Consider the following 72,089-nt stretch of genomic DNA (forward strand, 5'->3'; position numbering starts at 1 on the left):
CATCCTTGTCCTACTGTCCCCATTTACATGTACTCTTTTTATGTACACTCTTCAGGGTTGACTCAGCCTTCCATCCTTCCGAGGTGGGTAAAATGAGGACCCGGATTGTTGTTGGGGGCAATATGCTGACTCTGTAAACCGCTTAGAGAGGGCTGAAAGCCCTATGAAGCGGTATATAAGTCTAACTGCTATTGCTAACTGCTATTGCTATGTGTTTATGGCTACGTTTTGTTTATTTTTATCAATTTATTTGTGCCATTTTTGCATGAGTATTTCCTACTTGTTTCCTTGTGCTTGTTGACAAAGTAAAATGAATAAAATAAAATAAATAAAAACTTGTTTTGGTTCACTAAAAGTGACCTCTGGCAGAAATGGAAACACCATTTCAGGTGTAATGATTCCATGCGATACAAGTGCCTGCAAGTAGAAACTATCTGTCTCTTGCCTCAGGTGGCCCAATGCCTGGGGATGGTCTGGAGCCACCTGGTGCTTCCAAGTCACTTCAGGGGTGACCGATTGGCCTCCACCAATCACATTGCTTTTCCAGTTGAGTGAATATGAAGACATTGTTTACTAAATTATTAACGAATGTGTGGATTGACTTGTTTGCCCAGCAGAAGCGCCTAAGTATTGGGCCTTAGACCTTGTTCTCAGAGAAAAGGGGGGAGGAGAGGAGAAAGAAGAGAAGAGGAAGGCAAGAGATAAGGGAAGGGAAGGGAGGGAGAGGAAGAGAAGAGGAGAGAAGGGATGGGAAGGGGAGGGAAGGGAAAGGAGAAGAGGAAAGAAGGGAAGGGGAGAAGGGAAGGAAAGGAAAGGGAGGGAAGGGAAAAGAGAAGAGAAGATAAAAGAGAAGAGAAGAAAAAAACCTAGTTTCAGTATAGGGTGGAGTAGAATTTAAAACAATGGAAGTATTTATTAAGCACTAAAAATAGCTTGTGAGCCACAGGCATGACATTTTAGGAGCAGAACAAAGCTGTGTCAGCTGTAATTACTAGTAAGAAAAAGAACAGGGTGTCTAAATCTGCCTGGCTTGACACATTTCCTTGGTAGTAAATGTGGAAGGAGACGCTACCAGGTCGCCATTATCAAAAGGGAACAAAAGTTCCACACAGAACTCTCAGGGCTCATTTCCTGGTTTATTCAGAGAAGGATTCTCCAACGAAGTTGGTCACAGCAAGCAGATGCTGTAGACCCAAAGGAAATGTTTGCAAAAGAAATGAAGACTCCTCCCCTCTCCCCTTCTCCTCTCCACCCTCCCCTCCTCCCCTTGTCTCCTCTCTGCTCCCCTCCCCTCCTTCCTCCTCCCGTCCCCTCCTTCTCTCCCCTCCCCTCCTGTACTCTCTCTTCCTCCCTCCCTCCCCTCCTACTCTCCTACCCTTCTCTCCTATCCCATTCCCTCCCTCTCCCCTCTTCCCCTCCCTCCTTCTCTTCCCCTTCCCCTCCTGTCCTTCTCCCCTCCCCTCTCATAGGAGGGGATTTGAATTTGCATGATGTAGCATTGAAAAGGAGGTGTGGTCAGTAAAAGGAAATGTTTGACCAAACCCAAATTCTACGCCATGCCTAGACGTGCCAAGATCATCTTCCATTTCAGGAGAGAAGGACTGATCTCCAATCCAGAGCAAAGGGACAGTGAGAATGGATTGGTACACCTGTCAATAGCCCCATTCATTTTCTCAGGGTGTGGATGGTGGGGGGAAGGATGCTTTGTCTTTTGGCTCCTCGTAGCATCCATGAAATCTCCTTCCCAATGTCCCAGTGCTTTTAGTCAGATTTCATCTCCTGGCTACCTTTAGCAGAAGTTAAATTAAGGCTGCAAAAAATGTAATTTAAAGTCTTTTTTTCTGTAATTGGGACCTCGTGCATAACCCAGTCTCTGAACTTTATCTCTGAAGTTTGGGCGAGTAGGTGTCCGTTCTCTGCAGCCTTTGTGTTGCTATTCTCCACTGAAATGCCTTTTTAATGGGCTCCTTTGTATTAATCTGTCAGCATTACAGATATTTCTCCTGCAAAATGTAGAAGATCCCAAAAGTAATTAAGCAACATTGCTAGGTCTTCCTGATTGTATTTATTGCCATTAGTTGGATCTATTATACCGGGATGAACAGTTTGTTAACAGCCAACTACACAAGGTATTTTAACACATGGTGGCAATGTCTTGATAGCATGTCAAAGATGTTAATGAAAGAAAGGAGGAAGGGACATGTAAACAGAGTCTTGCATGTGCATGGGGCAAAAATTATATGTTAATATAAATATTGGTGGTTGGCAAGACTGGAAAATTAGAATTTTTTATTGGCCAAGTGTGATTGGACACACAAGAAATTTGTCTTTGGTGCAGATGCTCTCAGTGTACATAAAAAGACAAGATACATTCATCAAGAAGCATAAGGTACAACAAGGATAGTCAAAAGGCACAAATAAGCAATCAGGAAACAATCAATACAAATCGTAAGGATACAAGAAACCAAGTTACAGTCCTGCAGTCATAAGTGGGAGAAGATGAGAAGACTAATAGTAAGAGTAATGCAGCCTTGGTGAATGGTTTGACAGCGTTGAAGGAATTATTTGTTTAGCAGAGTGATGGCGTTCAGGGAAAAACTGTCCTTGTGTCTAGTTGTCTTGGTGTGCAACGCTCTATAGTCTTTCGCCCCACTTCAATGGTGGGTTAAGGCCGGTACGCCCAGATATGGGCGTACTGGTGCCTGCTGGAAACACAGGTAGCATTACGGTATGGTGCTCCGGAGGGCCCACTCGCCCGCCCACCTTCCTTACCTGTATTTGACCCAACCAGTCATTTGCGTGCACACATGGATCATATGGCTCCTGTGCGATGCTCCGCCGAGCAGCTGGAGTGTCGCAGGTGGTGGGTGCACATGAGTGCGCAAGCGTGAGTGCATGTGGTGGATGCCTGGCCCCATCACAGCATACTGGTTGCAATGGGATCTGGAACCCACCACTGCCCACTTGGAACTGAACCAGATGGATATTTCTTCCAACAGCACAATGCCATTTAATTGTTGCAGTATTTAATCTCATCCAGAAATCAGCATGGGAAACAGAAAACAGAGCAGAGGAGATGAAAAAGTATTGCCCATGCAAATAATGGAGATATATTTCCCTGCAATAGTATTTAAATGAGGAAGATTTGCATGACAATTTCCCTTCCTCTCCATAAGTCTTAAGCTTGATGCATCTGCTTCATGTGACCTTCTAGCTCCAAGTTGTTGAGCATCCACATTAATTGGATTTACTTTCTCTGCAAGTTAAATAAATATGTCTACCCATGAAATAAACACAGCATACAATAAAGACAAATGGCATGTCCTCAATTATATTTTGTAGTCACACAGCAATCCTCAGATCTGGAACAAGGCCGTGCTTCTACATTCAGCTGACAAGTGGGCAGCCAATGTTTATGTTCATCCTGCATGTTCATTGAAATCTGGAATGGGTGGTGAGAGTAGTTACTCATTTGCTAATGAGGCTTGTAAATGAGATGGTGGGAAAGTGAACATTTTTCAGAGCTTGGACTCTCTACCATTCCAAGCCTTGATTAAGGTGAATTGTTAGCATCTCCTATTCAGTTTTTTCTTTCAGGTAGCAATGCTATTAAAGAGCTCCAAATATTGAACATCATGTCTCGCAGTATCCCTCATGTTTTATTTTTTATTTATGTATTTGATTTGTCAAACATGTGCAAGATAGCAGGTATAAGTATGAGCATGGACATGAACAAAGGAAATGAGTACAAATAATATGGGGACAGTAGGACAAGGATGGTAGACACACTGGTGCACTTATGCACACCCCCTTTACGGACCCCTTGGGAATGGGGTGAGGTCCACAGTAGACAGTTTAAGGTTAAAGCTCTGAGGGTTTGAGGATGTAATAACGAAGTCAGGTAGAGCATTCCAGGTGTCGACCACTCTGTTGCTGAAGTCGTATTTTCTGCAACTGAGTTTGGAGCGGTTTACCTTGAGTTTGTATCTACTGTTTGCCTATGTATTATTGAGGTTGAAGCTGAAGTAGTCGTTGACAGGTAGGACATTGTAGCAAACAATTCTGTGTACTATACTTAGGTCAGAGCATAGGTGGTGCAGTTCCAGGTTTCCAAATTTCAAGCCTGGTGGCATAAGGGATTCCGTTGTAAGCAGAGGAGTGGAGTCCTCTTCTTGTAAAATATCTCTGAACCCGCTCAATTGTATTAATGTCCGATATACAGTGTGGATTCCAGGTAGATGAGCTGTATTCAGGAATTGGTCTGGCAAAGGTTTTGTGCACCCTAGTTTGCAGTACAATATTACCAGAGAAGAAGCTTCACAAGATTAGGTTAACAACTCTTAATATCTTTTTGGCAATGCTGTTACAGTGAGCTCTGGGGCTTAGATCGTTTGAGATGAGTACTTCCCCCCCCCCAAATATCATGTCCTAACCACGTCTTTGGTAATCACATGATTTGTTGCATGGACTTAGAAGTGAACCTGGGAATGTTTCAAATCAAGGATGGAGAAAACCAAAACAAGAGGGGACATTTTTGTATCTAGGATCCCATCTCCAAGGCAATGGACATCAGTGGTGATTGGAGCAGAGTGAGTGCAGCTGGATGCGTTGGCGAGAACCTCACCAGTGGGGTTATGGGACAGAGAATGCCAACCTGTCTCAAATTAGATTTACAAGATAACCATCCATCCTGTTGCATGTATGGCATGAATGCTGGGCAGCAAACAGCATGGCAGCAACAACAGGGACCTAAAATCTCTCCATGCCATGGAAATATGAAGGCTCCATTGGATATTGGGCAATCCCTTTGACCACATCACAAATGACACCATTACAACACATTTTGGGTGGCACCCAATTATAGAGAAGATGAGAGAAGGACGACTCTCTGGTATAGGACCCTGACCAGAAGTGGCACATTCCACCATGGTCAAGGCTGCTTACCAACTAGAAGTCAATGGCCAGAGACCTTCGGGCATCCAAAACAGAGTGGCAAGACACCATCAACAAAGACATGCAAGCCACAGACTTGTGTCTTGGAGACACAACTGATTGTGCAAAGTGGTGTTCAATGAACTGAAGAGTGGACCCTGCACCTGGGGATATGCTAGGAGGAGGAAGAAGAAGAAGAAGAAGAGAAGAAGAAGAAGAAGAGAAGAAGAAGAAAGGAAGGAGAGAGGAGGAGGAGAGGAGGAGGAGAGGAGGCGGAGAGGAGGAGGAGGAGGAGGAGAGGAGGAGGAGGAGGAGGTGGGGAGGGGGAGAGGGAGGAGGAGGAGGAGGAGAGGAGGGAGGAGGAGGAGGAGAAGAAGAAGAAGAAAGAAGAAGAGGAGGAGGGGAGAGGGAAGAAGAGGAGGAGGAAGGGGAAGTAGAAGAAGAAGAAGAGGAGGAAGAGAAGGAGAAGAAGAGGAAGTGGAAGGGGAAGAAGAGGAGGAGGAGAAGAAGAGGAGGAGAGGAAGGGGAAGGAAGAAGAATAGGAGGAGGAAGGGGAAGAATAGAAGGAGGAGGAGAAGAGGAAGGAGAAGGAGAAGGAGAAGGGGAAGAAGAAGAAGAAGAAGAAGAAAAGAAGAGAAGAAGAAGAAGAAGAAGAAGAAGAAGAAGAGAAGAAAGAAGAAGAAGAAGAAGAAGATTCTCATTCTACTCTTCCACAGCCAATGAAAAATACTTTATTTTCCTAGGGCTTTTAGCACCCATTCTTAGCTGTGGCTCAAAGCTCTTGACTGTTTTATGATGTTTGTTTTATACTTGGTTTTATTTGGGATAGCATATGTTTTGCAAGCATTAGTTCTCCCACAGTTGGGGAGAAACAACATGACAGCAAATCTGATGGTTATAAAAACAAAGGACAGATGGAGATAAGCCAGCCCACCAAAAAGAGGGGGCAGTGTAGTCCATTAAGAAGGGCAGGGGAAAAATTATGAATTATGGGGTGTGTTGAACATGCTTTCTATATTTATGTTTCTGATATATTTCTGGGTCACTTTGTTGGCTCATTGTTGTTTGATTTTTTTTCTAGGATTGACCTACGTGTTCATTCCTGGCTGGGAGATGAAAGATGACATTTTAAATCAGAGAATTATTGGGTAAATGAGAAGGAAAAAATGTATCTTCTAGGCCCAGTTCTTAAAGTTAGCTTAGAACATTCTAGATTTCTGGAGAAATGCCTCATGTAGCGAATGCGAAGCTGGTAGATTCTTTGGGATATATCTTCAAAGTGGAGCTATCAGATCTGGGCTGCAGACATCTGGATGACCGCTAGATGGCAAGAGAGAGGATCTGCTGCTATGGAGTTGTCTACATTGTGGGTCAGATCTAATAGCTCAAGGTTTAATGGGGTGACCAGACCAGACCTCAAATCCTTTTTCCAACCCAGGAGCAGAAAAACAAAATCTAAGGCTAACCTGTTTGTCATGGGCAGTGCCCCATGTACAAAAGTGATTATGCTGCCAGATTTCATCTACATTTTTTTACTGCTCCCTCCTCTGCCCCATAACTACTATTACTGTATGCACTGCAGCCCTGAAAAAAATCCATTGTTGAACTCTCCTTCTTCTCCTTCTCCTTCTCCTTCTCCTCCTTCTTCTTCTTCCATATCTGTCATCAGATGTCGGCAATCACATTGCCGATCCTATTTTTATCAACAGTTGCACAAAAAAAGTGCTGCTGAGTTTTGTCCCAACCGGTCCCTTAGATTTTGAAGCCATGATGTCCTGGACCTCATTTAATTTCAGCCTTTCCCTGGAGGATTAAGTGAAGGATGCCGTATTTTTCCAGGTGTCTCATCACACACCCCCAAAATATTCTAGTTTCACTATTTGATGTGTTTTGGTGATTTTCCTTGGCTTTCACAGGTGGCTTATCATCTCCTTGTTTCTGATTTTGTCGACCCACCTTATATGCAACAGCCCCCTGTCAACCCACATTTCAAATATTTCAAGTCTCTTCCAATGGTTTGATTAGGGGACTGGAGGATGAAACATACAATGAACGGTTGCAGAAACTGGGCATGGCTAGTTTAGTGAAGAGAAGGACATGGGAAGACATGATAGCAGTCTTTCAATATTTCAGGGGTTGCCACAGAGGGGGTGGTGGTGTTCAAGCTATTCTCCAAAGCAGCTGAAGGCCAGACAAGGAATAATGGAAACGGAACAAGGAGAGATTCAACTTAGAAATAAAAAGGAACTTTCTGACAGTGAGAACAATCACCAATGGAACAAAAGTTGCCTTCAGAAGTTGTGGAGCTTCATCACTTGAGACTTTCAAGAAGAGATTGGACTGCCATTTGTCAGAGATGATTATAGGATCTCCTGCTTGAGTAGGGGGTTGGACTAGATGATCTATAAGGTCCCTTCCAACTCTGTTAATCTGGTATTGTGACCAAGTCCTTTGCACCTCCAAGATCTGCAAAAGATCCCAATAAATCATGTTTCAGTCTTACCAATGGACTTTTTAGCTATATGTGGCAGCATGGGTGATCTGATTTAATTTCTTGCCTTCTTAAAAGCTTTTCGTAGGAGAAAGTGGAAGTTTTGTCTTGAATGTCTGCAGAGCTATATATAACCACAGGCTACGATGTTTGCAAAATATTTGTGCTGTTCTGTGTAGTCCTGGGTTGCTTTGGTTGTCATCAAGTTGCTAGCAATCTAATTTTGTCTCCCTAAGGAAGGAAAGATTGCTACATAAATGAACATCTTTCCCCCACATCCTTCAAGTCCTACTGATTTAATCTGGAGGCAGATCACAAGACATCTTCAAGTTTATGCCACTTGACCCTACTGGCCTTGTCTTGTGATTACCTGCATTTTTTAATTCACCACCTAGAATACTGCATCCAGTTAGGGTCACTACACTATTAAAAGATGTTGAACTCTAGAAAGAGTGCAGAGGAGAGCAACAAGAGGATTAGGGACTGGAGGCTAAAACATACGATGAACATTTGCAGGAACTGGCATGGTGGTCTAGTGAAGAGAAGGACTAGGGGAGACATGATAGCAGCCTTCCAATATTGAGGGGCTGTCACAGAGAGGAGGGGGTCAAGCTATTTTCCAAAGCATCTGAAGGCCAGACAAGGAACAATGGATGGAAACTGATAAGGAGATTCAACTGGAAATAAGGAGGAATTTCCTGACAGTGAGAACAATCAACCATGGAACAGAAGTTGCCTTTGGAAGTTGTGGGAGCTTCCTCCCAGAAGCTTTCAAGAACAGGTTGGACGTCCATCTGTCAGAATGGTGTAGGGAGGGGGTAGTGCTTAAAGTCGCAATGACACAACATGCAATCTGGGGATCCAGGATTGCTGTCGATATCTCTGTTCCTGGATGGTCCTTTTGGACCTAAACTATTCTGAAGCAACAGTGATAGAGAAGAGCATGTCCTGCTGATCTCAGGGGCATCGCAAAGCTCCTGATTGATCCAGGAGAAAGCTCTTTTGCCAGCTACAAGAGAAGCAACAAAATGGCTGCAGAAGGTTGGTGACAAGCCTCTGAAACAGAAATAGTACAGGAGTGGTGTTGAATTGGTGAGAAAAAAATATTATTAGAGAAGGGAAGACCCAAAGTATTGGAATTTAAAATAAAATTGAAGACAGAAGAAAATAAGCGGCGAATTAACTCTGGTTTAAGATGATCATGTTATCTTTTCTACCTTAACTTTGTTTGTTTTTTATGAATGGACTCTTTACAAATGCCTCTTGCTTTTAAACTGGACTGGTCTCTTTTTTTCCTTCTTCCTCTATACTTCCTCCATTTTTTGTATTCATGGATTAAAAGCTTCTTCGCTTGTAAGGCTGGACGGAGCGTAATTTGTTACGCTTTTTTTCTTTTCCTCTCTCAGAACTTGGTGTTTACAGAGAGAGACAAAACAGATGGAAAAGAGGTAACACTGCCATCTAGTGGCTAGAGGCTTGGCAATATCTGATAAAGCTATAAGCTTTGTTTACTGAAAGGCTCAGTGGAAAACGTTTTGTTGATACAGGTGTTCCTTTGAAGGAAAGAGAAAGCTTTGATTTGAAAAATTCCACTGAATTTGTTTGACCTAAAAAGTCTCAGATGTTTTGGCAGTGTTTATAACCTGGAAAATTGCACAATGTGAAGAAGAGAAGGCACTAACTTTGCAAAGAATTTTCTTAGAAATTCAAAAAGTTTAATAATTACAGAGAGAATTGAAAAGAGACTTGAAATTATAGGTCAAAATACCGAAAGTATGGGAACAGCAATGATGTTTGAGGACAGAGATGAATAAATAATAGAGACATATGAAAGTGATAAGAAAATTGTTGACACTGACAGCAAACTGAGAGTGGAGGGAAATGACAAGCATGAAATACGGAAAGGAGAAATTGATGAACCGGAACTTTATTTCAGATGTCAGAAAATAGAGGAAGAAAGGAGAGAAAATTTGAGAGAAATAATGAGAGTAATCTCAGCAGAAGCACTAATGATAACAAAAGTTAAGTTGATAAAAAGAGCAGATAGAGGGTTTCAAATTCTATAAGATATGCAATGAACAGCAAGTTCTTAAGAGAAGTCCACATAAGACTTTTCAAGAAAACACTTAGAATACAGACTTACAAATGGCAAGAGATATTGGACTATATTATCTTTGGAAGGATACAGGATGATGAAATGAAATTCACAATAAATTTAGCTAAATGTAGTTAAATTTTGAGTGCTATGTACAACGTAATAATAGCTATAGTCAAATAAATGATTAATAATGATAACAAAGCATTTATATATACTAAATTGATAATATGAAATTTTATACAATATTGTAAGTGAGGATTATGGAGATGATGTTGAAAAGCCTTTTTATAAAAGATAAACAATTTTATATAGAATAGATTATAAAGATGTAATATCATTGGATGATTTCAGGATGATGCAATAAAATGTCATAATATAAATTTACTTCAAATTTAATATGCCTTATGTTGAAAGGATGTAATAATAGCTAGGCTTAATGGATGTTTAATAATTATATTAATTTGTATACATGTATATTACATTGATGATACTAATCAGGGGAAATACATGGAATTGGAAATTCTCTAATAGAGAATATTATCAATGCTAAAATGATTGAATGACTTAGAATAGGAGGAAGCATAATAAAATGTATACAAAGATATTTTGATTGTCAATATGTGAATTTTGAAAAAATTCAAGTGAGGACTACGGAAAGGACCCAGAAAGACTTTGTAACCAATCAACACTCTCTGTGTAGTGGAAGAGGCTTTTATGTTATATGTGTTGTGTATTTGTGTTTGTCTGAAAATAAAAATAAAATAAAAGAAGAAATGGTGTAAGGTCTCCTGCTTGGGTGGGTGGGGGGTGTTGGACTAGATGACCCACAAGGTCCCTTCCATCTCTGTTAATCTGTTAAAAGCAGCAGCACCTGGAATAGAAGCTGTTTAGATAAGCTAGCTCTTCCTATTTACTTTTCTAATTTGTGAGATAACTAACATCCAGCTCTGACCCCTAAGTTATTTCTCTCTTTTTCTCCTAGGTGCCAATGCCTGCAAGATACTAAATCCTCATTAATATATCATTTTCTTTCCCTGATGCTTCAACTAAGAAAGTCTGTGGGCAGAAGAAAGAAAAAGAGGCTGCAAGGCTATAAATCTGCCCACGAAAGCAACCGCTTGAGGGGTTGAATTTCAGAGACTTTTCTCTGCTATTGGGCTCGCTGTGGCAATTAGGGAAAGACCCCCTGTGCTGTAAATAATTAAAGGAGATAATTTAAATAAATATGATGCTATTTATTTCAGTCTTAGTTCCTCATTTAATATCCGCCTGCTTTGGTTTCTGTCCTGCAAATTATAAAGTAGCCGGCAACACAAGAATTTCAGAAAAAATAAGTCCTTTGTCTGTTAACAGAATAACAGAGTTGGATGAAGAGGAGAGGAGAGGAGAGAAGAAGAACAGAGCTGGAAGAGACCTTGGAGATATTCTAGTTGAACCTACTGCTTAGGCAGGAAACCCTACACCATTTCAGACAAATGGTTGTCCAATCTCTTCTCAAAAACTTCCAGTGTGGGAGCACCCGCAATTTCTGTTCCACTGATTGATTGTTCTCATTGTCAGGAAATTATTTCCCTCTCTGTGGGACACTTCGCCATAGAAAATTCCATGTGGGATAACTCAACATGATAAATGTCATCCACCACTAAAAGTCCGTAGAGATTCTCATAAGTAATGAGAAAGTCCAGTTGCCTCCTGAAAAAGCACCTTTGGGACAACCATGACCTGGATGACAGAGAATCTCTACAGACCTTTAGCTATACAATTTGGGATAAACACCCTTTGAATGGTGTGGGAGGAGGAATAGATTTCCAGAGGAAAAATTTCAGGCTACAGGAACCAGGAGCACCACTCAGGTGACTCTGAGGACACAGATAAACCTCCATGTGCTTCAGCGACCCTTTAAAAGGATGCAAATGCCCAGATGTCTGGAAGTAATATAAATCCTTCCATTCCCCACCATCCTTCTTGGATGAGAAGTGAAACATCTTGTCATCTTCAAAGAAAAAACAAGAAAGTCCAGTTGCCTCCTGAAAAAAGCATCTTTGGGACATCCATTTACTTACTTACTTACTTACTTACTTACTTACTTACTTACTTATTTAGTCAAACATGTAAGAGATAACAGGTATAAGTATAAACATGGACATGTGCACGTGAAATGAATAGAAATAAATGGGGACAATAGGACAGGGACAGTAGATACTCTGGTGCACTTATGCATGCCTCCTTTACGGACCTCTTAGGAATGGGGTGAGGTGCACAGTAGACAGTTTAAGGCTGAAGCTATGGGGGTTTGAAGATGTAACAATGGAGTCAGGTAGAGCATTCCAGACGTTGACCATTCTGCTGCTGAAGTCGTATTTTCTGCAATTGAGTTTGGAGTGGATTACCTTGAGTTTGTATCTATTGTTTGCCTGTGTATTATTGAGGTTGAAGCTGAAGTAGTTGTTAACAGGTAGGACATTGTAGCAGACAATTTTGTATGTATATTATGCTTAGGTCATAGTCATCCAGGTCATGGTAGTGTACTGAGAATTTCTACATACTTTTAGCTATGCAATTTGGGATGAACACCCTTTGAATAGATATCCAGAGGCAAAATTGCAGACTACAGGAACCATTTGCACCACTCAGGTGACCCTGAGGACACAGATAAACTTCCAAGTGCTTCAACGTCCCTCTTAAAGGATGCAAATGACCATTTGTCTGCAAGGAATATCAACCTTTCCATTCCCTACCATCCTGTCCGAACTGAAGAAGCTTCTTGGAGGAGAAGCGAAACGTCTTCAAAAGAAAAGAAAAAAAACAAGAAAGTCCAGTCCTGAAAAGCACCTTTGGAGTTATCCACCATTATTTTTTTGACATTATCCCATGGCAAATTGGGACTTGGGTCTCTCTATTTTCCTTCTCCTTTGAAAGAAACATTTCTAGTAAACATCTTCATCAAACTAAAGATGAAGCATAGAAGAAAACTGCATGATGTTTATTCAACACTGCCCTGCTTGCCCTATTTAAGAGCTTCACACAGTAGGTAAGAGTGAAGCATTTAGTTTGCATTCTCCATCAACTTTCCAGGATTATGTTATGAAAGCAAAATTACCTGCAGGATAATATGAGTTCACACGCCAACTCCCTTAAAAATAACTGACCTTAAATATTGAAGCACAACACGATGGCAACTCTAGGAGTAGAAATGGAAGAAATGTGCTGAAATGATCTTTTCAATGTGAATTTATCTATGCATGAACCCACATTTAACTATCAATCAACAATCACTGTGCTTCAAATATTGCAATGCAGTTTGCAAGAACATTATATTCTGAACAGAAACACACCTATTTGCATGCATAATATACAAACATACATTGCCTGAGTGGGAAAAAATCAGTGTGCTCAATAAAGCATACGATATACATTTGGCCGTGCATATAAGGCAAAGCATACATAGCATGTACGCTGTCAGTGTTCCGATGGATGCCCTAATTAAATCATGAACCTTGATGTCTATGTACCCAAGTGAAGCCAGCTCTGCCCCTACATAATTTACAGCCCAATTATGACCCTGTTTCTCCCCTCCATTCTCCAACAGAGCACTTTTGCGGGCTGTAGAGATCATGCCCCTCTGGCTGTTGCAGGTATCCTGGGATACAGCCTTGAGAAAGATATGTGTGGAATGTGTTTCTGGTTGTGGTTGCCATGCTGCTGCGTCAGTTTCTCCCCCTCCTGCCTATGGCAACTTGAGAGCAGGCCAGGGATGCTTTGTGAGTTGACATACATTTGGCAATGAAGTGTGATCAAAATAAATGCAAACTTTAGGAGCCTTTTAAAATGCACAGGTTTGATGAACCCCAAACTGTCATAGTACAATAAAACCGGCTCAATTTGATAAACATAAAAAAGACAACAAAAAATTAACACATTCAGCTAGTTTTACTTAGGAACACATCACAACTCAGGGGATTTGTTCCCAAGCAACCTATTTTATTCCCAACCCATACCAGAACTCACGAGTAGCCTCACTTTGCAATAAACAAGAACATACATTCAATTTTTGCAGCTACTAGAACCGAGATGGCACTGGGTGCAGTAGTGTAGGCTACTTCTGCTGACTGCCGGCTGACTACAATTTGGCAGTTCGAATCTCATCAGGCACAAGGTTGACACAGCCTTCCATCCTTCTGAGGTCGGTAAAATGAAGACCCAGATTGTTGGGGGCAAGAGGCTGACTCTGTAAACTGCTTAGAGAGGGCTGGAAAGCACTGCATATATAAGTCTAAATGCTATTGCTAAGTGCTATTGCTACTAAGATTGTTGGATGAGCAGGGACAAAAACAGCCAGTGAAGTGATTGAAGCCTGGGAAATTAGCCCCTCATCAGTGAACATGACAACTGATTTATCCAGAGCCTATCAGGTACTTAGGAGATCAGGGCTTGGCAGCACAAGGAAGCAACAACAGCCAATGACTTAATAGCCAGCCATCAACATCCCAATCAACAGCTAAAAGCCACACCCCACAGGCACCATATGCAGGTAGCCCTCAACATCTATGTTGCTGAGTGATAAATTTGTTCTTGAGTTTTGCTCTATTTTGCGACTTTTCTTGCCATGCTAGTTAAGTGAATCACTGCAGTCGTTAAATTAGCAACCCGGTTGTTAAGTGAATCTGTTTCCCACATTGTCAGAAGATTGCAGAAGGGGAACACATGACCCCGAGACACAGCAACTGTCATAAATGTGAGTCAGTTGCCACCACGGTCACTAAGTGAACTATCATAAGTTGAGGACTACCTCTAAATACCATACACAGAGTAGTCCAGAGCAGAAGCTCTGCTAGAATGAAGCTCCCTAAGGATGGGCTCCAACACAAAGTTGGAAAGTTCATAGGATTAAATCTTTGGTTCTGGTTCTGACTGATTCAGATGGGATTCTGCAACCAGTGGTAGTATTCAGCCAGTTTGGACCGATTCGGGCAAACCGCTAGTGGTGACCTGCAGGTGGGGTTGGCCCGCCCCCCCACTCTGGCTCTATGCCAGGGGTCCTCAAACTACGGCTGGTGGGCTGGATACGGCCCGCCGAAGCCATTAATCTGGCCAGCACAGGGCCATGAGGCTGCCACGCCCACATCATCCCACCTACCCACCAGCCCGAACCTGCCTTCTGGAACCTGAAGAGGCCAAAAATGCGATGCACAGAGACCTCATGAGACTTTTTGGCCTCCCCAGTCTCCAAAGAGAGAGAGAGAGAGAAAAAAAGGGGGGGGACACACACATACACACACAAACACACACACAAACATACACACATAGAGAAGTCCCTCACTATCCCCAAAGTCAACCACATCCCTTCACTAATCTGCTTTCCACCTCAGGAGTATAACAAATTAAGTTTAATTTGTTTATATTTTTAATGGACTGCTAAGTTGGCCACACTCACCCAGTCACATGGCTGCCTAGCCATGCCCACCCAGCCTGTCCACCCCCCCACAACAGTCTGAGAGACTGTGAATTGGCCCTCTGTTTAAAAATTTTGAGGACCTCTCCTACTTAGCCACATTTTTCTAAGCTGTGGGCATGTGTACAAGCCGTGCATGCACGAGCAAAGTGCCTGCGTAGAAGGCGGCGTACATGCACAGAAGGCACGCACACTCATGAAGCGATGGTAAAATTTATACCAGTGGTAAAATTATGTGAAATCCACCTCTGCCTGCAACCCACTTAGAGCCATCCTGTAAAATATTCCCTTCTCCTTCGGTGTTTTTTTTTTTTTAAATATTCTGATGTTTTTGCAAAGAATATTTCAACTAGTTCAAACAGTTCCCCTCACCCCCACCCTTCCACTCCTGGATTGTGTAATTGTCTGAAAATGTCATGGTTAGGAAAGGTAGAGAATACCACGTTGAAAGATCAAGAGAGAAGTAGGAGCGTTGTTACAATGAAGAAGATCTTGTTTTCAACTTTAAGTGAGATCAAGGACTCGTTTATCAATCTGTATTCCAACCGGGAACCAGGGAATAAATGCAGAAAATATATGAAGGTGCTTGGCTTATGTAAGATATTTTTTTAAAAGCATGACTCATGTTCCTCACCTCTTTCCTTCTCCCTTTTTGAAATTGCATTTCCTTTTCACGTTTGCTGAAAGAATGACAAATAGAATATTGTGAATTTCCTTTTCACGTTTGCGGGAAGAATGACAGCTAGAATATTGTAGTCTTGTTTTGTGTTGCTTCTTTCCATAGGAACATTAAAAAAAAAGAAATAAATCAAATACTTGTTTTCCAAAGGTAATGAAATCTCCAGACAAACATGGCAATGTTGTTACAAGGTATGAAAATTCACAAAAGTTCTTTTCACATAGGCTTGCCAGTAGTAAGAAAATTGAAAGTGCAGGGTTCCCCCCAAAATAAAATCCAGATGGAGCCCACAAAAAAGTTTAAATTGTGTCAGCATTGTTGCCATCTTGAAGACCTTTCCCTCCTTCTCTGTACAAACTTCTAGAAAAGTGGGGTATAGGCAGTGGTGGGATTTAAATAATTTAACAACTGGTTCTGCCCTAATGATTGGCTGGGTGGGTGTGGCCATGGTGGGCGTGGCCAGGAGATGTGACAGGCAGCACTTGGCCTCCTGCACCCACCTGGGAGCAAAAACAGGCTGTGGGGGGACCATGCTGCACCCTCTGTGCCTGCCCCATTTTGGGTCTAGTAGGCCAAAATGGGGCATGTGGGGACTACTGGAAGGGGCGGGGCAGGAAGGGGCGGGGCCAGCCATCAATTTATAAACCAGTTTGCCCGAATCAGCTCAAACTGGCTGAATCCCACCTTTGGGTGTAGGTACTGCAATAACTGAGATTGGAGTTACAGTCTGGTTAGAATTACTGCCTTGAATGAAAGTCTTCCATCAAACCATCTGCTAATTCAAATACTAAAGCAAACATAGGAAAGGACAACAGCCCAGTGGGGGATTGATTCCAGGTCATGATTATCCTTAATTTTATAGCTGCTTTCTACAATCTTCAATAGAAAATTGATTCAATTTGGAGGGACCTCTGGAACAGCAAAACCATTTATCCTCACTAAAGTTGCATTAGAATACTAGGAAAAGAACGGAAAAGTCTCCCTCTCTCATCTCTCATCTTTCTTTCTCATCTTTTATCATCCATCTTCTCTCTCTCATCTCTCTCTCTCATCTCTCTCTCATCTCTCTCTCTCTTTTTGTATCTCTCTCTCATCTCTCTCTCTCATACATCTTCCTCTCTCTCTCACCTCTCTCTCTCTCATCTCTTTCTCATCTCTCTCTCTCTCTTTGTGTCTCTCTCTCTGTCTCTCTCTCATCTCTCCTCTCATCTCTCTCTCTCTGTCTCTGTATCTCTCTCTCATCTCCCTTTCTCTTTGTGTGTCTCTCATCTCTCTCATCTCTCTTCCCCCTTCTCTCTCACCTCTTTCTCATCTCTCTCTCTTTGTGTCTCTCATCTCTCTCTCTGTGCGTTTCATCTCTCTCATATCTCTCTATGTATCTTTCATCTCTTCATCTGGCTCATCTCTCTCTCTCTCTCTCTCTCTCTCTCTCATCTCTCTCTCTTTCATATCTCTCTGTCTGTCTCTCTCTTTATATATGTATGTATGCCTACCTATCATCTATCTATCTATCTATCTATCTATCTATCTATCTATCTATCTATCTATCTATCTATCTATCTATCTATCATCTATCTATCTATCATCTATCTATCTATCTATCTATCTATCTATCTATCTATCTATCTATCTATCTATCTATCTATCGTCTGCCTATCATCTATCTATCTCAATTTTTTATGCATAAATCCAGGTCCATTTTAGCTAATCAGATTGGATCTTTAAGAAGGTGTGTATGGGATAAGGGAGGGGCCACGCAACCACAACCTATGGGCCTTGTACATTTCTCATATCTATTTTTGCAGTTTCAAGTTCTCCCCTGCTCAATTTCTTTGGCAAATCATGACTTTGGTGGTGCAATTTTTTAAAAATGAATTTTGCAAACAGGGCACACCCGGGTGTGCCAGCCTTCCTTCTATGCTCCTATTTGGTCTTTTGTTCACCTGAGAAAATGGCTGGAATTTTTGGCTTCATTCCTTTTGCTGGATGTATCTCTCAAAGGCTGACATACAAAATGAGGGAGTCAACATGTTCACTACTGTAAACTTTAAGAATTAGAACTCTGCTTATTTATGACTTTACCTAAATGATTCATCCAGGATACTCAGTTGTAGAACACTTTATTTGTTCCACCTTATTTTTCTAGGGAGGGTTTATCATTATCCTTTATATTATACACAATACCTCAGCTATACAAACAGGGGATTATACAACGACGTCCAACAAATCTGGAGTTAAGCCAATTGTTAATTAAGGAATGCAACACAATGGTCCACCTTCCTGTTGTGACATGTAGAATCAAATGTTAAGGGTGCTTCGTAGTTGCTACTATTTATATCATTTAAAACAAGCAGTAAAATATAATAATAATTATGTATGTATGTATGTATGTATGTATGTGGCTCTGTGTGTGTGTGTGTGTGTGTGTGTGTGTGTGTGTGTGTGTGTTCCAGCATAACTCTGGAATGCCTCAAGCAATTTCAACCAAACTTGGTACACAGATGACTTACTCTCTGGAAACAAATACTGTGGAGGTAAGACACCCCTAACACCTCTTGGGATGTGTGTTCCATTAAGATAGAGCCTGTTTTGCCTTAAAATGGCTTCTAACATACTGCCGTAAAATTGCTTCTACTGTACAGTGCAGTGGAGTTGCCAAGGTAACAGCTTCACAGTACTCCACAAGTGGGCTCCCTCTGGTAAGGGGGAAAATCCAACATCAGAAATTATGTTTGGTCCGAATATTTTCAACAAGGCTTTGATTACTTTTGAGGACAAATGTATTACAATGACCAATAAAATATAACTGCAACCTGGCCTGCCTGAACCACAATGAGATTGACACAACATACTTCATGCACATTACATATGAAAAAATAACTACAACACTGAACAGTTTAGTGTAAATATCGCGGACAAGAAGCCACTTCTAAATCAAGATCAGAAAAAAGCATATCAAATGATTATGGATCACAGGGGTCAGCAAACTGCGGCTCTGAAGCCACATGTGGCTTTTTCCTCCCTCTGCTGCGGCTCCGTCACTGGTTGGTGCCACAATTTTGAGAGGAGCTTCCGATGGGGGTGGGGGAGAAGCACAGTGCGCCAGAAGAAGACTCTATGGCAAGGGGAGGGTTTTCCAGTTGTCTCCACAATTGATAGGGCTTTCAGTTATGACAGGTAGAGGAAAAAGTATGCCGTGCTAGGAGGAGACTCTATGGTGGGAGAACTGAACTTCTGGTCAGCTCCAGAATTGAACAGGGGGCTTCCGGTTAGGACCTTTGTGGCCCCCGGTGTTTTCTTTTCTGTGGGAAATGGGTCCAAATGGCTCTTTGAGTGTTTAAGTTTGCCAACCCCTGACCTAGAAAAACAACAAGGTGATATCACTTTTCTTGATGCTCCTGGAGGCACAGCAAAAATATTTGTAACTAATTTAATTGTCACTGAAATCAGGCCTTTTCCTGTCTAATACAGGATTAGGATAAATAAATACCCAGGCAACGCTGGGTTATCAGCTTGTAATAATAATAAAACTCACTGTCAAACTCTGGAACCAGAAAGATAATAAATAACACAACCATTTTAAAAAGCTTCATAAAAAAGCCCTTTGGTGTGTTCCTGAAACCTTCAAAAACACAGCCAAACTATGTTTGTGATGTGATAGAAAAGAAAACCTATTAAATATAAGCTGGAGAGTAATCAGATCAACCATATTTAATTTTATGTGTAAATAAAATCAAATTTAGTTTTTTGCCTCCGCTCCATCTCCTGGTTCTTGGCACTCAGCCCACAGCATGTCCTTCAGAAAGCAGCCTTCAGCCAAAATAATACACTCTTGTATTAAAGCAAGCTTGGCAGAGGAGAAAGGAAAAGTTATAAATAGATACTAGTCATTAAATCTGTGGTTCCTTCGATACAACAAAATAGGATCAAACAAAATTGAGTCCACAATCTTTTGTTTAAATAACTTTTGGTGCCATGAGAAGAAGAAGAAGAAGAAGAAGAAGAAGAAGAAGAAGAAGAAGAAGAAGAAGAAGAAGAGGAGGAGGAGGAGGAGGAGGAGGAGGAGGAGGAGGAGGAGGAGGAGGAGGAGGAGGAGGAGGAGGAAGAGGAAGAGGAAGAGGAGGAGCAGGAGGAGGAGGAGGAGAAGGAGGAGGAGGAGGAGGAGGAGATGAAGAAGAAAGGAAGTTTGGGTCACTTCTTTCTCAATTTATGGGTCTCTGAAGGACAGAATTGAGGAACATCTGGCTAAAATTAATTGGAAGCGATTCATCACTAGAGAATTGACAATGATGTGATTATTATGGGGCCAATTGTACAGTTGAAATTAAAGCTGTATCAGAACATTTTGAAGCAGTTGAAAAGACCATAAGGAGGTCACTGGGACAGTGGACAAAAGAAATTGCTTGTTCAGAGTGATATGAGAGAAATTTCACCTGACAATTTTTAACAGAGCAGTCCTAAGTCGCATTCACCTGAAATTCAATGTAGATCGGTAGCTGTCTTCTAGATAAATGGAAATATGATTTCCATAATCTCTTGACATTGGCCAAGTTGACTTGGGAGATGCAAAACTGCAATTTTCGATCTCCCAATTGCATTTTTGGAGGCCAGCACTATACCTTTTCAGCAGGGGTGGTATTTACTTACTTTCCCTACCAGTTCACAAATGTGAGCATGCGCCCCGTCCACGCATGCACTCAGCCTTCCTTGCATGCACTTTAGCTTGAAAACGTGTCTAAATAGGATGGCATAGAGCCGAGGTGGGTGGGTGGGTTGGAGATTTGCATTACTGGTTCTGGTGAACTGATCCAAACCAGCTGAATACCACCTCTGTGTTGTTCCAACGTTGAAGGGTTACCTGAAGAACAGAAATGGGTGGAAAATCTTGCCAGAAGGTGAGTCCAACCCACTATCAGACTCCATAAACCAAACAAGACATGGGGAATTACTTCTAAGAAGTTCCTTTATTTTGCCTCACCTATAGCAGAAATCCTGCCAAACTAAAGCAAGTGCTTGCATCATAGCAATAGCACTTAGACTTACCGTATATACCCCTTCCCAGTGATTTACAGCTCTCTCTAAGTGGTTTACAGAGTCAGCACATTGCCACCAACAATCTGGGTCCTCATTTTACTGAACTTGGGAGGGTGGAAAGTTGAGTCAACTTTGAGCCAGTCAGGATCAAACTTCCTGACTGTGGGCAGTGTTAGCCTGGAATATAGCACTCTAACCACTGCACCATACAGCTTCCTTCCTTCTCCTTGTTTTCCTCCCTCCCTCCCTCCCTCCCTCCCTTTTTTCCTTCCTTCCTAAGCAATAGCACTTAGACTTATATACCACTTCACAGCGCTTTACAGCCCATTCTAAGTGGTTTATAGAGCCGGCATATTGCCCCCAACAATATGGATTCTCATAACAGATACACTCTAAAAAATCTAATGCAGGGGTATCAAACTCAATTTCATTGAGGGCCGCAACCCTGATGTGGCCCTCAATGAAATTGAGTTTGATACCCCTGCATTAGATTTTTGGCGATAGGGTGGGCATGGTCCATTCAATGTCACTCGTGTCAGGGGTGCTTGTGGTGTCCCAAGCAGTCTGCCATGCGAAAACAGGCTCCCAAGCCCCATTTTTTAGCTGCAACGGGCTCCTGCAAACCTCTGCCAGCAAAAGTGGAGCTTGAGAGGGCTGCCTGCTCTCACTGGCAGAGGCAATGCAGACCAGTCCTTTGGTGTTTCCAGGGCAGCCCCTTGAGCCAGATCTAAGTACCCCACAGGCCAGATTCGACCCCCAAGCCTTGAGTATGACACCCCTGGTCTAGGAGTCTTGAGCCTTTTCCACCCAATCAAGCTATCTAAACTTTGCTGTCTCTTGGTCATCTGGAATGCAGCCCTTCCCTATTGGGAATTTAGACTACATTTCACCACATCATCTCAACAAAGGAAAATAAGCTGTATATGCCCCTTTAATATTCCCCTGTTGAACTTCAACCTTTGTCTTAACAGAGTTTCCTATTTATCTTCATGGGTTCTTTCTTGGGATCTGTTTCCTTTTTCCAAGTTGTTGGCATGGTATCTTGTTTCGGGCCTCTTACTGAGGTCATTTTTCAAAACTCCAGGTCAATCTACTTGATTTACTCATAGAAATTAATTCAAAAGGTGGAGTGAATGAAGAGATTGATATTTTTTAAAAAATGAAACGTATGCTTTGATAGAATCCTTAAAAGTCATTTCCAATGTTTCTTCCAAGTGATATTGCTTTGGTGTGATTTAAGATGACCACCATAGTCAAGGCTATGGTTTTCCCAGTTGCAATGTATGGCTGTGAAACTTGGACCATAAGAAAGGCTGAGCGCCAAAGAATGGAGGCCTTTGAACTCTGGTGCTGGAGAAGACTCCTGTGAGTCCCTTGGACTGCAAGGCCATCCAACTGGTCAGTCCTAGAGGAGATCAACCCTGACTGCTCTTTAGAAGGCCAAATCCTGAAGATGAAACTCAAATCCTTTGGCCATCTAATGAGAAGGAAGGACTTCCTGGAGAAGAGCCTCTTGCTGGGAAAGATGGAGGGCAAAAGAAGAAGGTGACAACAGAGAAGGAGCTGGCTGGATGGAGTCACCGAAGCCGCGACTCCAGGTGTCATACAGGAAGGCCTGGAGGAACATTGTCCATGGGGTTGTGATGGATCAGATACAACTTCATAATTAACAACAAGATGACCACAAACGGATTACTACTGGAAGTTGTGCAACTGATATGGCATCTCAAGAACCTTCTTTGTTGATAAAAAGGGCTTATTCAGAATATTGAAGCTTAGACATTATAGCCATAGACATGTAATGATTAATAAACAAAATGCAATTTCCATGCCATCTGGATCCCAGGCTCAGCACAGCATATTATCAGACAGTTGGCATACAAAGGATTAAGCCACTTAGTATATTTTCACCCTTAAAGCACAATTTGTATTTGGGATAGATTTAGTTAGCCTTATATTATCTTTTATGTTCTTCTGTATTTAGTTAATGATTTTACCTCTTTATATGGTTTTAGTGCATACAGACACACACACACCTCCTTTTAAAATATTGTTTGTGTATTTCATATGTTTTAGCTTTTAAATTATTAATTTCAGAATTCAGAATAACAGAGATGGAAGAGTCCTTAGAGGTCTTCTAGTCCAACCTCCTGCTCAAGCAGGAGACCCTATACAATTTCAGACAAATGGCTGTCCAGTCTCTTTTTTAAAATGTCCAGTGATGGAGCACCAAAACTTCTGGAGGGAAGCCATCCCACTGATTAATTGTTCTCACTATGAAAAAATTCTTCTTAGTTCTAGGTTGGATCTCTAATTAATGATCTTCCACCCATTACTTCTTCTCTTGGCCTCAGGTCCTGAGGAGAATAAGTTGACCCTCATCTTCTCTGTGACAGCCCCTCAAATATTGGAAGACTGCTATCATATAGCCCCATAGTCTGCTCTTTGTTAGAGCAGATATACCCAGTTCTTGTTCCTGTGTAAAAAATTTATTCTGTGTCAGGGTTCCAAATAGCATCCAAAAGTAAATCAGAATCCAAGGCAAAGTATTGCTCAATTTATTAAGAGAGCCATGTTGGCCCATCTGGGAAAACCCGAATCTGAAAGCTTCCTGGTTTTCCCCACCCTGTTGAAAGTTCAAGATCTTGCCTTCACATCCACAAGTCCATCACATGGTCCAATCTTCCACTGCTATGCTGGCAGCTTCCACCCATCCAGTTTTGGTCAGGTGCAGAGGTGTAAAGACAAAGGATGACCTTGGCTTTCTAGAAAGAATTTTGTTATGGCTACATATCATTTAACTCCTTACAATCCCCCCTCCCATTTTCCCATAATAGAAAATGCATAGTAGAATAATAGAAAGTGTGAAAGGCCAAAGATCCAAAAGCAACAAGGGCTGCAGGCCTGACATTGTCATTAGTTGTCAGACTCCCATGGGGCCATGCAGGGGTAACTTTCTCTTGAGTCCCAAGCTTGGTTGAATCTTGCTGGGTGATGTCATCTTCTCAGGTGTCATGTAGTGAGATGGGTTGAGGGTTTTAGGCAATTCCTGCTATGGCTTAATAGCTTTTTCCTGGTGAGGGCCAATCCTATCACTCTTGATCTGAAGGTCTTTTTTGTTGTAGATAAGGTGGGCCAACTTTTCTGGGGCTATTAACAAAGGTGGGGATGCTTTCCAAGAACATGTTTCTCCTTTTCTCACCCAGGGAGGTATAATATTCTGCCTGTTTAATATTTCCCAGAAAATTTCCGTCTTAGTTAGTGCTACTTTTATACTTTCATAAAACTTGTTCCTTGGAAAAGTTCTATCAAATGCCTGGTTTTTTAAAAATCCTCATAGACTAGTAAATCTCTCCTCCTAGTCTCCCTGAAGACCTGACATTGAGACCATCTGTGTCCTCTCATAACCAACTAAGTACAATAATATATTCCACTCATTAAAAAACCACTTCTTCTCTGAATGTCTTTCTGAAATAAATTAGTTTGCAGGATAATGTCACTGGAACTTGTTGTGATCCTCCAGTGGCCTGCAGAGCTGGCAGCAGAGTCGGAAAGTGAGGAGATTGCAGAGGAACCTGGGCCAGTCCTGGAGTCTGGGGAAGGGTTGGACGAGGGCTCTGTGTCAGAGGCAAAGAGGGAGCCAGGGTCATTTGGGAGTTATGTGCTGCCTCCAGGGCCTCTACAGCTGGACATGAATGAGGCAGAGGAACAGGCTCCCCATGTTCCCAGTGCACGTATGCGCAGAGCTGCCAGAAGGCAGGAACAGTTAAGAGAGAAGGGACAACTTGGGAGTAAGGCTTGGTGGTGATTGGCCCCTCCCATAGGGGCCAATCCCATAGGACATAAAGGAGGAGCAAAAGCACATGAGCCTTTGCAGGAAACAACTTGGTTCATGCTGGTCAGTTTATCTTCTGAAGCTCCGTTCGGACTCTGCTCCATGTGGCCTTGCCAAGCTAATTGCCAATTAAGTCTTTGGCAGTGTTTCAAGGAAGATAAAGCTGGGTGCTTATCAGCCTTATCCTGACAGACTTTGGCAGCCTACTGTAGGACTCTTTCCGACTATTTGGGACTCCTTACAGGCTGTGAATGAATGAATTCAGTCTGAAATAAAAAGAGGGTTTTGGGGTCTAAGCATGTGCTTTTTACTGTATCAGGAAGCCTAGATCAGAATATCACTTCCCTGTCCATCTCTCTTCCTATTTACGCACTTATACATTCATCCGTGCATTTGTTTATCCAGCTATTTATTTAAAACAATTTGTTAGGGTTCCAAGTAACACCCCAACAAAAGAAGACTCTGAGGCTTGAGTTTCTTCAACGTTCCATTTCATTAGAGTTGTCATATTGGCACATCTGGGAAAACCCGAATCTGAAAGCTTCCAGGTTTTCCCCACCCAAAAGAAAGTTCACATCCCTGCCCACCACCCATGTGTCCATCACATGGTCCAATCAAGCACTGTCCCAACTGGAGATGCCTCCCAGTCATGCCACTCCAGGTGAAGATGCAGGGCAAGATGGCCTTGACTCTCTGAGAAAGGAATATATCACGTGTTAATACCACTTTATAATGCCTTGGTAAGGCCACTCTTGGAATACTGCATTCAGTTTTGGTCGCCATGATGTAAAAAAAGATGTGGAGACTCTAGAAAGAGTGCAGAGAAGAGCAACCAAGAGGATTAGGGGACCAGAGACTAAAACATATGAAGAATGGTTGCAGGAACTGGGTATGTCTAGTTTAATGAAAAGAAGGACTAGGGGAGACATGATAGCAGTCTTCCAATATCTCAGGGCTGCCCCAAAGAAGAGGGAGTCAGACTGTTCTCCAAAGCACCTGAGGGTAGAACAAGAAGCAATGGGTGGAAACTAATCAGAGAGAAGCAACTTAGAACTGAGGAGAAATTTCCTGACAATTAGAACAATTAATCAGTGGAACAGTTTTTCACCAGAAGTTGTGAAACCTCCAACACTGGAAGCTTTTAAGAAGAGATTGGATAACCATTTGTCTGAAGTGGTGTAGGGTTTCCTGCCTAAGTAGGGGGTTGGACTAGAAGACCTCCAAGGTCTCTTCCAACTCTGCTATTGTTTTGTATTGTATTATTTTAATCATATCTACCCCACTCCATATAATTCCCCCCTCCCAGTTTTCCACATAATTAAATGTGGCAGGCCTGAAGGCCCAATGCAAAAGATGGCTTCCAGGCCTGGCACAAGTATTTTGGAAAAAAACACATCTTCCAACTGATGGGCTCGAAGGACATTGACCACACCATGTCAGAACTATAGACATTGCAGTCTATTTCCCCCCAAAGGCTCTAAAATTGGGATGCTAATTTAAAATAACTTAAAGCTATTTATTTTAATCTGCACCCCACCACACACACACTATAAAGGTTTTCCTTCAGGCCAGCAGGCCACAATTTGCTGGAAAACGAACCTGTTGGATTAATTTGTAATACAAAAACCAATTGGATAGGCTGCTAAAATTTGAGGAAGGGAACGAATATTTGTAAGAATCTCTCTAGAGATTCTCAGTCATAGCAATAGTACATAGACTTACATACCACTTCATAGTGCTTTTACAGCCCTCTCTAAGAGGTTTACAGAGCCAGCCTCTTACCCCCAACAATCTGGGTCCTCATTTTACCCACTTGGGAAGGATGGAAGGATGAGTCAACCTTGAGCTGATCAGGATCAAACTGCCAGCAGTAGGCAGAGTCAGCCTGCAATACTGCATTGTAACTTCTGTGCCACCATGGATGGATGGATGGATGGATGGATGAAAGGATGGATGGATGGATGGAAGGAAGGAAGGAAGGAAGGAAGGAAGGGGAGGGAGGGAGGGAGGGAGGAATAGCAACAGCACTTAGATTTATAGTGGCGATTAAAGTACTTTACAGTGCTTTACAGCCCTCTCTAAGAGGTTTACAGAGTCAGCCTCTTGCCCCCAACAATCTGGGTCCTCATTTTACCCACTTGGGAAGGATGGAAGGATGAGTCAACCTTGAGCTGATCAGGATCAAACTGCCAGCAGTAGGCAGAGTCAGCCTGCAATACTGCATTGTAACTTCTGTGCCACCATGGATGGATGGATGGATGAAAGGATGGATGGATGGATGGATGGAAGGAAGGAAGGAAGGAAGGAAGGGGAGGGAGGGAGGGAGGGAGGAATAGCAACAGCACTTAGATTTATAGTGGCTATTAAAGCACTTTACAGTGCTTTACAGCCCTCTGTAAGTGGTTTACGGAGTCAGCCTCTTGCCCCCAACAATCTGGGTCATCATTTTACCCACTTCAGAAGGATGGAAGGCTGAATCAACCTTGAGCCTGGTGAGATTCGACCTGCCAAATTGCAGGCAGCCAGCAGTCAGCAGAAATAGCCTGCAGTACTGCACCCTAACCACTGTGCTACCATGGCTCATTCAGGTCATAGTAGTCCCAAAGGTGTTTTTTTTTCCCTTCAAAAGGCAGCTTGATGGTTTTTTCCTTGAGGAAGTCCAGAGTTTAGATAGAAGTACCATTGGTTTGAAAGAGGAGTAAAAGGAGTTTACTCTATTTTAGAATTGAACGTCCCTTCCTCAACAGAGGTGGAGGAATAAGACACCATATATCTCCAGTCTACCATGCAACAATTCCAAGAAGATTCCCACAACCAATTGCATTCTGACTCAGGCGACTCCGAGGACACAGATAAACCCACAAGAGGCTTCAAGAACTCTCAAGTGCTCATGACAGATGACTGCAAAGAAATACACTCCTTCCATTCTCCCATCCCAATCAGGAACCATCCTTCCATCCCCCTATCACCTAGTATCAACTGTCAGAACCCTCCATTCTCTCCACCATCACCGTCAGAGCTGATGAAGCTTCTGGGACCATAAGCAAAACATTTTCTTCTTCTTCTTCCTCAAGGAAGCAACAGTCCAGTTGCCGTTTGAAGGAAGAAAAAACACCTTTAAGCAGAGGCGGGATTCAATTTTTTTTTACTACCGATTCTGTGGGCGTGGCTTGGTGGGTGTGGCAGGGGAAGGATACTGCAAAATCCCTATTCCCTCCCCACCCCACTAACTTGTTTTCCAGCGCTGTTCTCCTGTTGCAGGGCAACAAAATAAGGTCGGAGTCTCCAGCTGATCAGATGGGACTCGGGAGGCAGCGAATAGATGGGGGGGGGGGTTTCCAGTCAGAGATGGTATTTGCTGGTTCTCTGAACTACTCAAAATTTCCACTACCGGTTCTCCAGAACTGGTCAGAACGGCTGAATACCACCTCTGCCTTTGAGATATCTGTAAGTATATTTGCAATTAAAATAACTCTAGCTGCACAGTAGCGGAGAGAGCGGGGGGGAAACAAAGGTGAAGCTAACTCTGCATATAGATGTGGCAGGATTCATTTTAAAATCTTGTCCCTGTTAAACTGAGATTCAGAACAATTCAAATCTGAGGCTGAGGAAATCAGAAAAAGGACAGCAAATCCTTCTATCAAAAGGAATGAAAATATAACAAGTCTACTCCCTCTTTATTATACCTTCTGAAAGAATATAAAAAGTGCTAGTACAGATAAGAAAATCAGGGTCAAATAGTAAAATATGGGTAAATGAAGAACAAGTCAAATATAGAATAAACCTTAAATATTCCCACATATCACAAGAATCTTATGCCATTATATTTCCTATGAATTTTCTTATCAAACTCCATCTATCCCTATTAAACTTTACGATAAAAATATTCTTGATTAACACTGCCCACTGTTAAAAGAAAATGAAAATCAAGGAATAGAACAGCCCCCCAATATTGTATTATAAATTATGTGGCGAATTAACATAGGCACTCTACAAATAAAATTTTGGGTGTAGTGCAATCCCATGCATAAGATTGTAGAAAGATTTCCAATTAGAATTAAATCCTTCATTGGATTTACTTTTTACTATTAAAACAATTAAATTTTAACAGGAGGTGGCTAAAACAAACAAAGAACGGTTACAGGAATTGGATATGTCTAGTATAATGAAAAGAAGGACTAGGGGTGGCAAGATAGCAGTGTTCCAATATTTGAGGGACTCCTGCAAAGACGAGAAGTTCAAACTATTTTTTAAGCACCAAAGGCAAGACAAGAAGCAATGGGTGGAAACTAACCAAGGAGAGAAGCAACCTAGAGCTAAGGAGAAATCTCTTAATGGTTAGAGCAATCAACCAATGGAAATCTTGCCTTCAGAAGTTGTGGGTTCTCCATCACTGGAGGCTTTCAAAAAGAGACTGGACAAACATTTATCTGAATGGTATAGGGCAGGGGTCAGCAAACTTAAACACTCAAAGAGCCATTTGGACCCATTTTCACAGAAAAGAAAACACTGGGAGCCACAAAGGTCCTAACTGGAAGCCTCCTGTTCAGTTCTGGAGCTGACCAGAAGTTCTGTTCCCCCACCATAGAGTCACCTCCTAGCGTGGCGTATCTTTTCCTCTACCTGTCATAACTGAAAGGCCTATCAATTGTGGAGACAACTGGAAAACCCTCCCCTTGCCATAGAGTCTTTTCCGGGCGCACTGTGCTTCTCCCCCCCTTCCCCCCACTGGAAGCTGCTCTCAAAATTGTGGTGCCAACTGATGATGGAGCCGCAGCAGAGGGAGGAAAGAACCACATGCGGCTCCAGAGCCACAGTTTGCTGACCCCTGGTATAGGGTCTCCTACTCAAGCAGGGGTTAGACTAGAAGACCTCCAAAGTCCCTTTCAACTCTATGTTCTATGTTCTATATTCTCAGTAAATTTAAAAGTTATTTCAGAGTATGGAGCCTTACTCTCAATTTAGTTAGTCAGTCTTCCAAACTGGGAATCAAGGGACTCATCCAATAAAAGTGATATAAAAATATTGGAATGTGCCGAGATGGATAAGCTCATAAAAGAATTAAAAATTAAAGAAGAATCTGAATATTACTCAGTATGGGACTTATGGTATAACTGGCTAGAGGAAAGGGGGGGGGAAGTAGGAAAGCAATAAAGAGAAGAAAGATTAAGAAACTATAAAACAAATACAAAACTGGAGAATGAATAAGAGGTGGAAATACAAAATAGACTGTAGACAAAAATAGTAGGAAATCAGACATATAAGATAACTTAAATGTATATAAAGGTTGTTATATATGGAACTGGTAGAAAAGATATATGAAACAAAATAGATAGATAGATAGATAGATAGATAGAGATTGAGATTGAGATAGAATAGAATAGAGATAGATAGATTGTGATAGATGGATAGATAGATAGATAGATAGATAGATAGATAGATAGATAGATAGATAGGATAGGATAGATAGAGGTAGAGGTAGAGGTAGAGGTAGAGGTATAGATATAGATAGATAGATAGATAGATAGATAGATAGATAGATAGATAGATAGATAGATAGATAGATATAATTATATAAGATTTACATGTACAGACAAAGGAAACACAATGGATATGTAAAAGAAGTATAATGTCTTGCAAAGATGTTATGTATGTATAAACAAAATCATTTTTTAAAAAGAAGTGATCCACTAAGACGAATAGTGCCAATCCAATATATCCTGAAGAGGGATATGGGTGAGAGTGTAAACCTTGTGGGCACCTTGCATTTGTCACCTGGTATTTTTGGCCAGCTGCCAAGAGAGGCACCTGGGCTGAATGCCAGGTGCTATTTGGCTAGACTTGCCAACACAGCAAGCAGCTTAAAAAGGTTTTGCCTATGACTGCATAACATTTGCATCATATTCAAGGTTGAACTCTTGTTTAGGGCCTTCCTTTCACACAAATCAGGGAAGTGTTGATTTTTCTAGGCTGGAGCTGTCCTTGGTCTTTGAGGAAGTAAGAGGTAGAAATTAACAGATTAAAAGAGTTGGAAAGGGCCTTGTAGGTCATCTAGTCCAACCCCATGTCCAAGCAGGAGACCCTACACCAGTGGTAGTCAACCTGGTCCCTACCGCCCACTAGTGGGCGTTCCAGCTTTCATGGTGGGCGGTAGGGGTTTGCTGTAACTCTGCTTTATAAATTTTATAAAGTAAAGTTACTTCCCTACTTTGCAAATCACCATTACTGTGGAACTGGTGGGCGGTTAGAAAATTTTAATACTACCAAAAATACAAAAGTGGGTGGTAGGTATAAAAAGGTTGACTACACCTGCCCTACACCATTTCTGACAGATGGCAGTCCATCTTGAAAGCTTCCAGTGATGAAGCTGCCACAACTTCCGAAGGCAACTTCTCTTCCATAGGTTGATTGTTCTCAGAAAATTCATCCTTATTTCTAGGTTGAATATGTCCTCGATCAGTTTCCATCCATTATTCCTTGTCTGGCCTTCAAGTGCTTTGGAAAACTAAATTCTATTGAGCTGGATAGCCAGATCTATAAATTATTAAACTGAGAAATTTAATAATATATAATAATAATAATAATAATAATAATAATAATAATAATAATAATAATAAATAAGTAAATAAATAAATAATTCCATATACAAACGGACAAAATACTGGCACATAGTGGCACTGGAATTGCCATTAAGGCCAAAATCGAAAAATCCTCTGATGATGCCAAATGCAGACTTTGCAAAGAAGCTGATGAAACTGTTGATCACATACTCAGCTGCTGTAAAAAAATCGCGCAGACTGATTATAAACTGCGGCACAATTCAGTAGCACAAATGATCCATTGGAATTTGTGCAAAAATTATAATATTAAAACAGCAACAAACTGGTGGGAACATCAGCCTGAAAAAGTCACCGAAAATCAGATGGTCAAGATCTTGTGGATTTCCGTATACAAACGGACAAAATACTGGTGCATAATACACCAGACATCACACTGGTTGAGAAAAATAAGGTCACAATCACAGACATCGCAATACCAGGTGATAGCAGGGTCGCCGAGAAATAACATGAAAAAATAGCAAAATACCAGGACTTAAAATCGAAATTCAACGATTATGGCACAAACCAGCAGTGGTAATTCCAGTGGTAATTGGCACACTGGGTGCCATTCCAAAAGCACTGGAATTACATTTAAAACAGTTAAAATTGACAAAATCACCATCAGTCAAATGCAAAAAGCCGCACTGCTTGGATCTGCACGCTTATTACGAAAATACGTTACGACGTCCTAGGCCCCTGGGTGGGGCCCGACTAGTAACCAATGCCAAATCTGGAGAAACAACTGGCCGCTGTGATACAATTGTATAATATAGAACCAAATGCTAGGTAGGTTTCGAAATATTTAGTCTTGGGCAGTGTTTTCCAAACTTTTATACTTTATGGATGTCAGCGCCCAGAATTCTATAAGTATGGATATTACGGGATTATTTCTCAGATAGGTAAACAATTCTAAAGATGTGCAAAACCTCATTATAACAAATCCATTTGACAAAGCTTCCAACGACTTGATGCAATGAATCATGATGCACAGCAATTAGATCAACTGTGCGCATGTAAAAGGTTCATTTTCTAAATCCTACAGGAAATTGAAACTATCCGCCTTGCTGGATAAAATTGGAGAAACAAATCAAAACACCGAATCAATTTGGTTTTCTTGATTGATTCAGCAAATTGGATCGGCCCTGATTTGCAAACCCATAGTGCCTCTTTTTCTCACACCCCTCTCTTGCCCCCCCCCCCACATTAAAAAGTAGAAATCAGCTGCAAATTTGTAAGGGATCTTTAGGGCCAAAAATCAGACCCCTTAAAAGCTATGGATTGAAATAAACTGTTTGAAATAGAAGTGAGGTGATCCAACTAGATCTGTACTTTCTAGAGACCTCTAGACCAAGTGGCCAAACCAGAATGCGTGTGCTTACATGTGTAGATGTGCGCATGCATGTGCATGTGTGCGCATGTGCGTGCACCAAAGCACCTGAAACCTAAAGACCAGCTGACTGTCATGACATGCCTGTTTTTGACCAATTTTCAGGCCTTTTTCAAGCCCTTTTGGACCCTGAAAATGCCCAAAACCCAGCCTGAAAATGACCTGGAAAATGGCCCAAAACTGCCCCCAAAATGGCCTGAAAAACACCCTGAAAATGGCCAAAACCCAGGTCATTTTCAGGCCATTTCTGGCCTAAAAATGACCCAAAGGTAGCTGAAAAATGGCCTGGAAACCCAGAAAAGGTCAGAAAAAAATGCCTGTTTTTAAACAATTTCCGGGCCATTTTCCGGTGCTCTGGCACCCACAAAGATGAAGCATGTGTGCTCCAGAAACCAGAAGAGCAGCTGGTGACAGCACACGTGCCCACAGAGAGGGCTTTGTGTGTCATGTCTGGCACATGTGCCATAGTTTGCCATCATGGCTCTAGACTTTGCAACCCAGGTAATAACCTCACAGAGTCCACGTGGGTTTAGATTTTGGATCTCTCTCACTATAGATCAACTCTTTATCCTGTAGATGACACTTATAAGTGCAGAATTTATGCCCTTCAAAATTTTGTTAGGGTCTCCATTAGCATAAGCCCAGCCAGCATGCCTAATCAGAAATGATGGAAATGTAGTCCATCATGAGTGGAAAATTGCATTTCCCCCACATACCTGGGCTATAAATATTAACAGTAAAAGCCAAAAACTGCTTTCATGTTCATAAATATGGCTAAGGAGGATTGAGGAAATGGGTCACAAAATGAAATTCTGCTCTCTCTTGCATCCTTTCAGTCTGGGCTGTATACTAAAACTTTGCAGAGATCATCGTAGAAACCAGCAAGAATGTTTGTATTTATCTCTGCTGCATGTTTTAAGGTGCAGATCAACTATGGGGGTCAAGCTGGATACCGAAGCTGGAATTAATTTGGGAAATCCAGCCTGATGCAGGGAATTCAACCAGACTGATGCCAGATTAACTAGGGGGGGATTGTTTTGTTCAACTTTATTTCCAGAAGGAATTCACAAGGAATCTCACTTTTATTGCTTTGTTGGCAAGAACAAGGACGTCTAAAGAATCTGCAGGAGTTGCCTTGCGATATTAGCATTTTTCTCCATCGGAGACTCATCTATTTCTCAGAGTAATTGCCATGCACATGTTAGATATGAGGTGATTACATCCAAATCCCAGGGCCTGCATTGCGGTGTTAACACTAATTATCAAAATGAAGAGATAGACATAATTACCAGCCAGTTTTTGCAAACGATGTCCTTATCAAATGAAGACAATTTCCAGACATTCCTCCATGATGCCCGCAGTCTTCAGGCAGTATAATTAACTCTCACATACCACGTATTAGAATGTTGGCTTCGGATGTTTGGTCCAAAGGTCCCAAAACGTATCATAAAATAAGAATAGTTCTCAACTTCTCATGAAAAACATATATTTTGGATCCTTTATTGGTCTAAGTTGGGCTCAAGGACCACACAGAAAATGCCATTCAGTAGTGTTGCTTATATAAATCCAGGCCTTGTTGTGACTGTGTGCTGCCTCACTCACTCACACATACACATCTGTGTGGTTTAGGGAGAGTTTTATGGATATTCCCCAGTGGTTCCCTTCACCCGGTTTTAGAACTCTTCCAAAACCAAGCCAACCACAAGAAAGCCAAGATTAACTCCCCAAGCAATGGCCAATTAGTCCATGTAACAAATAGCAAGCTGCTCAAAAAAACAAGTCCAATAAATGAACATAAAGCATCCCCCCCCCTGGCAAAAACCAAAAGCACATCCACATCCTGCGCATGTGCGAGGATTAAGATGGCTGCAAGGCTCCGTCCGCTCTAAAAACTATCGACGAAATGCAGGAAAAACCGCGAGTAATAATTTCAAAATATAATATAAGAGGCTCGTTCGGGAAGCCCAAGACCCAGGGAGCCCAAAAAGATCAGTTAGCGGTAGGGGCTACCTCTTTGGGGATAGCCCCGAGCCGCGAGGGCTCCAGCGTCTTCAGCGGTTTCCTTGCTGGTCGGGCCGCTCGGCAGCGAGGAGGAGAGTTTCGGTCTGGAAATGGCGGTGGCGTTCTTTGGTGGCTCCGTCGCCTGTTTCATCCTCTAACTGTGTTTGCTAGCGACGGGAGCGCCCCGCGATTGTGCGACCACCCCCAGGACCATCTCCGGGCCGTCAGGACGCTGCAGCTGTGGACTGTGGGAGTTTGGGCGGTTTCAGCGATCTCCGTGCTGCTTCATTTACATCAGCTGTTCGGCGGCGAGGAGAGGAATATCAGCCCGGTGGCAGTGGTGTCGTGTTTCGGCGGCCCCATTGCCTCCCCCACCCTTGCCCCCCGTTTGCCTGCAGTGGGATTGCGGAACTGGAAAGATCACCCCTGGATCCTGCAGACCTGGAGGATCCCATTGGCCTCAGAGATTCCGAGGCTCTTTAGGCTGCCTTGGCTATTTAACTCTGAGGGAGCAAGCTCCATCTTGGAAACAGCAACGGGGTCTCTAGGCAATTACAACGCCTGTTCCATCTCTTCCCATTTGTTTTCAATGGTGTGCCTCTGGGAACCTCTTGGAGTGACCTTACTCCCAGAAGGAAGACTCTGGATTTGTACTGCGGGTGGACAGATGATGTTTGCACTGCGTGTTTGTTTTGAACCCCCACAGGACCCTCTGACTAACAAAGTTATAGAAAAAGAGAGGGGTTATAAGACACTCCCCCATATATTCTATCTGAACTATAACTGGTCCTCAGCCATTTCAACTCTGAACATTGAGAGCCGATTTTTACCACCTGAACTCGCACCTTAAATTAATCAATTGCGCAACTTTTAATTTCTTTCTTTTCTTTCATCTTTTTCTTCTCTCTTTGTATGGGATATGTATGAGATATGCGTGAGATGAATGAATGTCCCACTTTTATGATCATATTGTTGTAAAATTTTTGTGTTTTTTAACTTTTATGTGGGGACTGTTTGGGGGAGTGTATCAGTATGCATGATTCGGAGGACCTGCCGGGAGATGCGGGGGCCATGGGGGTGGTTGAGGGGACTACAGACACGGGAGAGGGTCGGGGTATTACGGTCGTAACAGGGAGGGGCAGATACGGCGGGGACTTTAGGGCAGGCCATTACCGGGGAAGGAGGGTTCGCTACATTACAGAGATCCCTCCTTCCGGCCCTAGGAGTCCCACTCCGAGACCAGATGGCGTGAGTAGTCAGGACCCTGGTCTCAGGCTGTTGTCGCTAAATGCCAGGTCTGTCGTACATAAAGCTCCTCTCGTCCGGGACTTAATTTTAGACGAGAGGGCAGACCTGGCATGTATTACTGAGACCTGGCTGGGCCCAGAGGGAGGAGTCCCCCTTGTAGAGCTGTGCCCAGAAGGATTTCAGGTGCTACACCAGCCGAGAGCCCAGGGAAGGGGTGGGGGTGTGGCCGCTGTTATACGGGAGTCGTTAGTTCCTCGTAGGGTCCCTGCTCCGGAGATTGTCGGGTGTGAGTCTTTGCTGTTAAAGTTGGACCTCAAGGGTCAAGTGGGTCTGCTGCTAACGTACCTGCCTCCCAACAGCATTGCAGCAGCCCTCCCCTCGCTCCTCGAGTCGGTAGCCGAGCTGGCAATTGAGTTCCCTAGGTTGATGGTCCTGGGGGACTTTAATTTGCCGTCGCTCGGTGAAAACTCTGAGGGGGCGCAGGAGTTCATGGCTTCCATGACAGCCATGGGCTTGACCCAAGTAATTCGAGGCCCAACCCATTCGGCGGGGCACATGCTTGACCTCGTATTTCTCTCGGAGCAGTGGATTTGTGATCTTGGTCTGAGGGGGAACGACATCATACCCCTGTCGTGGTCAGACCACTGCCTACTGAGGCTCGACTTCCGGAGGCCAAACCCCCACTGTAGGGAGGAGGAACCGACCAGGTGGTTCCGCCCCAGGCGCCTTATGGAACCGTCAAGGTTCCAGACAGAGCTTGGGGTTATTCCTGACACTTTCGCCCACAGTCCGGTAGAGACTCTGGTTGCTGCGTGGCACTCGGCAGCATCGGAGGCCCTCGACCGGATTGCGCCACTGCGGCCCCTCCGAGGCGGCGGATCCCGGAGACCTCCTTGGTTCACCGAGGAACTCCGGGAGATGAAGCGCCGGAGGAGATGCCTAGAGCACCGTTGGAGGTCCGATAAGTCCGAATCGAACCGAGCAATGGTAACCACCTGCACCAAGGAATACACCAGGGCACTTAGGGCTGCAAAAAGATCTCACATAGCCACCTTGGTTGCGTCCGCTGAGTCTCGCCCAGCCGCCCTGTTTAGGATAACCCGCTCCCTATTGAATAAAAGGGAAGCGGGGGAACCCTTGCAGGGCAGAGCTGAAGATTATGCCCAATTCTTAGCGGACAAAATTGCTCGGTTTCGGTCGGACTTGGACTCCACCCCCGCAGTTCCAGCCGAGGCACAGGAGGACCAACTAGAACAGCTCTGGGTTGAGTTTCAGGACGTTACCCACGGGGATGTGGACAAGGCCATGAGGGCTGTAAGTACCTCCACCTGTGTACTGGATCCGTGTCCCTCATGGCTGGTTACTAACTGCAGTGAGGTGACACGAGGCTGGATCCAGGCGGTTGTGACCGCCTCGCTTCGGGAGGGGAACTTCCCCGCCGCACTGAAAGCGGCGGTGGTGAGACCCCTCCTGAAGAAGCCATCTTTGGATCCAGCTATCCTTAATAACTATCGTCCAGTTTCCAACCTCCCCTTCCTGGGGAAGGTTGTCGAGAAGGTGGTGGCCTTCCAGCTCCAGCGGTCCTTGGAGGAAGCAAACTATCTAGACCCCTTCCAGTCAGGCTTCAGACCCGGTTACAGCACAGAAACCGCTTTGGTCGCATTGATCGATGATCTCTGGAGAGCCAGAGATGGAGGACACTCCTCCATCCTGGTCCTCCTTGACCTCTCAGCGGCTTTCGATACCATCGACCATGGTATCCTTCTGCGACGACTGCGGGAGGTGGGAGTGGGAGGCACCGTGTTGCGGTGGTTCTCCTCCTACCTCTCGGACAGGTCGCAGTCGGTGTTAGTGGGGGGGCAGAGATCGTCCCCTAGGCCCCTAACTTATGGGGTGCCTCAGGGCTCGGTCTTATCCCCCCTACTATTCAACATCTACATGAAACCGCTGGGAGAGATCATTCGCAGGCACGGGATTAGATACCATCAATATGCGGACGATACTCAATTGTATCTGTCCGCCCCGTGCCAACTCAATGAAGCGGCAGACGTGATGAACCGGGGCCTTGAAGCTGTTATGGACTGGATGAGGGTTAACAAGCTTGTACTCAACCCAGAAAAGACCGAGTGGCTGTTGTGTTTCCCTCCCAAAGATTCGACCAATATTCCATCACTCAGGCTGGGGGGGTCAAATTCTATACCCCTCAGAGAGGGTTCTCAACTTAGGAGTCCTCCTGGATCCACAGCTATCGTTTGACCACCATTTAATGGCTGTGACCAGGGGGGCATTCGCCCAGGTTCGCCTGGTGCGCCAGTTGCGACCCTACCTGAATCGGGAGGCTCTCACAACAGTCACCCGGGCCCTTGTGACCTCTAGGCTGGAATACTGCAATGTGCTCTACATGGGGCTGCCCTTGAAGAGCATCCGGTGACTTCAGCTAGTACAGAACGCGGCCGCGCGAGTGATTGTGGGTGCACCTCGGTTCACCCGCATAACACCTATCCTCCGCGAGCTGCGCTGGCTACCTGTTGATCTCCGGATGCGCTTCAAGGTGCTATTAGTCACCCATAAAGCCCTACATGGCAGTGGATCTGGATACTTGAGAGACCGCCTTCTGCCAATTACATCCCTGCGACCAATAAGATCACATAGATTAGGCCTCCTCCGCATCCCATCGGCCAGCCAGTGTCGGCTGGCAACTACAAGGAGGAGGGCCTTCTCAGTAGTAGCCCCGACCCTTTGGAACGAGCTCCCCGTAGAGATTCGCACCCTCTCCACCGTCCAGGCCTTCCGCATAGCCCTTAAGAACTGGCTCGCCCGTCAGGCCTGGGGACAAGGATAGTTACCCCTCCCGAATGATGAATGTATGTTGTTGACTATTTTATTATATGTCTCTATCTTAACGTCTGTATTCCCCCTCCCCGATTTTATGTGAGCCGCCCTGAGTCCCCTCAGGGAAAAGGGCGGCCTACAAATATTAATAAAATCAAAAAAAAAAATCAAATCAAATCAAACATTAGCTCACTGGTTATAGAAGTTCAGCGTCTCAAAAGTCAAGCATGAACAAACACATGGCCAAAACCAGGGGTGGGTTCTGCCTGGCACTAGTGCTGGTTTGTTCGGGTGCACATTTTGCGTGCATATTTGATGTGCACTGTGCATGTATGTGCAGTGCAATTAAAATTGTTCTGCGCATACACAGAACTGAAAAACAAGATGGTGGCATCAATGGCGCTGACTAGGGAACTGGTTCGGGGGCATGGCAAGGTCCCTATGAGTTCCAGGCTGCTAAATCACTTCCAGTTCACCCACAACCACCACTGGCCACAATCCACACACATTGTTCCCAGCAATACCTCCTTCTGCCTGCTGTGCTAAATAGCTTTCCCGATGCAGCCCATCAAGAGGGGCAGGGCCTTCTCCCGAGCAATCTGTCAGGCCTCCGTAACTCTGCCCAGCATGCTCTGAGATCCACAACAGCAGGCATCTCCTCCTCCTCCTCCTCCTCCTCCTCCTCCTCCTCCTCCTCCTCCTCCTCCTCCTCCTCCTCCTCCTCCTCTTCACTGGCCTGCAAGCTGTCCCCAGCCGAAGCCTGTTATTCTCTTTCAGTGGCCCATTCAGGGTAAGTAATTAACTTTCTTCCTAACATGCCAGGAATGAGAGGTCCTTCTTCCGTGAGTCAGCTTCCAAGGAAGAGTCGGAGGAGTCATCCAAGGGAGACATCACAGACAGCTGGCTCTTTTAACCACACCCGATAGAAACCCTTGGAGTCATTGGATTTTTGTATGGTACTTATCTTCCTTCCTTCCCTCCTTCCTTTCTTTCTTCTTCCTTCCTTTCTTTCTTCATTGTGTCTTTAATCCTTTGTCAAGGAGAAGGAGGAAGAGAAGGATAAAATTCAGAAGAAAGAGGAGGAGGAAGAAACAGAGAAGGCAACGGAGAAGGAAAAGGTTGTTTTATAACAATATTTCATGAAGTGGCCATCTTGATATGGCTTCTACAGCAACCATCTTACAGTAACCTCTCAGGATAGCTGATGAGATAAAAAGTTGCTGTGAAGAGTCATGTACTTAAATAGCTGTCTCAGACTCTAAATGGAGTCCCAGACTCTAAGAGTTCAGCAGAATTTCCCCAGCATCCTATTCAGCAGTGGGCTTTACATTTTGTTACCACTGGTTCTCCCTGCGTGCGCGCGCTCGCTTCACATGCGCTCCTTCCATGCATGCACCCGGCCTTCTGTGCATGCACTTTGCTCACACGTCCACCTTCTGCGCAAGTGCCCAGCCTCAAAAATATGCCTAAATAGAGTGGCATAGAGCCAGGGGGGACGAGGACGGGGGACAGGCCCACTCGTGATTTCCACTACCGGTTTGAGTGAACTGGTTTGTACCAGCGGAATACACCCTCTAATCTATTGTAAGTATACTCTCCAAAAACTCTGCCACTAAATAGAATAAGTTCTCCCAACTCTAGCCATAACCCCTCTGCATCATTCTGGCAAGTCAGCACCACAATAATTCACATTAGTTGAAAAGCTAACTCATGGGACTAGATGGAATCCTGTAGATTCAAACAGCTTACAGGATCTTACTCAGTACTCAGCATCTGACCATTTCTTTGTTAGCTTCAGGGACTGTGATAAGACCACACACTATGTCCATTGGGCATCACCTTGGAGGGCTTCTAGTCCAGCCCCCTGCTCAAGCAGGAGACCCCTGGACCATTTCAATTGATCAATCCGAATAGAGCTGGAAGGGTCCTTGGAGGTCTTCTAGTCCAGCCCCCTACTCCAAAAAAGCAAGAAACTGCAACAAAGAAAAAAGATACATAATTATTTTTTAAAAAATAAATAGTAAATTCTATATATACTTACAATACAATAGCAGAGTTGGAAGGGACCCTGGAGGTCTTCTAGTCCAACCCCCTGCTCAGGCAGGAAACTCTACACCACTTCAGGCAAATAGCTATCCAACATCTTCTTAAAGACTTTCAGTGTTGGAGCATTCACAACTTCTGGAGGCAATTCCTGTTCCACTGATTCATTGTTCTAACTGTCAGGAAATTTCTCCTCAGTTCTAAGTTGCTTATGTCCTTGATTATTTTCCACCCATTGCTTCTTGTTCTACCCTCAGGTGCCTTGGAGAATAGTTTGACTCCCTCTTCTTTGGGGCAACCCCTGAGATATTGGAAGATTGCTTTCATGTCCTGGTCCTGGTCCTTCTTTTCATTAAACTAGACATCCCCAGTTCCTGCAACCCTTCTTCATATGTTTTAGTCTCCAGTCCCCTAATCATCTTGGTTGCTCTTCTCTGCACTCTTTCTAGAGTCTCCACATCTTTTCTACATTGTGGCGACCAAAACTGGATGCATTCTACCAAGTATGGTCTTACCAAGGCATTATAAAGTGGTATCAACACTTCACGTGATCTTGATTCCATCCCTCTGTTGATGCAGCCTAGAACTGTGTTGGCTCTTTTGGCAGCTGCTGCACACGGCTGGCTCATATTTAAATGGTTGTCCACTAGGACTCCAAGATCCCTCTCACAGTTACTACTATTGAGCAAGGTACCACCTATACTGTACCTGTGCATTTCGTTTTTCCTGCCTAAATGTAGAACCTTACTCTTTTCACCATTGAATTTCATTTTACTTATTTATTTCAATTATTACTCAGGTGTACAGTATATGTATTTCTATATAACCATCAAGGGTTCTTTTTTATGTTTATATAAGTATTACCTGTGAAAACTTGTTAAGTTGTCCCAGGGCATTTGATTGCTTGAGGCAAAGAACAAGATAAACTTTGTTTTCTGTTCATGTATAAAATTATACTGAACATCATTTTTCTTCTATGTAAGAATGGAAATGTATTTTGGTATATTTATGGAGTTTTTGAAGTAGTGTGAAAGTATGGAACAAGCTCTTGTGCAATTTCCAGATGTCTTAGGCAACATTTACTAGAGGACCATGCTGTTGTGGCCCACTAGCAGAGAGTGAGAAGGTGGGGGAGGAACATGGGCCAGTCCTGGATGCTGGAGAAGGCCACCTGGCAGTTCTCAGCTGCTTTTGGAGCTATACAGCAGTGCGGCAGAGGAACAGCTGAAGCCTGTTCCCAATGTGTCCATGTGCAGAGCTCCCAGAAGAAAAGAAAAGCTCAGAAATCAGGGTCCACTTGGGAGTAAAGCCACAGGTGGACAATGAATGGCCCCTCCTATAGGAAATAAAAGAGGAGTGAAAGGGGAGTGGGCTTTTTGCAGGAAACCATTCATTCGTTCATTTGTTCATTTCAGGAGTGTGAAGATCTGTCCGTGAATCTCAGGGACTCTGTGCCAAGTCTTTCCTTGCACAGCACCTCATTTGGGAAATATTTGCATGGCAGCTTTTCAAGGTAGATAAGGTCTGTGATCATAACTTCACCTTTGAAAGACTGTTTGCCAGGCCTTTGATGGATGTGAATGAGAGGAATTCACATTCGTTTAATAAAAGGGGTTTTGTCAGGACCAGGAATTTGCTTCGTGCTTTTGGGGGAAGCCTGCTTTCATGAGGCCTCCAGAGTCTCTGAAAACCATATAAGAACAGGGCATGCTTTTAAGAATAGTTTTGAGTCTGGTGTTGGTGAACACTGATGTGTCAGACAAAACGTCATTGCATGTCACTTTTGACCTGCGTGTCATAGGATCCGCATCACTGTTTTAGTAGATGCTGCCTACCAGCTGATCTTCGGAGCTACTGGTTCGCTGAAATTGGTCCACTCCAAACTGGTAGAATCCCACCCCTGGGTCTGGTGTAATAGGGAGAGGGAAAACCTGAACTTTAACTATGTGGGATTGTACAGGTAATAGTTAGATCTGGTTGTGCCCTCATCTTTGCGGATATGATGTACTCAATGAAATTTTGCATTAAGAGATTGGGTCATCTCAGCCATGCTTGTTTTGGTTGGGTTCATCAATCAGAATACTGGCAAAGGCATCGCCAATCTTATGCTGTTCAAAAATTTCAAGAATAGACCAAATCCATATCTAAAACTAAACTTAAACCTTAACTTGTTTTCTCTCTCTCTCTTCTTTCTTTCTTTCTTTCTTTCTTTCTTTCTTTCTTTCTTTCTTTCTTTCTTTCTTTCTTTCTCTTCCTCTCTCTTCTCTCTCCCCCTCTCTTTCTTTCCCTTCCTTCCTTCCTTTTCTCCTTCTGTCTCTCCCTCCCTCCCTCTTTCTTTCTCTCTCTCCTCTTTTCTCTTCTCTCTCCCTCCCTCTCTTCTTTTTTCTCTCACTCTTCCTCTCTTCCTCTTCTCTTCTCGCTTCCCCCTCCCTCCCCCCTCTTTTTCTTTCATTTTTCTTTTTTCCTTCTTTTTTTCTCTTCCTCTCTCCTCTCTCCCCCCTCTCTCTCTTTCTTTCTTCCTCTCTCTACCTCTTTCTTTCTTCCTTTCCTCTCTTCTCTTCTGTCTCTCCCTCCATCCCTCTTTTTTTCTCTCTCTCCTCTCCTATTCTCTTCTCCCTCCCTCCCTTCTTTCCTCCCTCCCTTCGTTCCTCCCTCTCTTTCTTTCTCTCTTCCTCTTCTCTTCTCGCTTCTCCCTCCTTCTCTACTCTCTTTTTTCTTTCTTTCTTTCTTTCTTTCTTTCTTTCTTTCTTTCTTTCTTTCTTTCTTTCTTTCTTTCTTTTTTCTCTTCCTCTCTTCTTCTCTTCTCTCTTTCCTTTTTTCTTCCCTCCATCCTTCTTCATTACTAATGTAGAAAAGCGTACCTTTCAACATTACCTGCACAGGGTAAACTCTGCCTGGGAATCTGCATAATTAATAAGCCACCTCAACATGAAGCAAATGCGAAGACCCATCTCTTGTCCGCTGTCAACTCTTTCATGCTGAAAAGCCTGCTGAGTTTCAAAGAGGAATCGGGCTTCCAGCCAAGCTGAGGTTAGAGCACAACCTCCACTGCAATCCATTAGTGCTAATGCTCCTCCTTGCCACTGTTTCCATTGCCACATTCCCTGCATTGTGCTGAGAGGGAAGCTGCCGCTGTTGTGATTTCGCTACTCTGTGAGCCACATCCTTTCCGGCTAAATGATCTGGAAAAAAATAATAACCACCATATGGAGCCTGATGCTGCACCGCAGAGCTGCCCTACAGAGAGAGAAAAGCAGGGGTAAAGAGAATGAGGTTTGCTAAACCGACTCGCCATGTCACCCTCACCCCTGATGTCAAAGTTTGGGGTGACTTTGTAGAACTCTCAGAAACATAAGCATTTATTGGGTTGCCCCTGGAAAACTTGGAAGGGAGCTTCAAACACCAGCTGCCAAATCACAAATTTCAAGAACAGACTGGCTTTTGGAGCAGAACCTAGTTGGGCTGACTTAAGAAAACTCCCAAGGATTTTCCACAGTGGCGCAGTGGTTACAGTGCAGTACTGCAGGTTACTTCTGATGACTGTTGGCTGCCTGAAATTTGCCAGTTTGGATCTCACCAGGCTCAAGGTTGACTCAGCCTTCCATCCTACTGAGGTGGATACAATGAAGACCCAGATTGTTGGGGGCAAGAGGCTGACTCTCTCTCACTTAGAGAAAGCTGTAAAACACCGTATTTTTCAAAGTATAAGATTTATTTATTCTATTTCAATGCTGCCTAACTGAGTCTGGGTGTCTCACAATGAGAACAGCACAAGGTTTTTTTAAAGTGATTTGCAATAAGCGACGAACAAGGTGGGAAGTCAAAGAAATGGAGAACTATAAATGGAATGCAGTCCAAAAGGGGAACCTATCTGAACCTATTCAGGGCCTAGTAGAATAGTTTTAAAGCTCTCCAGAATGCTATTGAGATAGGAGCTATATCAGTGGTGAAATTCAGCCAGTTCTATCTGGTTCAGGCAAATCGGTAGCTGCGGTGGCGGGAGGCTCCGCCAACCAACCTGGACATCATCATGTCCCGTTTTTGACACTCTGCGCATGCACGGAAGATGGCGTGAGCAAAGTAAGCATGCATGTGCACGCTCTCATTTGCGAACCAGTAACAAAGGTTAATTTAAATTCAAATGTATTTTTTTTCAGCCTGATTTCAGTCTGGACTTTTATTTTATTTTTTTCCCAGGCAAGGGTAGTTTGGGTAGTTTGAAGAGTGAAAGAGGAATTTGGAAATTAAGCATTTAAAGCCTGGGAGGAATGTAGAATTGAATGTATTCCTTAAACCACCTACCCCTCTTCCACCCTCATGGTATCAAAAAGACAAAATCGCCCTGTTGACATTCATCTATTTTGATGCTGAAAAATTGAGGAATTGTAGGAGATGTAAGCAGCCAAGAATGCCACCTCTTTCGCTACAATCTAATAGTTAAGCTTCCTCCTTTATGTAGGTCAGTTCTTAAATTCAGCTCAGCTTTCAGAGCTCCACTTTAACATTTTCCTTTAAAGGACAATTTACCATTTATAACATTCCATTCTTCCAGTCTGTTGCTACTTTTACTCCCCATTTATTCCTGCTTCACAATCTGGTTACAAGGAGCTGAGGGAACATGCTGCATGATAAAAAGGATGCACTCAGCTCTGGTGAGATCACAAGGCTATTGCAGAGTGGCGGTTTGGCTCACTAAGATGCTAGTTCTGTTTGGTACACACTCATGTGCTTCCCAAGGTGCACCACATGAGGGTGAGTTAGTTTTGTACCAGAGAGAAAGGCGAACGGCTCCTCCCTCAGCATCACCAAAGTCCACTTCCTGTCCTGGAGCTGCCTTGCAAATGGGCACCACAAAGGGAAGGTTCAGAGCCATCCAGAATCTAACTGTCTGCACAGAGCACCAGCTCTTCTTGCCACCAAAGTGGTAACTATTTATCTACTCGCATAGGGCATGCTTTCAAATTGCCAGGTGGACAGAAACTGAGGTGAATGACAGGAACTCATCCTGCTAGGCAGTGATAGGACTCAAACTGTCCTAACTGAGATCATCTCCAGTGCCATTAGGCCACTGGGCCACCACATCTCACTGTTTGGATAAACATAGTCAAAAGTAAGCGATGGAAGGGTCCAGGACAAAAATAAAATTAGATTTAACATATTTCTCATTTACATTTGCATTCAACACAGGTAACATAATGGCAAGGAGTGCATTTTATAACATTTTCAGCATTTGTGGCACCATAGCGTGTGTGTCTGTGAGGGGAAGCGGGGAGTGCATGATGCCAATAAAAAAAAAACAGTATATTGTCAGGACAAATATTAAGGAATTAGATTACATGAAGGCTATTGAGAGCTTCTTATGTAAGAGAGATGATTTCCTTTTCATCCTCTTTAAGCAATTTAATCACTGCTGGCTTACAAATATAGGGAGTTAGCACCCACCCCTCTCCTGGGAAAATGAGATATTTTAGGAAATATTAAAAGAGGAGAATATTTCCCATTAAAAGGAGGCAGAAACAGCCTGCTCCACCTTTGCCAATGGACTATTAAGGCTTGGGCCAGTCTATTCTACATAACAAAGATCTGCCCCCTTCAGGCAGAGCCATAATAGGAATCCCAAAACCCTTTTATTGCCTCATCACCCAGCAAGAGTCAACCAAACTTGGGACTCAGGGCAGCCTACAAAGTTGCCCTGCATGGCCCCATGGGAGTCTGACAACCAATCAGAATACAAGCTCAAATTCAAAAGCCCAGAGAGGGCATAAAACCCCAGGCACTCTCGGCATCTCAGCATCTCTTCCCTTTTTTCCCCAGCATCTCAAGCCATGGGATCCTGTCCACCATTAAGCCATCTTTCCAAGCAGCCTCCATGTTTCCAGTGTCTTTTCCTCCCACTTGGAACTGAACCCAGAAGGACATTTCCTCCAATACAAGGTACCAAGATATAACTTTTATAGTCTTAATTCTCATATCCCCGAAAGTCTTAAGTAACTTCAGAAACCTCACAGGTGGAGAAACTACATTTACATTGCAAAACAAAACAAAACAAAAACTCTAGGAAAGAAGCCTATCAAATGCAGGATAAAATCCATCAGATTGTGTCCTTGTTCGGTTCCAGCATAAATTTACTCGTAAATTTTATCCAAAAAAAGAGAGAAAACCTGTACATCCTCCGTAGCATCTGTCTCTCTTCCTTCCTTCCAAGTCTGATGGAAGATGGTTCCATTTCTCATTTTTCGGGTATGAAAAATGGTAGCTTGAATGAGTCATGAGAGGATGGTGAATGACTTTCCGAAGAGTAGATGAGAATCTTGAAATGCAAAGAGAGAGAGAGAGAAAAATCCAATAGTGGCTGAGTGAGAGAAATACAAATCAAAAAGTGGAGCAGATCCCTGAGGGTTAACTGGGAAGCAGGTAGGAAAACAGTGAACATGGGGGGCGAGTCAATAAACTATAGTGACAACTATTTAAATCTCTAGGGTAGGAAGTTGGGAGAACCAAACTTGGAATGAAGGTTAGACGGAGGTCAGTAGAAAATAAAATGCTGCCTTTGTCAAAATAAAAGTCCTACTTTTCATGTTTAAAATGAGTGTTCCACTGAAAACAAGAACAAATGACCCGTGATTGAATGAAGGCTGCTGAATTATCAGAGGTTGCTTGAAGCCTATTAAAATAAATAAATTCCATATCCTCGCCAAAAAAACCCATCCTTTACTCATCTGGAGAGTTGTAGTTAATCAGAATGAAAGGAAAAATACAGTGGGAGGGTGCTGGATATCCTCTGGGTAACCACATCAGGGAACAGATATCAAGTAGAAGGGTTTTTTTTTTACAGCATGGAAAGCAGTACATGCGGATTTAGAGACGTCCAGTGTGTTGGACTAAACAACATATTCTAACTTTGTTAGGAACAAGCCATTGCATGTGGTAAGGCATGAGTGAGGCCAACAGAGGAGAAGGAGAAAAAGGGGGAGAGAGAAGGAAAAAGAGAAGGAGGTGGAGAGGGAGAAGGAGAGACAGAGAGAAGGAGAGGGAGGGAGAAGGGAAAGGAGAGGGAGGGAGAAGGAAAAGGAGAGGGAGAGAGAAGGAGAAAGAAGGAGAAGGAGAAAGAGAGGGAGAAGCAGAGAGGGAGGAGAACAAGAGAGGGAGAAGGAGAAAGAGAGAAGGAGGAGAGAGAAAGAGAAGGAGAGAGAGGGAGAAGGAAAAGGAGAGGGAGGGAGAAGCAGAAGCAGAAGGAGAGAAGGAGAAGGAAAGGGAGGGAGGGAGAAGGAGAAGGGGAAGGAGAAAGAGAAAGAGAAAGAGAAAGAGAAAGAGAAGGAGAAGTAAGAAGGGGAAGTACAGGGAGAAGAGGAAGGGGGATGGTGAGGAGAAGAAAGAAGAGAACTCTTTAGAGAATTTTTCATTCTTGATCATGAAAAAGTATCCAATGTCACTGTGCAACAAAGGGAATTTGCCACTGCATCTTGCTGAATACTTAGCTACCCATCCCTCAAATACTGTAGTGGAAGAGATGTTTCAGGACCTGGGAGAGCTCCTTGCCTAGAGGGACAAGCTCTAAATCTGTGCAAATGCTTAATTAAGATGCTTCTCAACATAACTCTCTCCAGGTACCTCATACTTTTCCCTTGTATTCCCAGGCAGCATAAATTCTTCTAAAATGGCAGGTTGGTTGATTCATCCCTTTCCTTTCTTTTCTTTTCTTTTCCTTTCCTTTCATGCTGAAAATTGATAGAAAATTGTGCTGCTGTTATTTGGAAAATAGCTACTTGGTTTCATTAGGATGGTTTTAGGAAGCTCTATGGATGTGTGTGTGTGTGTGTGTGTGCGCACACACACACACACACCAATCAGCAACAGGAAGCCACAGCAGAGGGATGAAAGAGTCACATGCGGCTCCAGAGCCATGGGTTGCCGACCCCTGCCCTAAGTTATAGATGGCTACTACTAATTCTTGAGTTTTGTGTGATGATGATCCTGGTGTTGCATTCCTTAAATAAGTTTGAGCTAGAAAGTTCTTTGCACTCTTTAAAGAGTGAATATTCTAGAAGTTTTGTTCGCGATGGAATGAAATGCAGCCCCAGGATTAAGCTCTTAAGAGGGAATTACCGTATTTTTTGGAGTATAAGATGCACCAAGGTTTTGAAGAGGCAAATTTAAAAAAAAAGTTTTTGCATTCTGCAGACCTCCCAAAAAATGCCCATTTTTCATGAAAACAGGCCAGGGTATTTTTTTCCAAAAAAAGGCATGAATTGCCTTTAGGAGGCTTATAGAGTGCTCCTGGTGGATACCCTCCCACATGAGCAAAAAATGGCCCATTTTTGTTTTTTTTAAAAAGGGCATGCATAGCCTTTAGGAGCCTTGCAGAGTACTCCTGGGGCCAGGGGGGAAAATTGTGCAAAAACTGGCCCATTTTTCGCTCATTTCTGCCCTCCCCAGCCCCCAGGAGCACTGTGAAAGACTCCTAAAGGCTGTGCATGGCCATTTTGATGAAGAGGGTAGGGTTTTGGGAGGAAAAAAATGCTGTATTCAGTGTATAAGATGCACCCAGATTTTCAGCCTCTTTTTTGAGGGAAAAAGGTGTGTCTTATACTCCGAAAAATGCGATATATCATGACACCTGGCCTCTGCCTAGAGATGGCAACTTATTTTGGGCAATAAAAATCCCTTCACCACTCAAAATCCAAAGGTTATATGATTAAGTAGATAGTTCCATATTTATGAGATTAATATTGCCATGTTCCCCCCCCCCAACTCGGTCTGGAATAGGATGAGAATGTTTTATTTATGGGTACAGGGATGGGGGCTCACACCTTGTTCTTCATCCTTGCTTCGCTTCCTTATGGAATTAGATGTTTCTAGGTATAATCTTCTAAAAAACAGCTGCCTGAATGATTTAGTGCATCAAATATCCTCCAACTGTTTAAATCTGTAATAGAAAAAAAGGTGTTTGTAATCAAATCTAGTATTAGGGATGCAGTGGCTCAGTGGCTAAGACACTGAGCTTGTTGATCAGAAAGATCGGCAGTTTGGCAGTTCGAATCCCTAGCACCGCGTAATGGAGTAGGCTCCCATGACTTGTCCCAGCTTCTGCCAACCTAACAGTTCGAAAGCACATAAAAAATGCAAGTAGAAAAATACGGAGTACCTTGGTGGGAAGGTAACAGTGTTCCGTGCACCTTTGGCATTTAGTCATGCCGGCCACATGACCACAGAGACATCTTTGGACAGAGCTGGCTCTTTGGCTTTGGAACGGAGATGAGCACCATCCCCTAGAGTTGGGGATGACTAGCACATATGTGCGAGGGGAACCTTTGCAAGGGAGATTATATATCACTTCACAGTGGTTTCCAGCCCTCTCTAACCGGTTTACAAAGTCAGCCTTCTGTCCCCAACAATCTGGGTCCTCATTTTACTGACCTCGGAAGATGGAAGGCTGAGTCAATCTTGAGCTGGTCAGGATCGAACTCCTGGCAGTGAGCAAAGTCAGCCTGCAATTCTGTGCTGGGCTGATCGCTGTGCCAGCACAGCTCGGTCATGAACTATCCTTTTTGCTTCTCTCCATTATGAAGCTATTTCTTTTTGATGTGATTTTGAATTCATAGCTGTTTGGATTGTTATGTTGATTACCTTGCATTTCTTGGATTGTTTTTCTGCCATGTTTAGCTTTGGTGCATTGTAATTTTCTGTATTTACTGCTGGTTAATAATTGGATTACATTTTGCATCATCAGATTAGCCAAAGAATTTGCCCTTTGGAAAAGAAAATATGGCTTGGAAAATGTATTATTTCTAAGTAATTAAGCACTTTAAATGTGCATGATTTCTTTCATGATGCATGATTACGTCTTCAATTTCAAATTTTATATTCTAATTTTTCAGGCAAAATTGAGGCAGAAAACCAGAAAGGGCAGTGAAGATTTCCCTCTGAATAAGTGTCAGCTTGATCACTCATATTTTCAATTTCTGCAACAGATTCTTATTTACATATTTTAGCTTGGAACAGTTATACTTGCTAGAAAAGGAAGGGAGGGAGGGAGGAAAGAAGGAAGGAAGGAAGGAAGGAGAAGAGGAAAGGGAGGGAATGATGGTTGGAGAAGGAGGGAGGAAGAGAGGAAGAAAGGAAGGAAAAGAGCAAAGGGAGGGAGGGATGGGTGGAGAGGGAGGGAGGGAGGGAGGAAGGAGAAGAGGAAAGGGTGGGAGTGATGGGTGGAGAAGGAAGGAGGGAGGGTGGGAATTAAGAAGGAAGGATTAAAATTACTAGGAATCCCTGAACTTTGCACCCAATCAAACTTTTTCACAGCTTCACAAGAGGCAAAAAAAGCAAATATTGTTACCTTGGAAAATCACTGATTAACCAAAATTGTCTAGTTCTATCAATATATTAAATAAATATGCAAAGCTTTGAGAGAGATTTGGTTCAAAAGTATCTGACGGGAAACTCTCTGCCTGAAATCTTCTGGATCAGATTGACAATTCAGAGTCTCTCATCAATCCAAGCCAGATGTCTCCAAAGAGATGAAATCAATTCCCACGGCTTTTATAATCGAATCAGGAAATCAGATGGAATGACCTGATTTGACTTTCTGAACTGAAACATTGATTTTCTGAGTCAATTTATTTTTATTGACATTTGTAGGCCGCCCTTTTCCCTGAGGGGACTCAGGGCGGCTCACATAAAATCAGGGAAGGGGAAATGCAGACAATAACAAAGACACATATAATAAAAACAGTAACCAACATGCATTCATCATTCGGGAGGGGCAACTATCTTCATCCCCAGGCCTGACGGGCTAGCCAGTTCTTCAAGGCTATGCGGAAGGCCTGGACGGTGGTGAGGGTACGAATCTCCACGGGGAGTTCGTTCCAAAGGGTCGGGGCGACTACTGAGAAGGCCCTCCTCCTTGTAGTTGCCAGCCGACACTGGCTGGCCGATGGAATACGGAGGAGGCCCAATCTGTGTGATCTTATTGGTCGCAGGGAGGTGATTGGCAGAAGGCGGTCTCTCAAGTATCCAGATCCACTACCATGTAGGGCTTTATGGGTGATTAACAGCACCTTGAAGCGCATCCGGAAATCGACAGGTAGCCAGCGCAGCTCGCGGAGGATAGGTGTAATGTGGGTGAACCGCAGTGCACCCACAATCGCTCGCGCGGCTGCGTTCTGTACCAGCTGAAGACGCCGGATGCTCCTCAAGGGCAGCCCCATGTAGAGCACATTGCAGTATTCCAGCCTAGAGGTCACGAGGGCCCGAGTGACTGTTGTGAGTGCCTCCCGATTCAGGTAGGGTCGCAACTGGCGCACCAGGCGAACCTGGGCGAATGCCCCCCTAGCCACAGCCATTAAATGGTGGTCGAACGATAGCTGTGGATCTAGGAGGACTCCCAAGTTGCGGACCCTCTCTGAGGGGTATAGAATTTGACCCCCCAGCCTGAGAGATGGAATATTGGTGGAATCCTTGGGAGGGAAACACAACAGCCACTCGGTCTTTTCTGGGTTGAGCACAAGCTTGTTAGCCCTCATCCAGTCCATAACCGCCTCCAGGCCCCGGTTCATCACGTCTGCCGCTTCATTGAGTTGGCACGGGGCGGACAGATACAGTTGAGTATCGTCCGCATATTGATGGTATCTGATCCCGTGCCTGCGGATGATCTCTCCCAGCGGTTTCATGTAGATGTTGAATAGTAGGGGGGATAAGACCGACCCCTGAGGCACCCCATATGTTAGGGGCCTAGGGGAAGATCTCTGCCCCCCCACTAACACCGACTGCGACCTGTCTGAGAGGTAGGAAGAGAACCACCGCAGCACGGTGCCACCCACTCCCACCTCTCGCAGTCGTCGCAGAAGGATACCATGGTCGATGGTATCGAAAGCTGCTGAGAGGTCAAGGAGAACCAGGATGGAGGGAAATCCTCCATCTCTGGCTCTCCAGAGATCATCAGTCAATGCGACCAAAGCGGTTTCTGTGCTGTAACCGGGTCTGAAGCCTGACTGGAAGGGGTCGAGATAGTTTGCTTCCTCCAAGGACCGCTGGAGCTGAAAGGCCACCACCTTCTCAACAACCTTCCCAAGGAAGGGAAGGTTGGAGACTGGACGATAGTTATTAAGGACAGCTGGATCCAAAGATGGCTTCTTTAGGAGGGGTCTCACCACCGCCGCTTTCAGTGCGGCGGGGAAGTTCCCCTCCCGAAGAGAGGCGGTCACGACCGCCTGGATCCAGCCTCGTGTCACCTCACTGCTGCTGGTAACCAGCCAGTATTAAAATAATAAAAGTGAATCCACTCAATCATCAGAACTGAGTAGACTATTGGAACAAGACCAGAAAGTTCTCACCCCCCCCCTTTAAAGGCAGTGGTGGGATACAATTTTTTTTACCACCGGTCTGTGGGCGTGGCTTGTTGGGCATGGCAGAGGAAAGATACTGCAAAATCCCCATTTCCTCCCCACTCTGGGGCCAGCCAGAAGTGGCATTTGCCGGTTCTCCGAACTACTCAAAATCTCCACTACCAGTTCTCCAAACTACTCAAAATCTCCACTACCGGTTCTCTGAAATACTCAAAATCTCCACTACCGGTTCTCCAATTGTCACCAACCACCACTGAGCCAATTTCCCCTGCTTATCCCAATCACATGGTTTTGTCGCAAAGCACGGGTATCCAGCTAGTAATTGAATATAGCAGCCAGCCATTACATTAGACATAATGACACAGTGAAGTGAAATCATTAAGGCCATTAGGGTATAACTAAGAGATAATGGGGCAAGACTACAAAGACAATAGGGTTTTGAAAGAACAATAAGATATTTAAATGACACCTTTTCTAGGGCGTTATTTTATTGAACTTTCCCGGGGTCCTGCTCACTTCCTGGGATCTGTTTCCAGTTTATCTGCATTCCTTGACCTTCTTAATGTTTTTGATGGCTGAACTGACAGGTGTAGTTTTCCTGGGAACCCATTTTTTTAATGAGAATATGTCAGAGTTTGTTGCAGAAAAATCAAATCCAGAAAGCACACGCGGTAACCGATCCAGCAGGATTCATTAACTTCTTTATGTATATAATAACACATGAATAAATGTACAATACCAACAGCAGATTCTCCCAATGTGGTAGAGAAGAGAGATTGGTTTCCAGTTTCAATTCAGAGAGCACACTAGGTTAGTTCTCTCGCACAGACTCAGATCTCCATAGGTAAGCCATGCCCAGGCTCCAAGCTGTCTGACATGGTTCTCAGTCACCAAATAGTTCCCATTGGCTGACTCAGTTGCCATGCCTATACATTGGCTGATCTTGTTACTATGTCTCTGTTTCAGTTCATGAACATTCTGACAGAATAGCTGCCCCATTTTAAACCTCCTAGGGGTGAGCTATTGCTTGGGTTCAGAAACCCAGGACGATGTATTTGGGTTAGGGGATTTAAACTTGACATTGCCCTGTGGTAAAATTCTCCTTCAGAACCAATGGTCATCGACAGCACTTTTCCTGTTTAACAGTTGTAAAATATTATAAAATACCAAAGTAAATAGGAAAACAGTGGGGAGGAAATGGAGGAAGAGTAGTGAGGAAGGTTAAGAGGAAAAAAAGAAAAAGAAACATTAGCAATAGCAATAGCAATAGCAATAGCAGTAGACTTATATACCACTTCATAGGCCTTTCAGGCCTCTCTAAGCGGTTTACAGAGAGTCAGCATATTGCCCCCAACAATCTGGGTCCTCATTTTACCCACCTCGGAAGGATGGAAGGCTGAGTCAACCCTGAGCCGGTGAGATTTGAACCGCTGACCTGCTGATCTAGCAGTAGCCTGCAGTGCTGCATTTAACCACTGCGCCACCTTGGCTCTTACATTGACTTGTGACTCTCTCGGTTGCAGTAAAATGAGGCCTTAACATCAAATCCCAACTTTTGGCTTTTTCATGAAAATAGGAACCAGCCATTTCTGTAAAGATCTATCAATCTACTTGGTAAAATCCAAAATCAACTTTTTATTCTTTTCCACTTCAAGCACGAAGTTCAGAAGCAGTTTTGACATGGTTTCAGGTTCCAAGTAACACTCCTAACAAAAGAAGACTCCAAGGGTCGAGTTTCCTCAAAGTTTCATTTTATTAGAGATGCCATATTGGCACATCTGGGAAAACCCAAATCTAAAAGCTTCCAGGTTTTCCCCACCCAAAAGAAAGTTTAAGTTTCTACCCAGCACCCACATGTCCATCACATAATCCAACCAGGCATCATCCAAAGCAGGAGATGCCTCCCACTCACCTTATCGCAGCTGCAGGGCCAGATGACCTTGACTTTCTGAGAAAGAATGTTGTTATGACTATATATCATCCACACTCCGTATAATCCCCCCTCCCATTTCCCCACAGTAGAAAGTGTGGCAGGCCTGAAGTCCCAAAAGTAAAAGATGGCTGCCACGTCTGACAGATGGAGACGAAAGTACTTATGTTGTTTTCTTTAACCAAAATAGTCAATTTTGCCATTTCAGCCAACTCCATCATCTTCTGCAACTATTCCTCCATAGTAGGAATCGAAGTGCCCTTCCATTCTTGTGCATGCAATAGTCATGCGATAAAGCAAAATAAATAAATAAATGTTGAAATATGATTCACATTTTAATATAGAAAATTTTGAAAATGGAGATAAATGATAAAACTTTTATTTTGGTGTCTAATGGAAAAATAACTGGAGAAGCAAGTTTGGACCAACAGCACTTCTGAACTACATCTTGCCTGTGATTCAAGTATAAGGTATTCAATATTTTCAGGCTAAACGCAGCATTCAAACACAACGGGAAGAAGAAGCTTGGACCTGAAAATCTACAGCATGCTTACATAATTCTCAGTTTAAGACTACAATTGGGGCCTATTGTTAAGTGAGTTGCAGCCAATTTTGCTACTTTTGCTAAATGAATCACTCCAGTCATTAAGTAAATCAGGTTTCTCCTACTGAGTTTGGTTGTTGGAAGCTGGGCAGGTCACAAATGGTGATCATGTGACTACAGGATGCCATCATAAATACATGCCAGTTGTCGAGTGTCTGAATTTTGATCACGTGACCATTTTGTGATGGTCATAAGTGTGAGAACCAGTTAGAGACATAGATTAACAGAGTTGGAAGGGACCTTGTAGGTCATCTAGTCAAACCCCCCAACCAAGCAGGAGACCCTATATACCATTTCTGACAGATGGCAGTCCAGTCTCTTCTTGAAAGCCTCCAGGGATGAAGCTCCCACAACTTCCAAAGACAACTTCTGTTTCACAGGTTGATTGTTCTCACTGTCAGAAAATTCTCCCTTGTTTCTATGTTGAATCTCTCCTTGGTCAGTTTCCATCTATTGTTCCTTGTCTGGCTTTCAAGTGCTTTGGAGAATAGCTTGACCCCCCTCCTCTCTGTGGCAGCCCCTCAAATATTGGAAGATTGCTATCTTGTCTCCCCTGGTCATTTTCTTCACTAGACTAGCCATGCCCAGTTCCTGCAACCATTCATCCTATGCTTTAGCCTCCAGTCCCCTCATCATCCTGGTTGCTCTTCTCTGCACTCTTTCTAGAGTCTCAACATCCTTTTTATAGCGTGGTGACCAAAACTGGATGCAGTACTCTAGGTGTGGTCTCACTAAGGCTTTTTAGAGTTGTATTAGTATTTCTAATAAGGTGATAAGCTGCCTGAGAAAGCAAAGGGAAATCATGTGATGTTACACAGAAAAATATGGCATCCTTCCCTTAATCCTCCAGGGAAAGATTGAAGGCAAATGAAGTCCAGGCAGAAGAAGAACACCATGGCTTCAAAATCTAAGGGACCGTTTTGGACGAAACTCAGCAGTGCTTTTTCATGTGGTTGTTGACAAAAATAGGATAGCCAACATGATCGCCAGCATCCTATGATGGATATGGCACAAGAAGAAAAAGAAGAAGAAGATTAGTACCTCACTTGATCTTGATTGTATAGTGCAATTTAGGATTGCATTGGCTTTTTTGGCTGCTGGCTCATATTTAGCTGGTTGTCACTAAGACTCCAAGATCCTTCTCATAGTCACTGCTATTAACCCTGGTCTCACCCAGTCTATAGGTCTACTTTTGCAACTGTTTTCAATGCCATTGTAATTTTGAGTGGTCATTAAAGAAATGGTTACAGGTTGAAGGCTACGGTGTAATGTTAATAGAAGCCAAATTATCATTGACTTGATGCTTACATCTCTAGACTGTTCCAGAATCTTAGACGGGAGAGAAAGTAGGAGTAACCTTGTTTATCACATCGGTTACAATATTTAACATTTTCTGCAGGGTTATGAGAAACATTTGATGGAAAAATTATCTTTACTCATTCATTTTGCAAATGGAAAATTGCACTCCTGTCACGAGGATATATCATTCTTTGAACTCGTTAATTTAAAGGATGACAGAGAAGGGGGAAAACCCCACCTATATTTTTGCATGGATATGTGAGAAAATATTAAGTTTACTTTGATTGTAAATTCAGTTAAAACATAAAGACGGCAAGCTTTTGAAGGTTGATTTTCCTCCAGCCATTCTCTCTAAAAAGCACAGCAAAAAAAAAAAAAAACCACCCCAAAACCCCTGATTTTGTTTTTTACCTCTAAATGTGCTGTTTTCTCTCTTCTATTTAATTGGAGGCAAAGAGGCCAAATGCAATTATATTGCTGATTCTGTGAAATCACCTCGTGATATTTTTAAATGTTTCACCTTGGCCTGAAGTCTTAGTTTGAATCCATTATGGTTGTTAATCTTAAGAGTCGACCAGAAAAAAATATATGAAGGAAAGCAAGTGGTAGCTTATTTGAAAAAAAAAATAACCTTGATCCAGCTAAGAATGTTTATTCTAGCAGAATATGTTCGTGAATATATCAAATGTGATCACTTATGCAGATGAATCCACATGTGTGGGCCAGAGGTAGGCTCCTACCGGTTTGCAATGGTTTGGGCAAACCAGTAGTGGATTTTGCAACTGGATTGCTGAACTGGTAGGGACGGCTGGTTGGCCATACCCGTGAACCGGTTCCCTGGTTCCCGTGCCATTGCCGGCATATTTTTAACTCCTTTTCTAATGTTCTGCACATGCGCAGAGCAATTTTTTGGCAAGTGCACATGTGTGCAAAATGGCACGCATAGTGAACTGGTAGTAACACCGACAGCAACCCACCCTTGGCATGGGGGCAATAAAATGTGCATCTCGGCCACTCAGATTCTGCATTAAAGACAACCAGTGGTGGGATCCATCCGTGTAACAACCTGTTCGCTAAGTATGCGCTCTGTGGGCACAGTGCATTTGAAAACAGCTCTAAAACTTACCTTCTACTGCAGGCCCGGTGAGTAAAACAGTTGAGGTGCAGCAATCCATTTTGCTGTTCCTATCAGCTGGGCTTCAAACAAAGGAAATATAGGACAGACTAGTGCACGGGCAGGTGGGTGAGGCCAACTAATTGCTGGAACTACCTGTTCACACGAACCAGTCTCAAATGGCTGAATCCCACCCCTGAAGACAGCCAAAAAGAAAGTGTCCATCTCCTAAAGAAGAAAGCAGAAAAACAGAAGCTTTGGCCATGTCACAACTCAACACATCATTGCTACATAGCTATACAAAAAAAAAAGCAGAATCTCTCTTGAATTAAGCTGATGACTTGAGGAATAGATCCAACTTGTTTTCTAAGTGATTGTGTGGTATCCTTTCCCTTTCTCCAGGATAGTTTCCCAACTTTTAAGCTTGTCCACAGCTTACCCAAGTCCTAGTATGGCCAAGTCCAAGTAGGCCCATCCCTATTTAGCCTTCTCAAAACCATCCAGGTGGTCTACACTTGACTACCTGCCATTATGATCTATTTGAGGACATCCTAATTACATGTCAAACCTAAACCTATGTCAAACTTCAAAAGTGAGCTAGTTGATGTGTCTATGTTTAATTCACATTTTTTTAAAACAAGGAACTCACCATTCACCTGAGAAATATATTTAGAGGTTATAAGAGCCACTGTTTCTTCTATCCAGAAAAAGAGATAACATCAGCTTTGCCAGCATATCCATCAGTACAGAAGTTGAGTCAGCTAAATTCAATGAAACGAACTCCTTTAAATTAACACTGAGACACTCCTGATGTGGTGACTCAGTGGCCAAGACATTTATTTATTTATTTGTACATTTTTTGGAACTGTTCATCTTCCTCAAAAGAGGAATATTATTACTATAATATAATAGGGTCGCGGTGGCTGAGTGGCTAAGATGCTGAGCTTGTCGATCAGAAAGGTCAGCAATTCGGTGATTCGAATCCCTAGCACCACGTAACAGAGTGAGCTCCCGTTACTTGTCCCAGCTTCTGCCAAACTAGCAGTTCGAAAGCATGTAAAAATGCAAGTAGAAAAATAGGAACCACCTTTGGTGGGAAGGTAACAGAGTTCTGTGCGCCTTCGGTGTTTAGTCCTGCCGGCCACATGACCATGGAGACATCTTCAGACAGCGCTGGCTCTTCGGCTTTGAAATGGAGGGGAGCAGCACCCACTAGAGTTGGGAATGACTAGCACATATGTGCAAGGGGAACCTTTACCTTTAACTCATTTCTGTTCAGGGTTGCAACCTTAATTACCTGAAGACCCAATTTTTCAGAGATGTTTTTTATTGTCTTTTCTTCTTCTGGATCTCCTACGTAACCTTTTCCAGAATTACTGGATAATGGCCTCTCACTCCTGCTCCCTCTTTCTCTCAAGCATCTGAGTTATTGCACAAATATCATTAGTTTAATTTACTGCAGGAGGTAATTCCAAGATCGAGGGAGCTCTGCTTGCTTGGCAAGATGCATCGTTCAAGCAAACTTGCTTGGCATTTAATGATGCTCTGAGGCATTCGCTCTGAACTGGCCCAAGGTGAAACCAGGCTGTGGAAATATGTGGCTAACGGATGGGCAGACGGGTGGAAGCTGATGCTAATTTCTCAGCTGAGCCGAAGAATCACCATCTGCTCTGCAGCCAAACTGGGCATTGCTTCTGTGTGCCGCTGTCTGTGTGCAGCACATGGGGCCTTCTGAGCCTTTGCAAATTGCTTAGTTTGCTGTTTTCCGCAGCCGGGTGGCTTAACAGCATGTTTAATCCCCTCCTCATGTCTGAGAGTCGGTTTGCAATTTTAGCTGGTGCAAAGGGCAAAAGAAGAACCTCCATCCTTTCTCTTGTTTTGCCCGTTTTGAAGGATCCACCCCACAAAATGTTGGAGGCAGTCTTCTCACTTTCTATTTTCAGGAACAGAAAGCTCTGCTCTGCAAAGAAAATGTTCTTGTTTCTCTCCTAAAGTTACCTATGAATCCCTGCAAAATTTTGCCTTGTGATATGGCAGCCTGATGATACAGCATGTGCCACTGGCTCCAATTTATCCAAGGCTTCCTTGACTAGTCACGACATTGAGTGCTCAGCTGGCATCTCTGGATGTGACTGGCTTGAAATGTCAACCCAATGAGAGAGAGGGGGGGTGATGGGGGTGGTATAGATAGATAGACAGACAGACAGCTAGAGATAGATAGATAGATAGATAGACAGACAGACAGACAGACAGACAGACAGACAGACAGACAGATAGATAGATAGATGGGAGAGAGAGACAGACATAAAGACAGAGATAGAGATGGATGGATGGATGGATGGATGGATGGATGGATGGATGGATGGATGGATGGATGGATAGGCAGCAGGCAGGCAGGCAGGCAGGCAGGCAGCTAGAGATAGATGGATAAAACATTGGAGGCAGTCTTCTGGCTTTCTCTTTTCAGGAAAGGAAAAATGTTACTTGCTTAACAGCAGAGATTGTTTGTGATTTCTTCCTCCTTTCCTCCAGTGGCACCGCACAATTCATGCTAGAAAACCACGGATTCCATCTTCCATGTGTTGGAAGGAAAATCCATCTGCTTCAATTCCAAGCCAAGAGAAGGACGCTGGAAATAACATGGAGGATGATTGCAAAGAAAGTTTGTTTGTTTATTTAGTTTTGAAGTTTTTTTTATTTTTCTTACTCATACAGACATACATTTCACAAATATACATTTCTCATGGTTATTATTCGTGTTATATAGTATCCTTTAACATTTATGATTCCATTCTTCTCCTAAAGATATAATAATCAAGATTGCTTCCTGCCATCCCATATATCCATCTTATATTACAACATCCCTACTTCTTCTTCCCTCTCTCTTTCTCCTACCCTCCCTTCTTCTCTACCTTCTTCTTTCCTCCTCACCTTTCTCTTTTCTTCTTGCACTTTCTCTCCCCTACTCCTCCCCTCTTCTTGCCCTTCCTGTCCTCTCTCCTACTCTTACTACTCCTCCCTTCCTTCGTCTCCTTTACCCTGTCTTCTTTCCCTCTCCTTTCCTCTATTCTCCTCTTCCCTCTCCTTCTCTCTCCTTTCCCCCCTTCCATTGTTGCGTTTTCATATTTTATTCAATCTGATGTATTTTTGGAATGGCATTCGAGCAAACCCGGTTCTATATTTATATAACATTCTTAAGTTCCCTCTTCCTCCTCTTATTTTACATTGTAATAATTCCACATATAAAATCTTTTAAACATATATTTGTATATTGATATTTTATTTTCTCCCTAGTTCCCCTCTTTCCCCTCCTTCCTTTAATAGTGTGTCATCCGAATAACTTAACCTGTGTTCTTTTATTCATATTCCTTTTCTAACCACTCATAAAATCGCCCCCAAGTCTTGAAGTATACCGATTCCTCCTTATCTTTTATTCTCAGCGTTAAACTATTCATTTCTGCGCAATCTGAAATTTTCTTTATTATTTCTCCTGATGGGATTTTATCTGAAAGAAAGAAAGAAAAAGAAAGAAAACACACAAAAACAAAGCATGCAGTTTTGGGTCAGCTGAACACCTGGCTGAACAGGTGGGTGGATCTTTATAGTTTCTGTAACTTTGAAGTTTGAGATTTGTGCAAGATGGGCTTTGTGGTCCAAAAAGGTGTTGGGTAATTCTTATTTGTGTCTGATGGCTATGCCCTGGGCTAGATTTTTGGGTGAGGGTCTGCTTGCTCTACTCTAATCACTCTGCTTTGGTTATCTGTCAAAATGGCTGTAAGGGGGTTTCAAAATATCCTGTCTTTTTTTTTTTTTTTTTTTTTTACAGAGAACTTTTTATTTTTTTTCTTTAAAAAAAAACAAACACAAATATGTCATCATTTGTCAATCATTAAGACATTGAAATACAATTTTTTTTTGTTGTGTGTACCCCTCCCTCCCTCCACCCCCCCATCCCCCCTCCTCCTTCCCCCCCCCCCCCGACTTCCCAGAACCCGTACACGGTATGGATTTTTAACTAACACAGTCTAAAATCTATTGAGAAAAAAAGAAATAAAGAAATTAATGACATTCTAGATTGAACTTAGCTTCTTCTTACTGAACTAACTTTAACAGTTTAAATCATTTCTGATCTTAAGCATAGGCTAACTGGAATTTCTTAGTCCCGTATTTATTTTGTATATAGTCAATCCATTTTTTCCAGTCTCGTTTATATCTCTCATTTGAATGATCTTTGAGATATGCCGATATTTTAGCCATTTCAGCTAAGTTTGTTACTTTCAATGTCCATTCTTGGATTGTAGGCAAGTCTTCCTTCTTCCAATATTGCGCCACCAACAGTCTTGCTGCAGTTATCAGGTGCAGAATCAAATTGGTCTCTACCACTGTAAAATCAGTACATATACCTAGTAAAAATAACTGAGGAATAAACTTTATCCTTTTTTTAAAAACATTTTGCATGACCCACCATATTTTTATCCAAAATGCCTTAACCTTTTGGCAGGTCCACCATATATGATAATATGTAGCATCGAGAGAACCACACCTCCAACATTTAGGCTGTACATTCGGATACATAGAAGCCAACTTTTTAGGATCTAAATGCCATCTATAAAACATCTTGTAAAAATTTTCTCTCAGATTTTGAGCTTGTGTAAATTTCACATTTCTTACCCAAATTCTTTCCCATGTATCCAACATTATTGGTTCCTCAATATTTTGAGCCCATTTTATCATACAATCTTTAACTAATTCTGTTTCCGAATCCATCTGTATTAATACATTATATATCCTCTTTATATGCATTAAGCTTTGATCTCTTATTTGTTTAAACAGATTATCCTCAACTTGAATAAAGCCAATTTTTTGATCTATTTTCCACCTAGCCTGTAATTGCCCATACTGGAACCATGTTTGAACTACCTTCTCCTCTTTTAATACCTCTAAAGATTTTAATTGTAATACCCCCCTTTCCGAGGTAAGAAGCTGTCTATAAGTAAATCTGTCCTGTTTTTGTGCTGTATTCATATTTTCAATTGCATGTCTAGGAATTGCCCACATGGGTATCTTGTCATTTAATTTATATTGGTATTTCTTCCAAACCCGCAATAAAGCATTTCTCAAAATATGACTTTTAAAGTTCTTATCCAATTTTTTGTTGAATAACAGGTAAGCATGCCAACCAAATACCAGATCGTGTCCCTCAATGTTCAATATTCTATCATTGGTTAAATGAATCCAATCACTAATTACAGATAATGCCACTGCATCATAATATAGTTTTAAATTAGGTAGTTTCAATCCTCCTCTCTCGCGTACATCTTGCATTATTTTCATCTTTACCCTCGGCTTCTTTCCTGCCCACACAAATTTATTGATACCCTTCTGCCATTCTAAAAGGTTCGCATCTTTTTTAAGTATAGGTAACATTTGGAAAAGAAATAAAATTTTTGGTAAAATGTTCATTTTCACTGCCGCTATCCTGCCCAGCAAAGATAAATGCAATTTCTCCCATTTTTTCATCTCTGTCTGTATGCTATGCCAAAGTGGTTCATAATTATGCTTATATAATTTCCCATTTGAAGTTAAAATGTTAACTCCAAGATATTTGACTTTTTTAACTACCTCACATCCTAGCATCACTCCTAATTCTTCCTTTTGTTTAATATTCATATTTATAGCTAATATTTTGGTTTTTCCTAAGTTTATTTTAAAGCCAGACACTTGACCATATTGATTAATCGTATTCATTAAAACCATACTGGATTCCTGCGGTTGTTCCAATATTATGACCAAATCATCCGCAAAAGCGCGGACTCTATATTCTTGCTGCCTAATCTTGATCCCTTTTAAACCATCCAAGCCCCGTATTTTATTCAACAATACTTCCAAAGTTATAATAAACAATAATGGGGACAAAGGACAACCCTGTCTTGTACCTTTTCCAATTTGAAAAGAGTCTGTTAAACTTCCATTGACTATGATTTGTGCTGTTTGCTGTTGGTATATTGCTTTAATTGACTGTAAAAAATTATCTCCTATCTGCATTTTTTGCAATATCTTCAGCAGAAATTGCCAGTTAACTCGATCAAAGGCCTTCTCAGCATCCAAAAATATAAACGCAGCAGGGATCTGGTTGTTCTTTCCCAAATATTCTAATGCATTAAAATATCCTGTCTTGAATGGGGCAGTATTTGCTTTGCTTATGAATAGAGTCATCTAGATAGCTGGCTTCCTCTTTTAATAAGCTTGCTATCTCCTTAAGAATCAGCATCTGCAGTTAGCTTCTTGTTCTGGCTGGAATGGGCTTCAGGCAGTTTTATTGGCATCTTGGTCTTTTGGCTTTTCTGAGACTTTTCCTTATAGCTAATATTTCTAAGGTTTTTCTTTATGGTTAATATTTTATTTAGGATAACAGGGTGTGGTTAATTTCTTCTTACACATAGAAGTCAACATTCCTTGTAGCTAGAAAGCTAGCATATAAGGGAGGAAGGTACTCAAGGACTCTTCAGCCTGAGACTAAATTTTATTCAGTACATAAAAGAATAACAGAATAAGAGAGTTGGAAGCGACCTTGGAGGTCTTCTAGTCCAACCCCCTGCCCAATGGCAGAAGACCCTATACAATTCTGGACAAATGGTTGCGCAATCTTTTCTTAAAAGCTTCCAGTGATGGGGACACCCACAACTTCTAGAGGCAAGCCGTTCCACTGGTTAATTGTTCTCAGTGTTAGGAAGTTTCTCCTTAATTCCAGCTTCCTTCTCTTCTTGATTAGTTTGCATCAATTACTTCTTGTCCTGCCTTGTGGTGCTTTGGAAAATAGATGCATCCTGTTGTCTTTGTGGCAGCCACCCAAATATTACGGTCTTATTTTCTTTTGACCCTCGAAATAAGCACTTGGCCTTATTTTGTGGGGGGTCTTATTATTTTTGAGGTGCAGGAGGCGGCAAGCGTGGTCACCTCATGGCTGCTGCTGTGTTGCAATATTTTCAGGAAAGGCTTATTTTAGCGCATGCGCTGAAAAGCCCGATTGAGCTTATTATCCGGGGAGGTCTTATTTTCAGGGAAACAGGGTAGAACACCACTATCATATCTCCCCATGTCCTTCTTTTCATTAAACTAGGCATATCCGATTCCTGCAACCGTTCTTCATACAGTATGTCTTAGCTTTTGGTCACCTAATCACTTTTGTGATTCCCTATCCTACCCCATCCCAGAACGAAATCATTCAGAAACACAGTCCTGGGTTGTATAAACAGAGGCATAGAATCAAGATCATGTGAAGTATTAGTGCCACTTTATAAAACCCTAATAAGGCCACACCTGGAATACTGGAACCCATTTTAGTCACCGTGCTAGAAAAAAAGATGTTGAGACTTTGGAAAAAGTAAAGGGAAGAGCAACTAAGAGGATCAAAGGCCTGGAGAGTAAAATATATGAAGAACGGCTGCAGGATTTCGGTTTGGCTAATCTAAAGAAAAGAAGAATTAGTGGTGACATGATAGCAGTATTCCAATATTTGAGAGGCTGCCATAAAGAAGAGGGGGTCAATTTATTCTCCAAAGCACCAGAAGGCAAGGCAAGAAACAATGGGTGGAAACTAATCAAGGAGAGAAGCAACCTGGAATTGAGGACAGTGAGGACAATTAACCAGTGGAACAGCTTGCCTCCAGAAATCATAAGTGCTTCATCACTGGAGGTTTTTAAGAAGAGTCTAGATAGTCGTGTCTGAGATTGTATAAGTTCTCCTGTTTGAGCAGGGGGGCTGGACTAGAAGACCTCCAAGGTCCCTTCCAGCCCTATTCTATTCTGAATTCCATGCAGGAATGATTTGAGAAGCGGAATGGCTACCTATCACTCCCTTTCTTTCTCGGTTTGATTGCAACTGCCCAGAAAAAAAAAATCCTATGGCTTGCTTGCATGATGTTAAAAGCAGACTGCCAAGCTGCAAAGTTTTGACGTAACCCACAAAGTAGTTTCACATTTAGAAGGTAAAGGACTAACCTTCTAAAGGACTAACCTTCCAATTGCATCTGAGAAAAGCAAAAAAATTTTCAAGTCCCCGATGTGAAGAAGTAATGATTGTTAATTATTCAGTTGATGTTCTTTCTCTCCCTTTGTTCAAAGGTGCTAAAATAATTCATCAATATTGAGTACTGTTTACCATTATCTGAGCAATGTTTGCTGTTCTATACTATTTTAAGCTTGATTTCCATGCCAGGAAAAAATATATATACCAAAGTCTCCAAATCAAACCGATGCTAAAGCAATAGAACACAATGTTGCCCTCCTTTCCTCCAATTATTTGATATCCATAATAATCGTAATCAGCAACGAAAGTTTACAACACAAAGATAAATATTATGCCTGTACATAAAGCTGTTTTAGGATGCATATTTATAAATCACAGATGAAAACGTTGGTAAACTTCCCTTAGGAAACTACTGTAGAGTCTGTTTCTTTCAGGATTTGGTCAAGATGGACAACTCTTGTCCTTATCCAGGGGTGGGATTGAAAATTTTTAGCAACTGTTCGCTGCCTGGTTGCTGGGTGGGCATGGCCATGGTGGGTGTTTTTGCCCTCCCCAGGTTCTAGAGGCTCATTTCTAGTGTTCCCGGACTTCCGGTTTGCATGTTGGGCCATTTTTTGAAAAATGGCTGAAAATGAAGGCCGAAGTCAATTGGCCAGCGCAAGGCCATATGTGTCCTAACAAATGGCTCCGCATGCCACCTGTGGCACATGTGCCATAGGTTTGCCATCATGGGTCTAGGATTCCGAGAAACTGTAGCTCATCCTTGGCAATACAAAGTAGTTGAGATTTAGGGCCAATCACTTCCTCTCAAGAAGAAGACAGGCAGTTGCTAGACTAGACAATTTAAGAATAAGTTGAAGACTGTCAGTCAGTCAGTCAGTCAGTAAGTCAGTCAGTCAGTCAGTCAGTCAGTCTATTAGTCTGTCTGTCTGTCTCTCTGTAATCTACCTTTCTCTCTCTGCATCCTTATCTCTCTCTTCTCTCTCTGTCTCTCTCTCTCTATCATTGTCTCTACCTCTCTCTCTGTATCTGTATCTCTCTCTTCTATATCTATCTATCTATCTATCTATCTATCTATCTATCTATCTATCTATCTATCTATCTATCTATCTATCTATCCATCCATCCATCCATCCATCCATCCATCCATCCATCCATCCATCTATCTATCTATCTATCTATCTATCTATCTATCTATCTATCATCTACCTCTGTTTCTCTCTGTGTGTAGCTGTATCTCTCTCTCTCTCTTCTCTTTCTATTTCATCTATCTGTATCTATAGCTCTCTCTCTCTCATCTATCTATCTATCTGTCTGTCTGTCTGTCCATTTGCCTGTCTATCTATCCATCTATCCATCTTTCCGTCTATCATCTATCTAATTTATATCATATTTGGGCTACATATATATATATATATATATATATATATATATATATATATATATATATATATATATATATATATATATATATATATTCATTTCAGTTACTGACTATCTGAATGTCTGCACAAACATAAGAAGGAGAAATATATAGCTTATCCTCGTGATCTAATTGATTCCAGAGAGAGATTACATCTGAACATGGAAGTGCTACCACCATCCCTTACCACCTCTCAAGCTTTCCTGGTTGCTTCACATCTTCTTCTGTTTCTGGTTTTGAGGGACCTTTCCTTCTTCACTAAAGGAACCCAAATCCAACAAATGCATCTTTTGAATGCAGAGCAGCTGCATAGTTTATTCCCCCAAAGGTGTTAATATGGAAATTTCTTGTCTGGAAATGCTTGTTATTTTCCCAGTCTTTCTTATTTAGTGAGCATGAGAGAAGCCCAGTGGAATAATGAAGGCAGAAGACGTTGGGCATCCCATTTTTCAAGTCCTTGTATATATATATAATATATTCAGTTTTTTTTCCTCTCGTATAAAATGACTTATCTGCTACCAAATTGTGCAAAGGAGCCTGCAGGGAACCTCTTGTGAGGAGGAGGTGACTCCTGATTTCTGATTTGGTAAAGGAAGGCGTTTTTTTCTAAATTTCCTTTAATCGGAGGCTCCCTTCCTTCCTCCTTCCTTCCTTCCTTCCTTCCTTCCTTCCTTTCTCCCTCCCTCCCTCCCTCCCTCCCTCCCTTCCTCCCTCCCTTCCCCTAGCCAGACCATCCTTACATTTTGCTATCCCCTTTTCTTCCTTCTTTCCTTCCTTCCTCCCTCCCTCCCTTTCTCTCTCACTGTTCCTTCCTTCCTTCTCCCTCCCTACATTTAACTATCCCTTCCTTCCTTCCTTCCTTCTTTCCTTCTTTCTTTCCTTCCTTCCTCCCTCTCTCCCTCCCTCTCTTCCTTTTTTGCTATTCTCTCTTTTTTACTGTTTTCATTGCCTGAGGACAACCTTGTTACATTTTTAATACATTCCTTTTTTTCTCCCTTTTGATAACAAAACAAAATGGGACCCTGGGTGAGGAGGGGGCCATCTTTTCAGTTTGAATCCTTACGTGACTTGGACGTGGGGGTCCTTGGAAATTCTTCTTCTTTGGAGATCGTGTACCCCTGATACTGGGGTTCTCTAGGGCTAATCAGTGTGTGTGGGGGGGTTGTGGGCTTGATGACATCCTTGGTACCATGTGCCCAATGTTGTTAAAAATATTTCCTTCCAATAAATTAAATGTATTCTTCTGTAGATAAAGCTATCAACAGAGATCAATTTATAGCAGACGACCATAATGGGATTAACAGCCACACTGCAAAATAGATGCGCGCACGCACACCCACACACACACACACAGAGAGAGAGAGAGAGAGAGAGAGAGAGAGAGAGAGAGAGAGAGAGGTGTGCATTTGTCTCTGTGTAAACACTCTCACAATGCCACTTATTAATTTAAGAACAATTCAGCCATTGAAATTTGTTGTTTCACTCTGGCTGGGAGAGGGAGAAGAGGATGATGAATGGCCAAAGTATAACATCATTGATTACCATATTTCTACAACAACATCCCTCCTCTATGCATTTTCTATACCATTAAGTATCTTTGGATTATACCTCCATGTCTTATTTTCAGTCAAGGTTTCTGTGGCGGTGTTTGCTGAGCAGTCTTCCCAATTTAGATACTCCCTTCTTTTTCCTTTATTGGTATTCTCGCCTTCTTTGCTATTCTAACACTCAGGGGGGTGGACAAGACATATTACTTTCCCCATTACTTTCTGTAGCTTTAGGTGATTTTTGGTGCAGCCGCTTTGTCTCCTGGCATATCTCATATCCTGTGGATCAGTTCCTTTTTTCTGGGGTTCCAGAAAATTTGCATGTGCCGTTCACCAAGGCACTGCCGCAGCTCTTCACTGCCATCAACATAGGGCAGATAGTTGCAAACAATTTTATTAAATGTCTCTACCTGGGGCCGGGCAGCCTTGCCTTCTTGCGGTCACATTCTCTCACTTACAACCTGAAAATGTAGCTCTTTATCTAAATCTTTATACTCTTATTTTTCCACAGAAAAGTCCACAGCGATTATTCAGAAGAAATGTTCTTTATTTAGACTATATTGTTCCCAAGACGGGGAAAACGTTTTTCCATTTTATTTAATCTTTCAAATCGTCTGCACATTGAACAGCAGGGTAGAGAGGTTGGCATAGAGGCTTCTTCTGAGATTGCATGTAGGTAGGTTTCCCTATAGAGCTTCCCTATCATGAATCATGGGTGCCATGCCATTTTTAAATTCATGTAAACATTGTCCAAGGCAGAGGTGGCATTCAGCAGGTTCTGACCAGTTCTGGAGAACCGGTAACAGAAATTTTGAGTAGGAGAACTGGCAAATACCACCTGTGGCTGGCCATGCCCCCATCTATTCTTGGCCTCCCAGAGTCCCAGCTGATCAGGAGGGAATGGGGATTTTGCAGTAACCTTCCCCTGAAGTGGAGAGGAATGGAGATTTTGCAGTATCCTTCCCCACCCAAAGGAAGGTCCATGTCCCTTCCCCTGTACCCACATGTCCATCACATGGTCCAATCAATCCACCATCCCAACTAGAGATGCCTCCCAGTCACACCCCACTCCAGGGGCAGGCTGAACATCCTTGACTCTCAGAGAAAAGAATGTGGCTATGGCTAAATAACTCTACCAACTCCATACAACCCTGCTTCATTTTCCTACATGGCTAAGTGTGGCAGCCCTAAAGAGCCAAAGAAAAAGTTGGCCTCCAGGGTGTTTTTGTGATACTTAAGAACAAGGAACTGAACAGAGATGGACAAAAGAACAGCAAGTGCAAACGTGCCCACGCCAAAGCAGAAGGCAGATACATTTAGTGCCTGACAAGCACCAAGCACAATATTTTGATAGATTCATGCGAAATAATTACTAATTTCAAACCCTGTGAAAATCAGGTCAGTTTGTGTAACTCTTTCAAAAGTCCTGGCTGAAAGTCAGCGGGCAATTATGCAATTGAATCAAGCCAATTAGCTGTTTGGAGTTATTAGCAAAATCTTGGGGAATGTGACATGTTTGTCAATGCTGTGGCATTTCCTCCAAGGCATTTGAGTTGGTTAACTGTGTAATCTTGCTTGATGTCTCCTTTCCATGGGCCAATTTGACTCAGGTTCATTGAATTAGTACCATCTTTTGGGGGGCAGGGCTAACAAACAGCAGCAAAATAAAATCTAGATAATCAGAGAGAACGTGTTGTGTTTCTTTTCTACCATTCACTAGTTGTCTGGATGCTTTCAGCTTCGATCTGGTAAATCTTTTGGAACTGCCGACTGGTGTTTCCTTCCATCTATAAATATGAGTGTAGGAAGGTAGAGGCTACATTGTCTGTTGTTGATCTATTATTCTGTTTTCATACCATTTTCTCCAGCCCATCTGCTAAAAAGCATAAGTACCCCAGACTGAAGAGAAGAGGTGGTATTCAGCAGGTTCTGACCAGTTCTGGAAAATTGGTAGCGGAAATTTTGAATAGTTTGGAGAACCAGTAAATACCACCTCTGGCTGACCCCACCCCCATCTATTCTCTGCCTCCAAAGTCCCAGCTGATTGGGAGGAAATGGGGTTTTTGCAGCAACCTTCCCCTGGAGTGGGGGGGGGAATGGAATGTTACAGTATCCTTCCCCTGGAGTGGGGAGAGAATGGAGATTTTACAGTATCCTTCCCATTGAGTGGGGAGGGAATGGAGATTTTACAGTATCCTTCCCCTGGAGTGAGGAGGGAATGGAGATTTTACAGTATCCTTCCCCTGCCATGCCCATCAAGCCATGCCCATGGAACTGGTAGTAAAATTTTTTGGAATCCCACCACTGCTGAGTCTGATTTATAACACAACAAAAGAGCTGAAGGGTACCTTGGAGGTCTTCTAGTCCAGGAGTCTCCAACCTTGTGGACTTCATAAGTTCTAGTCCATCTCCCTGCTAAGCAGGAAACCATATATCATTGCAAACAAGTGGCGGTCCAGTCTCTTCTTAAAAACCTCCAGTGATGGAGCACCCACAACCTCTGAAGGTAAGCCTTTCCACTGATTAATTGATCTAACTGTCAAGAAATTTAGGTTAGATTTTTCTTCAATGATCTTCCACCCGTTATCCCAAAGATGCTTTTTCAAGAAGCAACTGGAGTTTCTGGTTTTTCTTTGAAGATGTTTTGCTTCTCCTCCAAGAAGCTGGAGGAGAAGCGAAACATCTTCACAGATAAACCAGAAAGTCCAGTTGCCTCTTGAAAAAAAGCACTTTTGGGACAACCAGGACCTGGATGACTGAGAAGCTCCATAGACTTCCACCCAATACTTCCTGACCTTCCCTCAGGTGCTTTGGAGAATAAGTTGAACCCCTTTTCTCAGTGACAGCTCCCCACGTATTGGAAGACTCTTATCATGGAAGGCAAAACATTTCCTCTGACAGACCTCTGTTGATCCAGAGATTGTTGGATTGAGGGGGAGGGGGTGTCATAGCAAATCTGGAGACAAAGCTCAGTGGAAAGCCCATTATGGACCTTTTTAGAGAGACCCTGGTCAGGGGTGGGCTTCAAAAATTGAAGCAATGGGTTCAATGCCCCTTTGCTGGGTGGGCGTGGCCATGATGGGCATGGCCTAGTTGGCTTCCTGCACCACAGTGGGAGGGGGAGTTTTTCGCCCTCCCCAGGCTCTGGAGGCTTTCCTCAAGCCACTTGGA

This window comes from Thamnophis elegans, chromosome 13, assembly GCF_009769535.1.
Source record: "Thamnophis elegans isolate rThaEle1 chromosome 13, rThaEle1.pri, whole genome shotgun sequence".
In the NCBI taxonomy this organism is placed as follows: Eukaryota; Metazoa; Chordata; class Lepidosauria; order Squamata; family Colubridae; genus Thamnophis; species Thamnophis elegans.